The sequence below is a fragment of the Triticum urartu genome, chromosome 7 (genome assembly GCF_003073215.2).
Source record: "Triticum urartu cultivar G1812 chromosome 7, Tu2.1, whole genome shotgun sequence".
Lineage (NCBI taxonomy): Eukaryota > Viridiplantae > Streptophyta > Magnoliopsida > Poales > Poaceae > Triticum > Triticum urartu.
In genome coordinates, this window is record NC_053028.1 from 29078146 (window position 1) to 29141044 (window position 62899).

The following is a 62899-nucleotide window of genomic DNA, read 5'->3' on the forward strand; positions in this document are numbered from 1 at the left end:
TAAAGATCTTCGTAGAATATGTAGGAGCCAATATGAACATCTAGGTTCCGCTATTGGTTATTGACTGGAGACGTGTCTCAGTCATGTCTACATAGTTCTCGAACCCGTAGGGTCCGCACGCTTAACGTTTGGTGACGATCGGTATTATGAGTTTATGTGTTTTGATGAACCGAAGGTTGTTCGGAGCCCCGGATGTGATCACGGGCATGACGAGGAGTCTCGAAATGGTCGAGACATAAAGATCGATATATTGGAAGCCTATGTTTGGACATCGGAAAGATTCCGAGTGAGTTCGGGCACATACCGGAGTACCGGGGGGGTTACCGGAACCCCCCGGGGAGTATATGGGCCCTAATGGGCTTTAGTGGAGAGAGATAGGGAGAGGCAGCCAGGGCAGGGCGCGCGCCTCCTCCCCCTCTGGTCCAAATTGGACTAGGAAGGGGGCGGCGCCCCCCTTTCCTTCGTCCCTCTCTCCCCCTTCCTTCTCTCCTAGTCCAACTAGGGAAAGGGGGATCTGTCGTGGATTTGTCACGGCAGATGTCCTTAGTGTCAGGACTTAGTCGCGAGGCCAACGCATCTATGTGGTAGCTTGAGAGGGGTTGAGCGGGACGAGAGAGTGATGCTTTTACCCAGGTTCGGCCCCTCACGGTGGAGGTAAAAGCCTACATCCTGCTTCATTGATATTGATGATGATGACCATGGTTACAAGATTGCTCTATCTCGAGAGCTGTTGTCTAAACCTAACTTGTCCAACTCGTGGAACTTGTGAGTCTTCCCCCTTTTGGGGAGCCCTGCCCCTCCTTATATATGTTGGAGGGGCGGGTTACATGTAGAGTCCTATTAGGATTAGGACTAGTCTATCTCTAATACAAACCGGATACAAGTCCAGGTCTTAACTCCTTGTAAGATAAATGTTCCTCATGCCTTTCCTCTTAAACCGGCCCACCATTATCATAAACCGGCATGTTGGGCCTTGGGCCTTGTCATCCATCTGGAACACGCGCCGGGTCACCAATGAGTCTTCAGGCTCGTGAATCGTCATACCAGTGAACCGCCAGACACGTAAACCGCCAGACATGTAAACCGCCAATCACGTAAACCGCCAATCCTCTGGCGGTTTACCAATGAAACGCTTAGTCCGGCCGGGTTATACTTCCGGCCGGTTTACGCCGCGGGGTATATCCCCGACAGGATCCTACTCCCGGAGGGAGTAGGACTCCTCCAGGGCGCGCCATAGAGGGCCGGCCCTCCCCCCTCCTCCACTCCTTTATATACGGGGGAGGGGGCACCCCAGAGACACACAAGTTGATCATTGATCCCTTAGCCATGTGCGGTGCCCCCTCCGCCATAATCCACCTCACTCATATCGTAGCGGTGCTTAGGCAAAGCCCTATTCCGGTAGCATCATCATCACCGTCATCATGCCGTCGTGCTGATGAAGCTCTCCCTCGACACTCTGCTGGATCATGAGTTCGTGGGACGTCACCAAGCCGAACGTGTGTAGATCACGGATGCGCCGTACTTTCGGTACTAGGATCGGTCGATCGTGAAGATGTACGACTACATCAACCGCATTGTCATAACGGTTCCGCTTACGGTCTATGAGGGTACGTGGACAACACTCTCCCCTCTCGTTGCTATGCGTTACTATGATCTTGCGTGTGCGTAGGAATTTTTTTGAAATTACTGCGTTCCCCAATAGTGGCATCAGAGCCAGGTTGATGCGTAGATGTTATATGCATGAATAGAACACAAAGGAGTTGTGGGCGTGGATATATACATATTGCTTGCCGTCACTAGTTGTTTCTTGATTCGGCGGTATTGTTGGATGAAGCGGCCCAGACCGACATTACGTGTACGCTTACGCAAAACTGGTTCTACCGACATGCTTCGCACACAGGTGGCTGGTGGGTGTCAGTTTCTCCAACTTTAGTTGAATCGGATTCAATGAACAGGGTTCTTTCTGAAGATCAAAAAGCAATCGCTATACCGCGTTGTGGTTTTTGATGCGTAGGTAAGAACGGTTCTTGCTCAGCCCGTAGCAGCCACGTAAAACTTGCAACAACAAAGTGGAGGACATCTAACTTGTTTTTGCAGGGCATGTTGTGATGTGATATGGTCAATACCTGATGCTAAATTTTATTGTATGAGATGATCATGTTTTGTAACAGAGTTATCGGCAACTGGCATGAGCCATATGGTTGTCGTCTTATTGTATGAAATGCAATCGCCATGTAATTGCTTTACTTTATCACTAAGCGGTAGCGATAGTCATAGAAGCAATAGTTGGTGAGACGACAACGATGCTTCGATGGAGATCAAGGTGTCAAGCCGGTGACGATGGTGATCATGACGGTGCTTTGGAGATGGAGATCAAAGGCACAAGATGATGATGGCCATATCATATCACTTATATTGATTGCATGTGATGTTTATCCTTTATGCATCTTATTTTGCTTAGTTCGGCGGTAGCATTATAAGATGATCTCTCACTAAATTTCAAGGTATAAGTGTTCTCCCTGAGTATGCACCGTTGCTACAGTTCGTCGTGCTGAGACACCACGTGATGATCGGGTGTGATAAGCTCTACGTTCACATATAGCGGGTGCAAGCCAGTTTTGCACACGCAGAATACTCGGGTTAAACTTGACGAGCCTAGCCGATGCAGATATGGCCTCGGAACACTGAGACCGAAAGGTCGAGCGTGAATCATATAGTAGATATGATCAACATAGTGATGTTCACTGTTGAAAACTACTCCATCTCACGTGATGATCGGACATGGTTTAGTTGATATGGATCACGTGATCACTTAGATGATTAGAGAGATGTCTATCTAAGTGGGAGTTCTTAAGTAATTTGATTAATTAAACTTTAATTTATCATGAACTTAGTACCTGATAGTATTTTGCATGTCTATGTTGTTGCAGATAGATGGCTCGTACTGTTGTTCCGTTAAATTTTAATGCGTTCCTAGAGAAAGCTAAGTTGAAAGATGATGGTAGCAACTACACGGACTGGGTACGTAACTTGAGGATTATCCTCATTGCTGCACAGAAGAATTTTATCCTGGAAGCACCGCTAGGTGACAAACCCGCTGCAGGAGCAACGCCAGATGTTATGAACACCTGGCAGAGCAAAGCTGATGGCTACTTGATAGTTCAGTGTGTCATGCTTTACGGCTTAGAACTGGGACTTCAACAATGTTTTGAACGTCATGGAGCATATGAGATGTTCCAGGAGTTGAAGTTAATATTTCAAGAAAATACCCGGATTGAGAGATATGAAGTCTCCAATAAGTTCTACAGCTGCAAAATGGAGGAGAATAGTTCTGTCAGTGAACATATACTCAGAATGTCTGGGTACCACAACCACTTGACTCAGCTGGGAGTTAATCTTCCTGATGATAGTGTCATTGACAGAGTTCTTCAATCATTGCCACCAAGCTACAAGAGCTTCGTGATGAACTATAATATGCAAGGGATGGATAAGACGATTCCTGAGCTCTTCGCAATGCTAAAGGTTGCGGAGGTAGAAACCAAGAAGGAGCATCAGTGTTGATGGTCAACAAGACCACCAGTTTCAAGAAAAAGGGTAAAGGGAAGAAAGGGAACTTCAAGAAGAACAGCAAGCCAGTTACTGCTCAAGTGAAGAAGCCCAAGTCTGGACCTAAGCCTGAGACTAAGTGCTTCTACTGCAAAGGGACTAATCACTGGAAGCGGAACTGCCCCAAGTATTTGGCGAAGAAGAAGGATGGCAAAGTGAAAGGTATATTTGATATACATGTTATTGATGTGTACCTTACTAATGCTCGCAATAGTGCCTGGGTATTTGATACTGGTTCAGTTGCTAACATTTGCAACTCAAAACAGGGGCTACGGATTAAACGAAGATTGGCTAAGGACGAGGTGATGATGCCTGTGGGAAATGGTTCCAAAGTCGATGTGATCGTCGTCGACACGCTACCTCTACATCTACCTTTGGGATTAGTTTTAGACCTAAATAATTGTTATTTGGTGCCAACGTTGAGCATGAACGTTATATCTGGATCTTGTTTGATGCGAGACAGTTATTCATTTAAATCAGAGAATAATGGTTCTTCTATTTATATGAGTAATATCTTTTATGGTCATGCACCCTTGATGAGTGGTCTATTTTTACTAAATCTTGACAATAGTGATACACATGTTCATAGTATTGAAGCCAAAAGATGCAGAGTTGATAATGATAGTGCAACTTATTTGTGGCACTGCCGTTTAGGTCATATTGGTGTAAAGCGCATGAAGAAACTCCATTCTGATGGACTTCTGGAATCACTTGATTATGAATCACTTGGTACTTGCGAACCATGCCTCATGGGCAAGATGACTAAAACTCCGTTCTCCGGAACAATGGAGCGAGCAACAGAGTTATTGTAAATCATACATACTGATGTATGTGGTCCAATGAACATTGAAGCTCGCAGCGGATATCGTTATTTTCTCACCTTCACAGATGCTTTGAGCAGATATGGGTATATCTACTTAATGAAACATAAGTCTGAAACATTTGAAAAGTTCAAAGAATTTCATAGTGAAGTGGAAAATCATCGTAACAAGAAAATCAAGTTTCTGCGATCTGATCATGGAGGTGAATATTTGAGTTATGAGTTTGGACTTCATTTGAAGCAATGCAGAATAGTTTCGCAACTCACGCCACCTGGAACACCACAATGTAATGGTGTGTCTGAACGTCATAACCGCACTTTATTAGATATGGTGTGATCTATGATGTCTCTACTGATTTACCGCTATCATTTTGGGCTTATGCTTTAGAGACGGCTGGATTCACGTTAAATAGGGCACCATCTAAATACGTTGAGACGACACCTTGTGAACTGTGGTTTGGCAAGAAACCCAAGTTGTCGTTTCTTAAAGTTAGGGGCTGTGATGCTTATGTGAAAAAACTTCAACCCGATAAGCTCGAACCCAAATCGGAGAAGTGTCTTCATAGGATACCCAAAGGAGACTGTTGGGTACACCTTCTATCATAGATCCGAAGGCAAGATATTCGTTGCTAAGAATGGATCCTTTCTAGAGAAGGAGTTCCTCTCGAAAGAAGTGAGTGGGAGGAAAGTAGAACTTGATGAGGTATTGTACCTCCTCCCTTATTGGAAAGTAGTTCATCACTGAAATCAGTTCCAGTGATTCCTACACCAGTAAGTGAGGAAGCTAATGATGATGATCATGAAACTTCTGATCAAGTTACTACCGAACCTCATAGGTTAACCAGAGTGAGATCCGCACGAGAGTGGTACGGTAATCCTGTTCTGGAGGTCATGTTACTTGACCATGACGAACCTATGAACTATGAGGAAGCGATGATGAGCCCAGATTCCGCAAAATGGCTTGAGGCCATGAAATCTGAGATGGGATCCATGTATGAGAACAAAATGTGGACTTTGCTTGACTTGTGCGATGATCAGCAAGCCATGGAGAATAAATGGATCTTCGAGAAGAAGACTGACGCTGACAGTAATGTTACTGTCTACAAAGCTTGGCTTGTTGCAAAAGGTTTTCAACAAGTTCAAGGAGTTGACTACGATGAGACCTTTTCACCCGCAGCGATGTTTAAGTCCGTCCGAATCATGTTAGCAATTGCCGCATTTTATGATTATGAAATTTGGCAAATGGATGTAAAAAATGCATTCCTTAATGGATATCTTAAAGAAGAGTTGTATATGATGCAACCAGAAGGTTTTGTCGATCCAAACGGTGCTAAGAAAGTGTGCAAGCTCCAGCAATCCATTTATGGACTGGTGCAAGCCTCTCGGAGTTGGAATATATGCTTTGATAGTGTGATCAAAGCATATGGTTTTATACAGACTTTTGGAGAAGTCTGTATTTACAAGAAAGTGGGTGGGAGCTCCGTAGCATTTCTGATATTATATGTAGATGACATATTGTTTATCGGAAATGATACTGAATTTCTGAATAGCATAAAAGGATACTTGAATAAGAATTTTTCAATGAAAGACCTCGGTGAGGCTGCTTATATATTAGGCATCAAGATCTATAGAGATATATCAAGACGCTTAATTGGACTTTCACAAAGCACATACCTTGATAAAGTTTTGAAGAAGTTCAAAATGAATCAAGCAAAGAAAGGGTTCTTGCCTGTGTTACAAGGTGTGAAGTTGAGTCAGACTCAATGCCGGACCACTGCAGAAGATAGAGAGAAAATGAAAGGTGTTCCCTATGCTTCAGCCATAGGCTCTATCATGTATGCAATGTTGTATGCAATGTTGTGTACCAGACCTGATGTGTGCCTTGCTATCAGTTTAGCAGGGAGGTACTTGTTGGGGAACGTTGCAGAAAACAAAAATTTTCCTATGGTTTCACCAAGATCCATCTATGAGTTCATCTAGCAACGAGTGATCGGATGCATCTACATACCTTTGTAGATCGCGAGCGGAAGCGTTCAAAGAACGGGGATGAGGTAGTCGAACACGACGTGATCCAAATCACCGGAGATCCTAGCACCGAACGGACGGCACCTCCGCGTTCAACACACGTACAGTCAGCGTAACGTCTCCTTCTTCTTGATCCAGCAAGAGGGAAGGAGAGGTTGAGGAAGATGGCTCCAGCAGCAGCACGACGGCGTGGTGGTGATGGAGCTGCAGTACTCCGTCAGGGCTTCGCCAAGCACTATGGAGGAGGAGGAGGTGTTGGAGAGGGAGAAGGAGGCAACCAAAGGCTTGGATGAAAAGCCCTCCTTCCCCCACTATATATAGGAGGGCCAAGGGGGGGGGCGCCGGCCCTAGGAGATCCAATCTCCTAGGGGGGCGGCGGCCAAGGGAGGTTTCCCTCCCCCCCCCCCCCCACCTAGGAGGTGCCTTCCACTAGTGGGACTCTTCCCTTTTGTGAACCCTAGGCGCATGGGTCTCTTGGGGCTGGTGCCCTTGGCCCATGTAGGCCAAGGCACACCCCCTACAGCCCATGTGGCCCCCGGGGCAGGTGGACCCACCCGGTGGACCCCTGGGACCCTTCCGGTGGTCCCGGTACAATACCGATAACCCCGAAACTTGTCACGATGGCCGAAATAGCACTTCCTATATATAATTCTTTACCTCCGGACCATTCCGGAACTCCTCGTGACGTCCGGGATCTCATCCGGGACTCAGAACAACATTCGGATTACTGCATATACATATCCCTACAACCCTAGCGTCACCGAACCTTAAGTGTGTAGACCCTACGGGTTCGGGAGACATGCAGACATGACCGAGACGACTCTCCGGTCAATAACCAACAGCGGGATCTGGATACCCATGTTGGCTCCCACATGCTCCTCGATGATCTCATCGGATGAACCACGATGTCGAGGATTCAAGCAACCCCGTATACAATTCCCTTTGTCAATCGGTATGTTACTTGCCCGAGATTCGATCGTTGGTATCCCAATACCTCGTTCAATCTCGTTACCGGCAAGTCACTTTACTCGTACCGTAATGCATGATCCCGTGACCAGACACTTGGTCACTTTGAGCTCATAATGATGATGCATTACCGAGTGGGTCCAATGATACCTCTCCGTCATACGGAGTGACAAATCCCAGTCTTGATCCGTGTCAACCCAACAGACACTTTCGGAGATACCCGTAGTATACCTTTATAGTCACCCAGTTACATTGTGATGTTTGGTATACCCAAAGCACTCCTACGTTATCCGGGAGTTACACGATCTCATGGTCTAAGGAAAGATACTTTGACATTGGAAAAACTCTAGCAAACGAACTATACGATCTTTAAGCTATGCTTAGGATTGGGTCTTGTCCATCACATCATTCTCCTAATGATGTGATCTCGTTATCAATGACATCCAATGTCCACAGTCAGGAAACCATGACTATCTGTTGATCAACGAGCTAGTCAACTAGAGGCTTACTAGGGACATGTTGGTGTCTGTTATTCACACATGTATTACGATTTCCGAATAACACAATTATAGCATGAATAAAGACAATTATCATGAACAAGGAAATATAATAATAATGCTTTTATTATTGCCTCTAGGGCATATTTCCAACAGTCTCCCACTTGCACTAGAGTCAATAATCTAGTTACAATGTGATGAATCGAACACCCATGGAATTCTGGTGTTGATCATGTTTTGCTCTAGGGAGAGGTTTAGTCAACGGATCTGCTACATTCAGGTCCGTATGCACTTTACAAATATCTATGTCTCCATCTTGAACATTTTCACGAATGGAGTTGAAACGACGCTTGATGTGCCTTGTCTTCTTGTGAAACCTGGGCTCCTTGGCAAGAGCAATAGCTCCAGTGTTGTCACAGAAGAGTTTGATTGGCCCCGACGCATTGGGTATGACTCCTAGGTCGGTGATGAACTCCTTCACCCAAATTGCTTCATGTGCTGCCTCCGAGGCTGCCATGTACTCCGCTTCACATGTAGATCCCGCCACGACGCTCTGCTTGCAACTGCACCAGCTTACTGCCCCACCATTCAAAATATACACGTATCCGGTTTGAGACTTAGAGTCATCCAGATCTGTGTCGAAGCTAGCGTCGACGTAACCCCTTACGACGAGCTCTTCGTCACCTCCATAAACGAGAAACATTTCCTTAGTCCTTTTCAGGTACTTCAGGATATTCTTGACCGCTGTCCAGTGTTCCTTGCCGGGATTACTTTGGTACCTTCCTACCAAACTTACGGCAAGGTTTACATCAGGTCTGGTACACAGCATGGCATACATAATAGAACCTATGGCTGAGGCATAGGGGATGACACTCATCTCTTCTATATCTTCTGCCGTGGTCGGACATTGAGCTGAGCTCAATTTCACACCTTGCAACACAGGCAAGAACCCCTTCTTAGACTGATCCATATTGAACTTCTTCAATATCTTATCAAGGTATGTGCTTTGTGAAAGACCTATGAGGCGTCTCGATCTATCTCTATAGATCTTGATTCCTAATATATAAGCAGCTTCTCCAAGGTCCTTCATTGAAAAACTCTTATTCAAGTAGGCCTTGATGCTGTCCAAGAGTTCTATATCATTTCCCATCAAAAGTATGTCATCTACATATAGTATGAGAAATGCTACAGAGCTCCCACTCACTTTCTTGTAAACGCAGGCTTCTCCATAAGTCTGCGTAAACCCAAACTCTTTGATCATCTCATCAAAGCGAATGTTCCAACTCCGAGATGCTTGCACCAGCCCATAAATCGAGCGTTGGAGCTTGCACACCTTGCCAGCATTCTTAGGATCGACAAAACCTTCCAGCTGCATCATATACAATTCTTCCTTAAGGAAACCATTAAGGAATGCCGTTTTGACGTCCATTTGCCATATTTCATAATCATAGAATGCGGCAATCGCTAACGTGATTCGGACGGACTTCAGCTTCGCTACCGGTGAGAAAGTCTCATCGTAGTCAACCCCTTGAACTTGTCGATAACCCTTAGCGACAAGCCGAGCTTTATAGATGGTCACATTACCATCCGCGTCTATCTTCTTCTTAAAGATCCATTTATTTTCTATGGCTCGCCGTTCAACGGGCAAGTCAGTCAAAGTCCATACTTCGTTTTCATACATGGATCCTATCTCGGATTTCATGGCTTCTAGCCATTTGTCGGAATCCGGGCCCGCCATCGCTTCTTCATAGTTCGAAGGTTCACCGTTGTCTAACAACATGATTTCCAAGACAGGGTTGCCGTACCACTTTGGTGCGGAACGTGTCCTTGTGGACCTTCGAATTTCAGTAGGAGCTTGATCAGAAGTATCTTGATCATCATCAATAACTTCCTCTCTAGTTGGTGCAGGCACCTCAGGAACATTTTCTTGAGTTGTGCCATTTTCTGGTTCAAGAGGTAACACTTCATCAAGTTCTACTTTCCTCCCACTTACTTCTTTCGAGAGAAACTCTTTCTCTAGAAAGAATCCATTCTTGGCAACAAAGATCTTGCCTTCGGATCTGAGGTAGAAGGTATACCCAACAGTTTCTTTAGGGTATCCTATGAAGACGCATTTTTTCGACTTGGGTTCGAGCTTTTCAGGTTGAAGTTTCTTGACATAAGCATCACATCCCCAAACTTTTAGAAACGACAACTTAGGTTTCTTACCAAACCATAATTCAAACGGTGTCGTCTCAACGGATTTCGACGGAGCCCTATTTAAAGTGAATGCGGCAGTCTCTAAAGCATAGCCCCAAAAAGATAGCGGTAAATCGGTAAGAGACATCATAGATCGTACCATATCTAATAGAGTGCGATTACGACGTTCGGACACACCATTACGCTGAGGTGTTCCAGGCGGCGTGAGTTGTGAAACTATTCCACATTTTCTTAAGTGTGTGCCAAAATCGTGACTCAAGTATTCTCCTCCACGATCTGATCGTAGAAACTTGATTTTCCTGTCACGTTGATTCTCAACCTCACTCTGAAATTCCTTGAACTTTTCAAAGGTTTCAGACTTGTGTTTCATTAAGTAGATGTACCCATATCTACTCAAATCATCAGTGAGGGTGAGAACATAACGATAGCCACCGCGAGCCTCAACACTCATTGGACCGCACACATGAGTATGTATGATTTCCAATAAGTTGGTTGCTCGCTCCATTGTTCCTGAGAACGGAGTCTTGGTCATCTTACCCATGATGCATGGTTCGCACGTGTCAAATGATTCGTAATCAAGAGACTCTAAAAGTCCATCTGCATGGAGCTTCTTCATGCGTTTGACACCTATGTGACCAAGGCGGCAGTGCCACAAGTATGTGGGACTATCATTATCAAGTTTACATCTTTTGGTACTCACATTATGAATATGTGTAGCATTACGCTCGAGATTCATTAAGAATAAACCATTCACCATAGGAGCATGACCATAAAACATATCTCTCATATAAATAGAACAACCATTATTCTCGGATTTAAATGAGTAGCCATCTCGAATTAAACGAGATCCCGATACAATGTTCATGCTCAAAGCTGGCACTAAATAACAATTATTAAGGTTTAATACTAATCCCGAAGGTAAATGTAGAGGTAGCGTGCCGATGGCGATCACATTGACCTTGGAACCATTCCCGACGCGCATCGTCACCTCGTCCTTTGCCAGTCTCCGCTTATTCCGCAGCCCCTGCTTTGAGTTACAAATGTGAGCAACTGCACCGGTATCAAATACCCAGGAGCTACTACGGGTACTAGTAAGGTACACATCAATTACATGTATATCATATATACCTTTTGTTTTGCCGGCCTTCTTGTCTGCTAAGTATTTGGGGCAGTTCCGCTTCCAGTGACCACTTCCCTTGCAATAAAAGCACTCAGTCTCGGGCTTGGGTCCATTCTTTGGCTTCTTCCTAGTAGCTTGCTTGCCGGGCGCGGCAACTCCTTTGCCGTCCTTCTTGAAGTTCTTTTTACCCTTGCCCTTCTTGAACTTAGTGGTTTTATTCACCATCAACACTTGATGTTCCTTCTTGACTTCTACCTCTGCTGATTTCAGCATTGAAAATACCTCAGGAATGGTCTTTTCCATCCCCTGCATATTGAAGTTCATCACAAAGCTCTTGTAGCTTGGTGGAAGCGACTGGAGGATTCTGTCAATGACCGCATCATCCGGGAGATTAACTCCCAGCTGAGTCAAGCGGTTATGTAACCCAGACATAGTGAGTATGTGCTCACTGACAGAACTATTTTCCTCCATCTTACAGCTGAAGAATTTGTCGGGACTTCATATCTCTCGACCCGGGCATGAGCTTGGAAAACCATTTTCAGCTCTTCGAACATCTCATATGCTTCATGTCTCTCAAAACGCTTTTGGAGCCCCGGCTCTAGGCTGTAAAGCATGCCGCACTGAACGAGGGAGTAGTCATTGGCACGTGTCTGCTAAGCGTTCATAACGTCTTGGTTCTGTGGGACGGGTGCGTCACCTAGCGGTGCTTGTAGGACATATTCTTTCTTGGCAGCTATGAGGATGATCCTCAGGTTCCGGACCCAGTCTGTATAGTTGCTGCCATCGTCTTTCAGCTTGGTTTTCTCTAGGAACGCGTTGAAGTTGAGGACTACATTGGCCATTTGATCTACAAGACATATTGCAAAGATTTTTTTAGATTAAGTTCATGATAATAAAGTTCATCTAATCAAATTATTCAATGAACTCCCACTTAGATAGACATCCCTCTGCTAGTCATCTAAGTATAACATGATCCGAGTCGACTAGGCCGTGTCCGATCATCACGTGAGACGGACTAGTCAACGTCGGTGAACATCTTCATGTTGATCGTATCTTCTATATGACTCATGCTCGACCTTTCGGTCTTCTGTGTTCCGAGGCCATGTCTATACACATGCTAGGCTCGTCAAGTCAACCTAAGTGTTTGCATGTGTAAATCTGTCTTACACCCGTTGTATGTGAACGTTTGAATCAAACACCCGATCATCACGTGGTGCATTGAAAACAACGAACTGTCGCAATGGTGCACAGTTAGGGGAACACTTTCTTGAAATTATTATGAGGGATCATCTTATTTACTACCGTCGTTCTAAGTAAACAAGATGCAAAACATGATAAACATCAAATGCAATCAAATAATAATAGTGACATGATATGGCCAATATCACATAGCTCCTTTGATCTCCATCTTGGGGCTCCATGATCATCTTGTCACCGGCATGACACCATGATCTCCATCATCATGATCTCCATCGTTGTGTCTCCATGAAGTTGCTCGCCAACTATTACTTCTACTACTATGGCTAACGCGTTTAGCAATAAAGTAAAGTAATTTACATGGCGTTTCTCAATGACACGCAGGTCATATAAAATAAAGACAACTCCTATGGCTCCTGCCGGTTGTCATACTCATCGACATGCAAGTCGTGATTCCTATTACAATAGCATGAACATCTCATACATCACATATAGATCATTCATCATTCATCACAACTTTGGCCATATCATATCACGAAGCACTTGCTGCAAAAACAAGTTAGACGTCCTCTAATTGTTGTTGCAAGTTTTACGTGGCTGCAATAGGGTTCTAGCAAGAACGTTTTCTTACCTACGTGAAAGCCACAACGTGATTTGTCAACTTCTATTTACCCTTCATAAGGACCCTTTTCATCGAATCCGCTCCAACTAAAGTAGGAGAGACAGACACCCGCCAGCCACCTTATGCAACTAGTGCATGTTAGTCGGTGGAACCGGTCTCACGTAAGCATACGTGTATGGTTGGTCCGGGCCACTTCATCCCACAATACCGTTGAAGCAAGATAAGACTAGTAACGGCAAGAAAGTTGACAACATCTACGCCCACAACAAATTGTATTCTACTCGCGCAAGAAGAACTACGCATAGACCTAGCTCTGATACCACTGTTGGGGAACGTTGCAGAAAACAAAAATTTTCCTACGGTTTCACCAAGATCCATCTATGAGTTCATCTAGCAACGAGTGATCGGATGCATCTACATACCTTTGTAGATCGCGAGCGGAAGCGTTCAAAGAACGGGGATGAGGTAGTCGAACACGACGTGATCCAAATCACCGGAGATCCTAGCACCGAACGGACGGCACCTCCGCGTTCAACACACGTACGGTCAGCGTAACGTCTCCTTCTTCTTGATCCAGCAAGAGGGAAGGAGAGGTTGAGGAAGATGGCTCCAGCAGCAGCACGATGGCGTGGTGGAGATGGAGCTGCAGTACTCCGTCAGGGCTTCGCCAAGCACTATGGAGGAGGAGGAGGTGTTGGAGAGGGAGAAGGAGGCAACCAAAGGCTTGGATGAAAAGCCCTCCTTCCCCCACTATATATAGGAGGGCCAGGGGGGGCGCCGCCCCTAGGAGATCCAATCTCCTAGGGGGGCGGCGGCCAAGGGAGGTTTCCCTCCCCCCCCCCAAGGCACCTAGGAGGTGCCTTCCACTAGTGGGACTCTTCCCTTTTGTGAACCCTAGGCGCATGGGCCTCTTGGGGCTGGTGCCCTTGGCCCATGTAGGCCAAGGCGCACCCCCTACAGCCCATGTGGCCCCCGGGGCAGGTGGACCCACCCGGTGGACCCCCGGGACCCTTCCGGTGGTCCCGGTACAATACCGATAACCCCGAAACTTGTCCCGATGGCCGAAATAGCACTTCCTATATATAATTCTTTACCTCCGGACCATTCCGGAACTCCTCGTGACGTCCAGGATCTCATCCGGGACTCAGAACAACATTCGGGTTACTGCATATACATATCCCTACAACCCTAGCGTCACCGAACCTTAAGTGTGTAGACCCTACGGGTTCGGGAGACATGCAGACATGACCGAGACGACTCTCCGATCAATAACCAACAGCGGGATCTGGATACCCATGTTGGCTCCCACATGCTCCTCAATGATCTCATCGGATGAACCACGATGTCGAGGATTCAAGCAACCCCGTATACAATTCCCTTTGTCAATCGGTATGTTACTTGCCTGAGATTCGATCGTTGGTATCCCAATACCTCGTTCAATCTCGTTACCGGCAAGTCACTTTACTCGTACCGTAATGCATCATCCCGTGACCAGACACTTGGTCACTTTGAGCTCATAATGATGATGCATTACCGAGTGGGTCCAGTGATACCTCTCCGTCATACTGAGTGACAAATCCCAGTCTTGATCCGTGTCAACCCAACAGACACTTTCGGAGATACCCGTAGTATACCTTTATAGTCACCCAGTTACGTTGTGACGTTTGGTATACCCAAAGCACTCCTACGGTATCCGGGAGTTACACGATCTCATGGTCTAAGGAAAGATACTTTGACATTGGAAAAACTCTAGCAAACGAACTATACGATCTTTAAGCTATGTTTAGGATTGGGTCTTGTCCATCACATCATTCTCCTAATGATGTGATCTCGTTATCAATGACATCCAATGTCCATAGTCAGGAAACCATGACTATCTGTTGATCAACGAGCTAGTCAACTAGAGGCTTACTAGGGACATGTTGGTGTCTGTTATTCACACATGTATTACGATTTCCGGATAACACAATTATAGCATGAATAAAGACAATTATCATGAACAAGGAAATATAATAATAATGCTTTTATTATTGCCTCTAGGGCATATTTCCAACAGTACTGCTACCTCTTGAGCACTGCGTTGGATTTCCCCGAAGAGGAAGGGATGATGCAGCAAAGTAGCGTAAGTATTTCCCTCAGTTTTTGAGAACCAAGGTATCAATCCAGTAGGAGGCTACGCTCGAGTCCTGCGTACCTACACAAAAACAATAGCTCAACGCAACCAACGCGCTTAGGGGTTGTCAATCCCTTCACGGTCACTTACGAAAGTGAGATCTGATAGAGATGATAAATCATATTTTGGTATTTTTGGTATAGAGATGCAAAGTAAAAAGTAAAAGCAAAGTAAAAGCAAAGCAATAATAAAGTGATGGAGATTGATATGATGAGAAAGAGACCCGGGGGCCATAGATTTCACTAGTGGCTTCTCTCAAGAGCATAAGTATTCTACGGTGGGTGAACAAATTACTGCTGAGCAATTGACATAATTGAGCATAGTTATGAGAATATCTAGGTATGATCATGTATATAGGCATCACGTCCGAGACAAGTAGACCGAAACGATTCTGCATCTACTACTATTACTCAACTCATCGACCGCTATCCAGCATGCACCTAGAGTATTAAGTTAAAAACAGAGTAACGCCTTAAGCAAGATGACATGATGTAGAGGGATAGTTTCATGCAATATGATAAAAAAAACCATCTTGTTATCCTCGATGGCAACAATAGAATACGTGCCTTGCTGCCCCTTCTGTCACTGGGAAAGGACACCGCAAGATCGAACCCAAAGCTAAGCACTTCTCCCATGGCAAGAAAAACCAATCTAGTAGGCCAAACCAAACTGATAATTCGAAGAGACTTGCAAAGATAACCAATCATACATAAAAGTATTCAGAGAAGATTCAAATATTATTCATAGATAGACTGGATCATAAACCCACAATTCATCGATCTCAACAAACACACCGCAAAAATAAGATTACATCGAATAGATCTCCACGAGAGAGGGGGAGAACATTGTATTGAGATCCAAAAAGAGAGAAGAAGCCATCTAGCTACTAACTATGGACCCGTAGGTCTGAAGTAAACTACTCACACTTCATCAGAGGGGTTTGGATGATGATGTAGAAGCCCTCTGTGATCGATGCCCCCTCCGGCGGAGCTCCGGATCAGGCCCCAAGATGGGATCTCATGGATACAGAAAGTTGCGGCGGTGGAATTAGGTTTTTGGCTCCGTCCCCGATCGTTTGGGGGTACGTGGATATATATATATAGGAGGAAGAAGCACGTCGGTGGAGCTTCGAGGGGCCCACGAGGTAGGGGCGCGCCCTAGGGGGGGCACCTTCCACCCTCGTGACCGCCTCGTGGCTTTCTTGACGGAGGGTCCAAGTCTCCTGGATCTTATCTGATGAGAAAATCACGTTTCCGAAGGTTTCATTCCGTTTGGACTCCGTTTGATATTCCTTTTCTTCGAAACCCTAAAACAGGCAAAAAACAGTAATTCTGGGTTGGGCCTCCGGTTAATAGGTTAGTCCCAAAAATAATATAAAAGTGGATAATAAAGCCCAATAATGTCTAAAACAGTAGATAATATAGCATGGAGCAATCAAAAATTATAGATACGTTGGAGACATATCAAGCATCCCCAAGCTTAATTCCTGCTCGTCCTCGAGTAGGTAAATGATAAAAAGAGAATTTTTGATGTGGAGTGCTACTTGGCATAATTTTAATGTAATTCTTCTTAATTGTTGTATGAATATTCAGATCCGAAAGATTCAAGACAAAAGTTCACATTGACATAAAAATGATAATACTTCAAGCATACTAACTAAGCAATTATGTCTTCTCAAAATAACATGGCCAAATAAAGTTCATCCCTACAAAATCATATGGTTTAGTCATGTTTCATTTTCGTCACACAAGAATGCTATCATCATGCACAACCCCGATGACAAGCCAAGCAATTGTTTCATACTTTAGTAATCTCAAACCTATAAACTTTCACGCAATATATGAGCGCGAGCCATGGACATAGCACTATGGGTGTAATAGAATATAATGAGGGGGGTCATGTGGAGAAGACAAAAAAGGAGAAAGTCTCACATCAACGAGGCTAATCAATGGGCTATGGAGATGCCCACCGATTGATGTTAATGCAAGGAGTAGGGATTGCCATGCAATGGATGCACTAGAGCTATAAATGTATGAAAGCTCAACAAAAGAAACTAGTGGGTGTGCATCCAACTTGCTTGCTCATGAAGACCTAGGGCACTTGAGGAGGCCCATTGTTGGACTATACAAGCCAAGTTCTATAATGAAAAATTCCCACTAGTATATGAAAGTGATAACATGAGAGACTCTCTACTATGAAGATCATGGTGCTACTTTGAAGCACAAGTGTGGTAAAAGGATAGTAACATTGTCCCTCCTCTCTTTTCTCTCATTTTTTTGGGCCTTCTCTTTTTTATGGCCTTTCTCTTTTTTTGGGCCTTCTCTTTTCTTTATGGCCTTTCTCTTTTTTTATTCCTCACTTGAGACAATGCTCTAATAATGATGATCATCGCACTTCTATTTATTTACAACTCAATGATTACAACTCGATACTAGAACAAAGATGACTCTATATGAATGCCTCTGGCGATGTACCGGGATATGCAATGAACCAAGAGTGACATGTATGAAAGAATTACGAACGGTGGCTTTGCCACAAATACTATGTCAACTACATGATCATGCTAAGCAATATGACAATGATGAATGTGTCATGATGAACGGAATGATGGAAAGTTGCATGGCAATATATCTCGGAATTGCTATGGAAATGCCATAATAGGTAGGTATGGTGGCTGTTTTGAGGAAGATATAAGGAGGTTTATGTGTGAAAGAGCGTATCATATCATGGGGTTTGTATGTACCGGCGAAGTTTGCGCCAACTCTCAATGTGAGAAAGGGCAATGCACGGTACCGAAGAGGCTAGCAATGATGGAAGGGTGAGAGTGCGTATAATCCATGGACTCAACATTAGTCATAAAGAACTCACATACTTATTGCAAAAATCTACAAGTCATCAAAAACCTCGGCACTACGCGCATACTTCTAGGGGGATAGATTGGTAGGAAAATACCATCGCTCGTCCCCGACCGCCACTCATAAGGAAGACAATCAAATAACCCTCATGTTTCAAATTTGTCGCATAACGTTTACCATACGTGCATGCTACGGGACTTGCAAACCTCAACACAAGTACTTCTCGATTTCACAACTACTCAACTAGCATGACTTTGATATTATTACCTCCATATCTCAAAACAATCATCAAGCATCAAACTTTTCTTAGTATTCAACACACTCATACGAAAGTTTTATTATTAATCTTGCATACCAAGCATATTAGGATTTTAAGCAAATTACCATGCTATTAAGACTCCCAAAATAATCTAAGTGAAGCATGAGAGATCAATAGTTTCTATAAAACAAATCCACCACCGTGCTCTAAAAGATATAAGTGAAGCACAAGAGCAAAACTATAAAGCTCAAAAGATATAAGTGAAGCACATAGAGTATTCTATCAAATTCCAAATCATGTATGGCTCTCTCAAAAGGTGTGTACAGCAAGGATGATTGTGGTAGACTAACAAGCAAAGACTCAAATCATAAAAGACGCTCCAAGCAAAACACATATCATGTGGTGAATAAAAATATAGCTCCAAGTAAAGTTACCGATAGAAGTAGACGAAAGAGGGGATGCCTTCCGGGGCATCCCCAAGCTTTGGCTTTTGGGTGTACTTAGATTATCTTGGGGGTGCCATGGGCATCCCCAAGCTTAGGCTCTTGCCACTCCTTGTTCCATAATCCATCAAATCTTTACCCAAAACTTGAAAACTTCACAACACAAAACTTAAAGTAGAAAACTCGTGAGCTCCGTTAGCGAAAGAAAACAAAAGACCACTTCAAGGTACTGTAATGAACTCATTCTTTATTTATATTGGTGTTAAACCTACTGTATTCCAACTTCTCTATGGATTATAAACTATTTTACTAGCCATAGATTCATCAAAATAAGCAAACAACACACGAAAAACAGAATCTGTCAAAAACAGAACAGTCTGTAGTAATCTGTAGCTAGCGCAAGATCTGGAACCCCAAAAATTCTAAAACAAATTGCTGGACGTGAGGAATTTATTTATTAATCGTCTGTAAAAAGAATTAACTAAATAGCACTCTCCAAATAAAAATGACAGCAGTTCTCGTGAGCGCTAAAGTTTCTGTTTTTTACAGCAAGTTCAACAAGACTTTCCCCAAGTCTTCTCAACGGTTCTACTTGGCACAAACACTAATTAAACACAAAAAACACAACCAAAACAGAGGCTAGATAATTTATTTATTACTAAACAGGAGCAAAAATCAAGGAATAAAAATAAAATTGGGTTGCCTCCCAACAAGCGCTATCGTTTAACGCCCCTAGTTAGGCATAACAAGCAAGAATAGATCTAGGTATTGCCATCTTTGGTAGGCAATCCATAAGTAACATACCGATGACAAAGGGAACAACGTATATCGTTATGCGGTTTGACCCATAAAGATCTTCGTAGAATATGTAGGAGCCAATATGAACATCTAGGTTCCGCTATTGGTTATTGACTGGAGACGTGTCTCAGTCATGTCTACATAGTTCTCGAACCCGTAGGCTCCGCACACTTAACGTTCGGTGACGATCGGTATTATGAGTTTATGTGTTTTGATGAACCGAAGGTTGTTCGGAGCCCCGGATGTGATCACGGGCATGACAAGGCGTCTCGAAATGGTCGAGACATAAAGATCAATATATTGGAAGCCTATGTTTGGACATCGGAAAGGTTCCGAGTGAGTTCGGGCATATACTGGAGTACCGGGGGTTACCAAAACCCCCCGGGGAGTATATGGGCCCTAATGGGCTTTAGTGGAGAGAGAGAGAGAGAGAGAGAGGTTGCCAGGGCAGGCCGCGCACCCCCTCCCCCTCTGGTCCAAATTGGACTAAGAAGGGGGGGCGGCACCCCCCTTTCCTTCCTCCCTCTCTCCCCCTTCCTTCTCTCCCAGTCCAACTAGGGAACGAGAGGGGGGGGGGTCCTACTCCCGGAAGGAGTATGACTCCTCTAGGGCGTGCCATAGAGGGCCGACCCTCCCCCTCCTCCACTCCTTTATATACGGGGGAGGGGGCACCCCAGAGACACACAAGTTGATCATTGATCCCTTAGCCGTGTGCCGGTGCCCCCCTCCACCATAATCCACCTCGGTCATATCGTAGCGGTGCTTAGGCGAAGTCCTGTTCCGGTAGCATCATCATCACCGTCATCACGCCGTCGTGCTGATGAAACTCTCCCTTGACACTCTGCTGGATCATGAGTCCGTGGGACGTCACCAAGCCGAACGTGTGCAGATCGCGGATGTGTCGTACTCTCGGTACTAGGATCGGTCGATCGTGAAGACGTACGACTACATCAACCGCGTTGTCATAACGCTTTCGCTTACGGTCTACGAGGGTACGTGGACAACACTCTCCCCTCTCGTTGTTATGCATCACCATGATCTTGCGTGTGCGTAGGATTTTTTTGAAATTACTGCGTTCCCCAACATCCTTTGCCTCAAAAGGATTGGGCTACCTTGCTACACTTTTGTTACCATTGTCGTTCCTTGCTCGTTACAAATTATCTTGCTATCAAGCTACTCGTTACTTATAATTTCAGTGCTTGCAGAGAATACCTTGCTGAAAACCACTTGTCATTTCCTTGTGCTCCTCGTTGGGTTCGACACTCTTACTTATCAAAAGGACTACGATTGATCCTATATACTTGTGGGTCATGACCTATTGCCTTAAAATTAAGTATACTATTTTGAATGCTTGCTAAGTTATCCATATACCCCACTCTAATCCAAGAACTGAGATTGTAATTTTTTCTGAACAAAAGGGGTTTCCCCCTATTTCTAGTAATAGAAACCATTAGGCGTTCACACCACTAAGATTCTAAGACCTACAACCAAAGGAAACAAGCAAAAAGAGCAAGGGAAAGAATCATAAGAGTGAAGACGCAACTCTCTCTTTTGATTCAAGAGCTAGACTACTCCAAACCAATTAGGGGACTCACAGGACACCCTCCCCCCAATGTCAAATTCACAAGACTTCGGTAGAATGCCAAAATAAAGCTGGAAGTAGAAACTACATCTAAGCAGCAACATACATCCTTGACTAGTCGGCATGGATCTTTGACCCCCGAGATGTTAGCAGGGGGCACCAGTTGCAAGACGTGGATAGTCGCAAACCCCACTCCCCATTGTATTTATCTCTCAGTTGAGGTATGCCTCATTTTCATCACCCTCCGCTCTGGCGAACTGAAGACAACCAAAGGGTGGCGGTCGGTAGTTGCTCCATCGAGACACATTGGCCATCATCTAGCGAGTAACTGACAACGGTCTCTGTGAAGATGCTCCTGGTGCAGCGAGTCGGAGATCCTAATCTACATTACAGCAAGAGAAACTCTAATCTCATCCTCGGGTAGCTTTCGTTGTTTGGACGCCCGGATTATGTGTTTGTTGCTTCGTGTGGACGACTCAAAGTTGGAAACCCTAATATGAATATATATTTTTTGGATTTAGCCCACATTTGTCATGGGAATAGTAAGTTAGGGTTTTGGTTGCAATTTTGTCGGTACCATCTACATGTTCTCTTAATTGATGGTTTGTGGCTTATTTTCTGATATTTTTATAGCTTTTATGATAAGGCCGCATAAGGAGTTGATCCGCATAGAACTAATAGTGAGAAATTCTAAGGACTTGACCAAAAAGACATAAATTGATGGCAAAAATAGCCAGTTTATGGATGTGAACTTGACACATGATCGCCTCTTTGGATTGAGGGCTTCGTGAAATCAACTTGAACTTCAAACAATCCATGATTCTAAACCAGTCATTAGGGTATTCATAGAAGACACATTCTCGTTTGAGAGTGTTGGTTTCGAGTCAAGCCAAATGGCCCTCCCGAGTCCTGAATTGGCAGACGACAAACAACTCCCGCGGTAGCTACGGAGGACGAGGAGCTAGTACTGCTGCATGTGAAGGCGATGACAGCAAGCCTTTCTTCTTCGCTCCCTTCCTTAGAAACAAGCTTTCGCTCTCTGAGATTGGGAAATGGGCCCTTTTGAAGAAAAGAAAATCAAACGATTCCCGCGCAAATATGTCCCGCCACGAGCCCCTGTTGACGCGGCAGTAGTCGAAGCGCCCCCTGCCGATGTGATGGTAGCCGAAGCAACACCCGATCGAACTCTGGTTAGCAGGACTTAGATATATGTTCCCCAAAAACAAAATCGATTTGGCAACTTTGATAAAAAAAAGAAAATTATGACCTTGAATGCCTTTTACTTAAACATTTTCCCTCTTTTGAGAAATTCACTCGGTAGTTTTCGGTCGACATTGTGCACATGTGGGGCGCAAGCGAGGTCGGAGTGGATAAACATCCATCTATGGTCCGCTGGCCAGGTGGCGGCCCGATCAGAAACGGACGGGCCAGATGTAGCCCGGCCATCCGCTCCCCCACCGCGTGCACCCCACCCCACCCCCCTTCCCATCCCACCGCACCACACTCGCCCCCAAGTTGCAACGCCCCACCCCCACCGGCCATCGCTTCCCCCCCTCCCCGGCGACGGCGACGAGCGACGTGCACCCTCGCCCTCCCTCCGCCGGAGCGGCGATCAGCCGGCTTCCTTAGGTACCGCGCCCCCGATCCACCCATCCACCCACCTCGTCCGCGGACATCATCCCTGTCGCGGATTTCGCCGCGGCCGCGCTCAAATCTGGGCGGTGCTCCGTCGCTAGAAGCGCGGGTTAGGGAGGACGCGCCGGTACAGCGCCCTCGTGGCGCCGGCTTCGGTCCCCGACGATCGCCTAGGAGTCGGTTTTGCTCGGTCGGGGCGGAGGATTGCTGGGTTCCAGTTCCAGGCCACCGGTTGTAGATACTCCGACGAACCCCCTGGATTTCCCCTTTGCTCTAGCGCGCACGATGCCCACGGATCTACAACATCCGCGTACTGATTTTTAGTCCCAACTGTGAGGAACTGGGGTGTTGTTTTTCTGGAGCAGACCAGAGGCAGGTGTCAGCTATGGGCAGTATGTCCGGTGTTAGCTCTGGTCAATTTGTGAGTGTTCTGGCGCTCCAGTGCCATTAGTTAGTACCCCTGAAGAGGTTCTCGCGGACGAAACAATCTAAATAAAGCAAGGTTTGAGTAGTTAGTTAACCAGGTGTCTGAATGCCGACTCTAAATCGGATTCAGATTCGGACGTCGGGCAGCATGCTATTTATTTCCATTTATTTGCTTTGGGTACCAATGCCGTAGGATTTATGTATAACCAGCACTTCTGTTTTGCACCCGTGGTCGAAGCAACTGATCGTGTTTTCATGATGTTTGTGCAGGTTTGTGGGGTTTCTGTTGCAAATGAAGGTGGAAGACTGCTGCCACTGATCTCCAGTGTATACTTTATCGCTCACTATGGAGACGGTTGATGCAGTTGATGGATACAAGTTTGCTGACGAGTCTACGAGCGATGTCCGTGTTTGCTTTAGAAGGACCGGCGCTCGCGGCGAGCAGCCAGAATGGTTTCCCTGCCACTCGTCCGTCCTCTCCAACAGGAGCAAGTATTTCGCGGACTTGCTGGGTCAAAGTGATGCCCGTTCTGGTGGTAGCAATAACTGCATTGAAGTCCAGTGCCCGAGGGCTGAGTATGACCATTATGTCAAGTTGTTGAAGTTTATGTATCTTTCGAGAGATTCGATTGAGGACGCAATCACCTCCGTTAAGTCGGCTCTTGGCGTTCTTCGGGCAGCGACCTCTCTCAAATCCGAGTTCGTTGCGGAAACCTGCATCGGATACCTTGAATCTGCTTCCTGGGACGAAAAGGAGGAGGAAGAGATTTTACAGTTTGCTCAGACCCTGGCCCCAGAAGCTGCTGCACCTTTGTTAGCCCGTTTGCAAGCTCCCAGTGCCAACGCTGTCAAGACTGTTTTCATCTCCGCTGTGCGCTTCGCTACGTCCATGGAGACTTCAGCTGCTGCTTTCTTTGATGACCTCAAGACTGCTGCTCAGGAGCAGATTGACTTCATGCTCCATGACGGTGATGACCCTGCAATTGTTATGATGGATGAAGATGTAAGGTCTGTCTTGAGGGAAGGTTTGACAAAACTGTTGTCAACCCTTAGGACCGGACTGGATCTCTTGGCCTCAGAGTTTGATAAATTGCCTGAACAAGCAGAGCAAAGGATTGTGCGCAGCTTAGTTGACATTGACTGGATAACCACTGTCTTGACAAAGATTGAGCTGATGAACGAGTTTGTTTCTGGCTGGTTAGAAATCTCAGACCATGTTGTCTCGGTGGTTCAGGACGAGAAGTATAGCTCAGGTCTCTGGGCTGTGAAGACAAAGCTTATAGAAGTGACTGGAAAGGCCTTGGATGCTGTTGGCTATGGCTCTGTGATTCTCCCTTCAACATCCAGAGCGCATCTTGTGAAGACATGGCTCCCGTACATCCGGACAACAAAGCGCTTCCTTGATGCAAAGGCGAAAGACGAGGCATTCCCTCAGATGGACGCGGGCTTGTGCCAGAACATTGAGAGCGCAATTGTTTCATTGATTTTAGCATTGCCTTCAGGTGACCAGTCGGATATCCTGTCGGAATGGATGCAGAAAGCAGACCAGTTCAGATACCCTGACCTCACCGAGGCATTTGAGATGTGGTGTTACCGCAGCAAAACAGCAATCAGGCGGCTGAATGGGGCGACAGATAAGGGTTGCAACCCTATCAGCTTGTAAGGCTTACCATTGTTTTAATTGTAGACTGTAAGAGTGATATTAGCTGGTTATACCAACCAAATTCTCAATTGTCGGATGTTGTTGTTGTGGATGTTGTAAAACCATCACCCATGTTCTATACAGTTCAGTTCTTCTCCAGTATGTTCTTGTTGCAAATCACCGGCTTTATCTATTAATTATACTTGTGCGGAGATATCTGAGCTTCAGCAGTGTCGAAAAGCCTATAATTATTGTTTGAGTGATACTCATGTTGATTTTTTTCCCTTATTACATTGTGTAAACCAGGTTAAGAGTTCCTGGGCCGAGTGACTCCCAGTTCCTACCAGGTCCGGTATACCTTTTGTTCCTGAGGACCGCTTAAGCATGGATCCTGAAGGACTTCGTTCTCTGGCATGCTTTCCAGGTTCCATGGCCAAAAACTCTCTCTAAAGAAAGAGTTTGATGGTTGCTTCTTCCAGGTTATGTTGCCAAAAATGGTTGCTCCTGTTTACTCCCTCTGCCTCAAGATGTAGGACGTTTTTTGACACGGACGTCTTACATTTTGCGACAGAGGGAGTGCCTCAAGATGTAAGACGTTTTTCGAACGTCTTACATTAAGCAAATAGCCTGATGTTGCTTCTGTCCTGATCTTGCATCAAGTCTTAGCAAGTTAATTCCCTTAAGAAAGGAAATCTGGCAACATGATATTAACAATTCCTATCAAATAAAATAATCAAAATGTTTATCAGGCTTTTGTGGTGTTCACCATGTGCCTACCAATTTCCTTTTCCTTTCCTATATTCATTGGTTATTAAGTTTGTGCTTTGCAATATGCGTGAAGAGGCCAGGAAAGTCATTCTTTAGCGTTCTTGTACAGCTTAATGGAAGTGGACGGTGCATCAGATAGGTTTGGAAATTTAGTAGCTAGAGATCATTGTCTTCACTAAACCGCTCGAATCGAATATAAACACTAAATTACGGGCCATCCTAACCCAGCTGCTACTCATGCATCATTAGCCCACCTGACCTCCCAATCAAACGAAACCATTTGGGGTTTGGCAACTTCTGTGAAAGCAGGGCATTCATTAGTTGTCCCATTGCAGCACAGGAATCTTCTTCGCCTTCTTCTAAATTATAACCTGCAACTGATTGAAGCAATCATGAGGCCAATCTTGCGCTAATCATATCCTAACATCATTCCGAGCACTTGGTTAAGTACGAACAGTAGGTTCGGTTACGAGCTTGATTCGTCGAAAGCCGCTTTGTGTTTATGATTATTATGATTATGATCAGCAGGGGAGGGGCAGGAGATGATTGCTGGCGAATGCCCATCCAGCTTAATCCTGCCAATCTCCTGATGTGTTAGGGCTAGCTGAAAAAGCGCGCTTTCCTCGTAGTGGAACGTAAAGCGGATGATTAACAAGCGTTTTTTTTGTGTGTTCTAATAATCAATCTCTCTCTTTTTTTCATCGAGGACTTTTTTCGCCCGTGCGTCGTGGGATTTAAGAAATTGCAAGCTGCTCCATTTGGGACTGGGAACCAAATCCAGGGCTCCCTTTTCTCTTCAGTTACAGACAAGCGGTTCGTTTGATTCCTGGCATGATTGGCTGACGTGCAAACAGTGAATGAAGTGCACTAATGCGGTGCGGGGTGCCAACCTAAAAAGAAGAGTATCTATGTAGGATGTAGCTCAATGGGCTGGATAATTATTCATGCTATGCTAGTGGAGTTGAACATTTGATCTAATGTATTGTAATCTAGTGTGTGTGTGTGTGTGTGTGTGTGTGATTGATGGACAGGGAAGATGAGCATGTGACATGCAAGATTCAGCTGCTCAGGAAGTGGAACACACTAAGCATTATATTGCACTGACAGTATACATATGGTATGTATTTACAGCTATATATACTCTGGTAGTACATGGTATATGTATATATGCTACTGCTATACTAATTCTACTGTAATACTTCCTCCGTTCCAAAATAAGTGACTCAACTTTGCACTAACTTTGATGGTAGCCTCCAGTTTCAGGTTCTGCGACAACTTGTAGCCGTTCTTCGATCAAAACTAATTTTACGGTGCTCGGATCCCTAGGCGATGGCCATGCCGCGGTCGGCGTTGGAGCTCTGGACCTGGAACCTGAAGCTGGTGACGGGGAGGCTCATCTCCTTCTCCTTCTCGGCGGTGATGCCCTCGGAGAAGCTCCACAGCCTGGAGGCCTCCTCGGCGCTGCACGCCAGCCTCGACGGCGCCGCCTCGTTGCAGTCGGCGAAGTACCGCCCCGACACCCCCGCCACCGCCGGGTGCACCGCCGCGTAGCACGTCGTCGCCGCCGCCTGGGACATACATGCAAGGGTCAGGATTCCGGCGTGGAAACCGTTGATCGGCCGAAGTGAATGAAGTGAAAGTGAGAGTGGCTGACCTGGGGCACCGTCTTGAGGAGCTTGGACGCCAGGAAGAACACCGTGTCTGCAGTGGCCAAGTCGTTCCAGGGTACAATAAGATAACCATTTGCCACGTTTATTTGTTGACTCCATGAGTCGGAAAACTCCACCGTCGATGCGGTGTGAGGCTGACACGTGGCTCCTGGGCCCACGCGCCGGCCTCACATCGACGACGACGGTGTTTTCCGACCTCGGATTATTTTCGCGAAACAAGAGGGGAGGAGGAGGAGGACTTACTGGTGACGAGGCCGGCGCGGTCGCGGATGAGGCGGGTGCGGACGATGCCGGGGTGGACGCAGTTGGCGGTGACGTCGGCGCCCATCTCCCGGAGCCGGCCGGCGAGGGCCGCGGTGTGGAGCACGTTGGCGAGCTTGGACAGCGCGTAGGCCCGCGTCGGATCGTACGGCCTGCAGAGGGCCATCAAGTTTCCAGCAAAGGACTCACGTGAATCTCGAAGCACCATGGATACATACTCTACATGGTACGGTGGTGATTAATAAGAAGGTAGATGACGTACGTGGCCTTGCGGGTGACGCGGTGGAGGTAGGCGAGGGGCCCGTCGTCGGCGGCGAACCAGGCGTGCACGGTGGAGGAGACGTTGACGACGCGGCCCTGCACGCCGGTGGCCCTGGCCGTGTCCGCCATGGCGGGCAGGAGCAGCTCCGTGAGCAGGAAGTGGCCCAGGTAGTTGGTGGCGAAGGTCATCTCCACGCCGTCCTCCGACACCGCGAACCGCTCCGCGTACTGCCCCGCGTTGTTTCTGCACGCACATGCGTACGTAGAGCCGATCGGTCAGTTTTGGTCACGGCGATCGCCGGCGACGGAGACGACGGTCGGCGGGAGGATGAGGATCGGGGACGGATGGACGTACATGAGGAGGTTGAGGGGGAGGCGGAGGGCGAGGAAGCGGCCGACGAAGCGGCGGACGGAGGCGAGGGAGGAGAGGTCGAGCGGGAGCACCACGACGCGGTCGCCGCCGGAGCCGGCGTCCCCGAGGATGCGGGCGCGGGTCTCCTCGGCGGCCTTGAGGTTGCGCGCGGGGAGCACGAGCCTGGCGCCGCGCCGTGCCAGCACGCGGGCCGTCTCGGCGCCGATGCCCGAGGTGGCGCCGGTGACGATGGCGGTGATGTGGCCCAGGTCGCCGGCGGGCAGGGTGGCCTCCTCGGCGGTGGTGCGCGAGCCGTAGCCGCTCGGGCCCGCCGAGCCGGCCAGGTACCTCAGCGAGCTCAGCATGGCGCTCATGGAGGGAGGAAGGCAGAGAGGGGGGGAGAGAGTGGTGCCGCTGAGTGGTGGGAGAGAGAGGAGGACGAGGGGGTATAAATAGCCGGCCGGAGAGACGATGAAGACGACTCCTCCGTCGAGTGCACGCGCGCGCACGGAGACGGGACGCGCGGTGCGTCGCTGAGTTGCACTACCACTGCAAGGTGCTCTGGAAAGCGACACGCACTGCAGACTGCACGTACCAACGATCGACCGATTTCTCCGTTGGTTCATTAAATTTGGTAGCTACACAGATGGCGATCGTCTTTCGAAAACAAATTCACCCTCAAACTGTACTTTAAGAAAGAGATCGACTGGTTGCATTCGTCTCAATTCAGAGTTTCATACCAGTAAGGCAACGAGAGCTTTTCTTTGCCGCAAGGCGACTAGGGAAAAACCTTCCTCCCTTTGATTTTCACCGGTGAGCGAGCCGTGGATTCGCCTCCCCTCCGTCTGCCGTTTCGGCGGCTGGTGGCGGGGAGGGGATTCTAGTGCCTCGGACCCAATTAGTAGATAGGTACGGTTTTATAATCCTCGCAGGGGCAGTGTTTGGACGGATGTCGACGCTTCTTCTTCGACCCAGTCTTCCGGCATCATATCTTCCTTAAGTTCGTCCGTTGGGACGGATTAGACAGAGCTCCAACGTAGATTCACACCAGCTCTTCCGGGAGGTGAGGTTAGGGCTTCTCGTCATGCGTACGCAACGGCGATATTTGGTGTCAGGTTCTTCAGATCGATTCAAGGATTCAACGGCGAGGATTGCGGCTCCAGGGCGCTGGTCCTTATGGGCACGTGCACAAAGATTTTCCGGCTGTCATCGATAAGGTCTGGCTGGCTCCGGTATGGGAGCGGCGGCAATGACGCGTCAGCGGCTCTTTCTGGCGGCGGCAATGATCGTTCGGTGGTCCATGGACTTTGATGTAATTTTTATTATGTTTGAGGTGTTTTGTACTTTCGGTGAATCTTTATAATAGATCTGATCCTTCTTGCAAAAGAATATAGACTAGTTTTGCCTATCAGTCAGATGGCTAGATGTAAGTTGCCTATTTTCAAATTTGGGTCAGTCGGTCGTTTTGGGACGTTTGATGTAGATCAAATGGTGGGCAGCCCTTCTTCTTCCTCCAGTTGATCTACTTCCCGAGCCCGCCGGCAAACCGCCTGCCACCACCATCCCACGGCCGGTGGCGCTCCCGCGCAGCCTCGCCGCACCACCCTCCGGCCCACCTCCGTGCTGCCATCCCTCTAGTCCTGGCGATGACCAATTTTTCTCCGACAAACTTGCACCACCGTCCCCCACCATCGTCGTTCTTCCACCCTCACCCCCACCCTAAGATGGATGATGGGGTAGCCCTCCGGCGAGCCCCTTCCTTCTCCTTCCTTCAAAATCAACTGACCTCAATAGCTAAAGTCAATCGGCTGACGTTTAACTATTGTGTACAAATTTACAAGGTTGGTCAACGTTGTGGTTGTACCATCAATCCACCAAGGATGAAACATTTACGCCTTATTATCACATTGTAGTTGTCGACACGCCAATAATACAAGATATTAATCGACTTTCAATCAATAAAATTCATGTATAAAGAAGATACTTTTCACGAGGGTTTTAGAGTGTTGGATATCGGGTTCATATCGATTGGGTTTTGGCGTATCGGATATTGGGTTGGGTGCTGTATCAGACTACATCTGTAGTTAGACCGGGAGGAATTATGGTTTTCTTCCCCTCTTCGGTGACTTAGCGGCAGGAGCGAAGGCCGGCCTACTACCTGCCTCCCCAACTAGACCGCGGCCCCCCTCCCCCTCTATCTACCCCTCTGGCGATGGGAGGGGCGGGGACACTAGGGCGGTGGCGAGATGATGGCGTGGAATAAGGTCTTCCGGTCTCACCCTCATTTTGGTTTGTGCCGCCGGAAGGCGTGTGGAGGATGTTGTATCTTCAAATTAGTCCGACTCTTTCTTCTGCATGTTTGTCTTGGTGACATTGTCCCATGAAGCAGATAAATGGATGTGCGTTTTGGTCCTCCGGCTCCCGTTCCAACAGACGGAGGCCTCGGTCGCATCGGGGAGCCACGTGAGGTTTTTTGTGTTCCCTGACTCCATTGGTCAGAGCTCAGGCGGTCTACATGCCCACAGGCGGCATCGAGCTTTACCCTATGAACAGGAATAAAGAGAGGAGGGGGGTGGTGGTGTGATGAGAAAAGGAAATTGTGTGCATGGCAGTGAGGATCGGAGTCGGGAGTCTGTCGGCGAGTGGGTGAGTGAGCTGCGTCGTATGTATATGTACGTGCGCGTCGGTCAAACGGTACGTATGTCATCTTCTATTCTGCGTACGTGCTCCGGCTAGATAGATATAGCTTGTTCGCTGGTGCCTAGCGCTGTTGCTACACGTACAGGATGTTACAGGGATGAGGGGTTACAGGGTGCCGTGATGGTTTTTAATTGGTCATTAGTAGACCAAACGGTCTCAAACCGTTCCAACCCATGGATTGAGAACTAAATCAGCGACCAGATTCCCTTCCGGATCAAAAAAGCATGCATTGGCAACGTCCTCCTCGTCTTCTCCACTGCCGGTGTCGACCATGCTCCTGCTCTCTCGATGACATGTCCGTGCTCTGGCATGTACCTGATCGGCGTGTACTGCACTAGCACGGAGACACAGACCAGCGTCGACCAAGTTCTTTGGGCGCTCGTCTCGGCTTACTACGACACGGCCATCGTCTGCTCCTCCTCCTCGGCAATCTGGAGCCTTGTGTAGTGCTGCGGCAATGTCCCCCGGCAGGACTGAGCGCTCTGCGTGGCCGCGGCTGTGCGGGCACGGGCCACAAGCTAAGCCTTCTCCTCAACACCCAGAACACCACCGGCATGGACCTGGTCACTTTCGACCGGGCGCAGGGGAAGTTCATGTCCGGCAACGGCGTGAACAATGAGCTGGCAACGGACACGGTGCATCTCAGATGCGGCGGCGGCGGAACCATGACGACCATCTACAGGCTTGGGTATTGCGCCAGGGACATCAAGGCGGCGGACTGCGGGCTGTGTGTGGCGCACACGGTGGCCGAGCTGCCCAACTATTGTCAGACCGCATGATATACAACAGTTGCATGGCGCTATATGAGGTGTACCGCTACTTCTTCCCGCTCAACGGCGCCGGTGAGTTGGCCGACGAGGTCGGACAGTGCAAACAGGATCTCCTTAACCCGTGATGGATGGAGTTCAGCTATAGTCAACTACAGTGCTTATATCTAGCATTATAGGATGTTCTATGTACGATGCACGTACATTGTGGTGAGTACCATGTGCTTCCAACGCCTCTCTTCTCTTCCCGTAGTAATCGGACACACCCTTGGTTTGAAACTTCAGTTTCAGACTGTATGCGGGTGAATAATTTGGATTGGTTTGGCTTGAAAATACGTACAGTTTGGATTGGTTTGGATTGTAGCATTCACTATTTAGTCTGGTTTGGTTTGGTTGATGCCCTTATACCTGTATGGGTTGGGCTGGATTCAATCTGGATTACAAACTATTCCCAGGCTTAAGTGTAGGGGAAGACCCTCGGCCTCTTATTGAAAACGCCAAAAATATCGGTGTGTATAAAGGAAAGAAGAAGAAGAAAAACTTAGGGCAATCTATATATATAGGACATGACTCGCGGCAGCATCCTCGAATCGCATTAACACTTAGGGTGCAACCCTTCAAGGGTGTCCAACACACTCGCGCGTCAATGTTGGCTGGTGTGAAACCGGCCAAGGGTGGTTATGAAATCCCGATCAACTAATAAGGCGAGATCCTGAGTTTTTACCTCGAGATATACGATGCATCCATCTCGATGTCTGTCGCCAGAGTCGTCGCCCTCCATTCTACCGGACCGCCCACACAAAAAGAAGATCACCGCATCCCTTTGGGTCACCGTTGTCTCGCCGATGGTTGCCATGACCACGCCTTATAGCCGTTGCCGCCGGATGCGCCGCCCCGATGACATTCGCCGGCATCGGTTGGTGGGAGTTGGGTTGCGCCTCGCAATGCGATCAGAGCCGATTTTACTGCTGGCTCGCCGGCTACAGCGATGTAGGCTCTGTGCATCTTCTTATCGTGTGCATGCATGCATGCGTCTTGAAATCACACGCATATGTATGTATGTAGCTACAAGGAAGGAAGGAGAGCGCTGGAGAAAGTAAAGACGCGCAACAATCTCACTAAACTCGTGCCACTCACACCGACGTGCGGTGGTTGAAAGCGCGCGTGCAGCTAGCCCTAACGAAGCACGAGTTGGCTACTAGCTACGTTGCTGCCACTTTCCCCCGTGCGTGGTGCGTGGCTTAGCTGCTATCTCGTGCACGAACCAACACTTCATCCATCCATGTGATCAGCTCAAGGGCTCAAGGGAGTGCATGCGACCAATAACCTGCCACTTCCACTCCTTTTTCCTTCCTTTTTTTCGTTTTTTGGGAAATTGATCTTAAGCAACTATTTACCGGTCTGCTCACGGCATCCGAGGAAGCTCAGCCAGATACGGTTTCCTCATGGACTTGTGAGGTTTGTGTCCTCCTCCTCTATCCGGCCGGAATTGGGATTATCTTATGGCCCTCCTCAATGGCCGCTTCTCGAGGATGGCGATCTATCCGGCTTGCGATCGCTGGCGCCTTCTGGTCTACACCGACGACTTACCGACCACTAGTTCTACAAGCTCATGGGTTTTCGTTGTACATGACTTTGGCAGGTTGCGGCGGCGATAGTGACAGGGTTGCCTAATTTTTCTACTCCTCACCCGTGGTGGCTTTCTAGCGGGGAAGATACGAGCTATGCTACTTTGTTTGTGTTGATATGAGGTCTTCATATCACGACAGACAAGTCATAATTCGGCTGGTCATCAGGTGTTTGGCAACGTTGAAAGATGGTGTCGTCGTGGGGCAACGCATGAGCAAATTTTCCTTCAAGCGAAGTCTCTGTCTAGCTCCTTAGAGTGGTGTGTATTGCATTCTTCAAAAGCCTTTTCTACACCTCCACTATCGGGAATGGTGCCAAGACACCTTTTTGGGATGCACCATGGGTCCCTGGTCGGGAGCATTTACGATGCTTCGTCTCGAAAGAATTGGAAGATAAAGAAGGCTCTCTTCGAGGATGCTTGGGCCTCCAAGGTCAAAATTTTCATCCACTTCATATTAGAGCATCTCCATCAATTTGTGGCCCTTTGGACTACCAATCATGACTTTCACCTTGAAGAGAATGCCAAAGACGACATTGTGTGGATGCACACAAGCAATGAGCAATACCCCCCGTGCGGCCTCTGCCTATGCGGCACAATTCTTCAGTACTTTCTACTCTCCCATGGAGCACTCGATATGGAAGGCTTGGCACCACCAACAGTCAAGTTCTTTGCTTGGTTGGCCACTCAAGATAGGATTGGGACTGCCGATATATTGGCTAAGCGTGGATGACCAAATTGCAGACTTTGTCGCCTTAGCAAACAGGAGCAAGAATCCGGAGCACACCTCTTCTTCAAGTGTCGCTTCACCATCCGTCTTTGGAACTTAGCGAACGAGTGGCTTCATCTTGAGAGCATTGATACCTCCACTTGGCACCTTGAGAGCTCCGTCAAGGATTAGTGGACTAATCGTTCCGACATCAACACCGCCAATTGCAAGGCCATGGCATCCCTCACAATGCTCATCAGTTGGACCATATGGAATGAGAAGAATGCCCGGGTGTTTAGCCACAAAAGCACTCCGCCTCCAATCTTGCTCAATAACATCAAAGGAGAGGCCCGCCTTTGGATCTCCGCGGGTGCAAAAGAATTGGGGATCATTCTGCCTGGAGAGTAATCATTTTTGTAACTCGGGGCTTGTAACTCACACTCTATTCTCCTACTCGGGGCTTGTAACTCACACTTCATTCTCCTCTTAATTAATACATGAAGCAAATCTTCTGCCTCAGTTTGAAAAAAAAGGCTACGTATGATTGGGGTTTGCCCTGGATCTACTCAGTTCCCTCATTCTCTCTTCCTTTGAAGGTGGCGCCGTTGGCTGTGATGAGAGTTGTGAAATAGCCATGGTTTCATCGGAGAAGAAGGCAGTGTAGTTTCTTCCATGTTTTTATTTTTGTCAATGCCTTCTGTGCATTCTCAGGAATGTATGTCACTTTGTACTAGCTACGAAATTCAGATATGTGATGCCCTCTGGCTCTGGATGTCCCTTTTCTAGATCCTTACCAACACAAACATTTGTAAGAATGCAAATGCATGCATGGTGGATTGGATGTGAGAAACTATGGATACAATATCTTAGAAGTTGAAAGTAACTTGAAAGTACTCACAAGAAGTTGTATAAGGTGTTGTTAGTCAGTACACCCTCTGTTCCTGTTCCTAAATGTAAGACGCTTTGGCGGTGTATTTAGGAACAAAGGTACTACTCCCTCCGTAAACTAATACAAGAGCATTTAGATTACTATTTTACTGATCTAAACGCTCTTATATTAGTTTATAGAGGGAGTACTTAGTAGTGGGAGTTAGGTTTGATTTTGCAAACTGAAATTAGAAGTTGTTGTTAGTCAGTAGTACTTGGTAGTGTTGTTAGTCAAACAGAAGCTCCAGTAGGCCCATGGTGGTGGGTGGGGAGCGAGATAGATAGCTCCAAGGCTGGGTGATAGCAAAGAGGAGCAGATCACATTCGCCAAAAGTAAACTAAACATAATTAGAGGGATATTAGGAGGTGATGGAGACTCAAGCTTAATAATTATGGAACAGTAGTTGCAGTCGTGGTAATCCATATCTGCGCAGAGATTTTGTGGCCATTGTTTTAGGGTGTGTGCATGGCTGCATCACAAGTAACAAAAAGGGAGTGCAACTGTGCAACACCATACAAATGGGTTGAAGGATGTAGCTTTCCTTGTGTGCATGCATTTTCTTCCTCCTTCCTCTGATCTTCTAGATGATGTTATTACCTTCGGTGCTAAAGTAAATAAACAAATTGTATAAGAAAGTTTTAGGAAATTAAGCCATGTTGATTGTTATATGCACCACCTGCAAAAATAAATAAATAATAAAAGTACAACTTCAGAAAAGAATAGGTAGTTATCCGACCCCTTTTATAATTTATCATAGAGCTTCTATAAAATTATCATCTTTTAATACTATATAATTTTCTTCTCTTTTTATTTTGATGATCATTAAGTATATGCAAGCATGCACAATCAGTCCAGTAGCTCTCTGACAAGAAAGAAAGTAGCATGGTATACTAAATTAAGGACTTATAGGTCAGCAAACCAAATATATATATGGAATGCACTGCACAAGGAGATCCTCCATTTCCCTTTTTCCTGTGATTCCTATGCTTCTTTTCTGGAAGAAGGCCCCATGAGGATCCTCTTGACTCCAGAAAATACTAATTTGGAAACACTTTATAGGCGATGCTTTCTATGACAGATCTCCCAATTGTTGCAGTAGCCATATATTCTAAGCTCTCCAGTTTGCAGCTTAATTTTTGTGGGCTCCCCTGAAAACAAAACTGCATACAGCAGCAACTTTGCAAATAATTGGCTGAAAGTCGAAACGAAGCAACGGTATCAGTTCTTTCCAGGCAGGTATACCTGTACGTCTTACCCTGATCAGTCAGATATACACAGAACTATTCCGGCCCAGCTGTTTTCTTTTCCCCAACAAGTAGTGACACAATTTATCAGGTCAGTAGTACACGCACAAATTGCTATTGTTTCTTCCAGAAAACACCAGGGATGGGAGGTCTGGTAAGGTGTCACCTTGATGGATTCCCTCCCTGCAATAATCTGCTTGACCTCTGTTCGCCCTTTTGTTCTCATGCTGCAAGGTTAATGCCAGGAGAAAAGAAAATATAAAAGGTTTTGTCATGAGGCCAATGGGCGATAAAGAATTGAATTAAGCAAGGTGATAGGGCTGCATGACCTGTGAAGGTGATGCCCATTTTGGCTACCAATGGCTGTTGCAATCATTGCCAAGTCCTAGCCTCTTGTTTAGAGTTCAACCCCACTTTGTTCTTCATTGTTTATCCTAGAGACTAGAAAGTAGTCTGACTATCAGAGCACCTACTCTTAGCTTGATAGATAGAGAAAATTATGAGTAGGATGCAAGACTAACAAGATTGTCCCAATTTTCAACGATTATTCTCACCTTTTCTTCTGTATGCATATTTACAAGTGAATTAATAGCAAAAGGAAGTTATAATGCTTCTGTTCTTCCTGGGAAACGATGCATAATATTTTGCTTACGTGGAATCCTACAGTGTAAACATGATTCAGAATAATAAAACTATATGCAACAAGAGAAAACAAAGTGGGCGTCGATATCTAGGCGGAACGCACGTCAGATAAATTGGTTCTGCCCAGGATCCTTCAGACTTGTTCCTAGAAAACAGGCATCTCCCCTTGGCTTCTCTTGGGACTGAATCTGATCTTATCAGTAAATCTCAATTAAGAAACACACTAATCACAGCTGCTAGTGCATGAGTTTAGTAGTGGACAACAAGTGTACTTCCAAACCCAAAATGTTATCCCCCAGGATGGGGGATTCCATTAGATTTCCTTTCCCGGTGTCACCTGCTCTTCCAACAAGCACACAAACCAATGGAAGCCGATCCGGGTGACGTTAACTGTATCTTACTCCTGCCCCACACTCCACTACGAGCACCGATGAAGTTAGTTCCAAATACAAAGCAGCTTCGTTTCGCTCACAGAATAATAATATGCTCACCTCCATCTCCAAGATGCTTCCCTGATGCCGTGATGCGTGCAGGATTGGTCTTTTGGACCATTCTATCATGTATGTACTCACTCCCAGGACACGCGCGCCATACTTGCTCCTTTCTTGGCACAGCAATACAATACTTGGACGCCTTTCTCTGGACTTTTCGGCTAAGATCAAGAGCATGGTGTAAGTGTAAGTGTAATGTAATGCAAAAGAGAGTTTAGCGCGTGCACTGACCGAAAGCCCATTCTTTGCCATACAAGAACCAGTATCGTCTCAAATCTCCGGCGATGGCAATAGGATAAGTGGCAGAGTCAAACCCACTGAGTAACATACTAGCTCAACCTTCCGGTACCCTGCACTGCAAAGTCATAGATTAAGCCTCAATGATGAGTGACTATACAAAGTGGTGCTCAATTGTTTTCAAGTGGAAGACGCAAGGTGAAGTGGAGGCTATCTTAGGCTATCAGCAAACACTCACCACAGGTGGTGAAGGCATGATCAATCTAACAAGTGTGAAAGAGACTGGAGATAGGTACATACTATTTCTGCGATGCAAGTTATCTCATCACACTACTCTGCCATCACTAATAAAATGGCTTCTATTAATATATGTGTATTTTAAATGTTTCTCCAAAAGCAGATTATATAAAAGGAGACACAACAATATGATGGATATGTATTTTTTTTAATTTATTTGCTTTAGAAAAACAACAATTTGGATGATAGTGTGGTGATCCTAGCAAACCAATGACCAATTGCTAAAGAAGTGAAGATGAAATCTCAACAAAACAAACATAAGCGGAAATCATCCAGTGCAAACTTGTGAATTACTGAATAAAGATGTTTTTTTTTCTCAACTGGCTTAATAGTGCACACTAAACTACAGGGAACAAGAAACAACTCAATGATGAGATGGAAAACCAAATTTTCTGTTCATTCAGAAAAGAGTAGGCATCTATTGCTAAATCTAGATAGAAATATACTTGTTCTATGGATCATGCATCATGATGATAAGCAAGCAGCTTCATCACTGTAAAATATGTTAGCTGGTTAGAAAGCCACGAATGCAGTAGTCAGTATTCAGTACAAATCAAAACCTTACATTGGAAACTGAATTCTTATAGTTGTGGAACTGGAGTGTGAACAAGAGAACTGTATCTGCACGGTAGATGTGTTAGCATGAGGAGAACTGCAGTCCAGACTACTTCCTAGTATAATCAGCACACTTCGAAGTCGCAACTCAGACAGAAGAACCACCAGTTACTTGGAAGTTCAAGAAGCATTTTCAAATTTTAAAAAAATTTAAGAACTGGTGCATATTTAGATTCACAATCGCAAACAAAATCTGAGCTTTGTAGCTCAAGCCACTTTCCTTATAATTCAACGCAAATTCCGAGAGAAAGAATGGATGCAGGAGCCCATTGCTGTGCACGTCGATGTATCTGGATAAGGTGGACCTCTCTAGAAACCAGTTCATGAATGCAGACTGAGGAGAATAAAGATCATTTTTTTTTCTCAAATGGCTTAATAGTGTACACTAAACTACAGGGCACAAGAAACAACTCAATGTTGAGATGGAAAACCCGATTTGATGTTCATTCAGGAAAGAGTAAGCATCTATTACTTAATCTAGACAGAAATACACTTGTTCTGCAGCTTGCTTGATCACTGCAAAATAGATTAGCCGGTTAGAAAGTCCAGTATGAAGTACTCAGCATTCAGTACAAATCGAAAGCTCAGATTGTGCAACTGGAGTGTGAACAAGAGAACAGTTTTTATAGGGTAGATGTGTTAGCATCAGGAGAACTGCAGGCCAGACTACCTCCTAGTATAATCAGCACACTTGGAAGTCGTAAGTCGGACAGAACAACCACCACTTACTTGGTTAGTTCAAGAAGCATGTTCAAATTTTCAAAATTATAAGAACTGGTGCATATGTAGATTTGCAATCGCAAACAAAAATCTGAATCCACTGTCCTTGTATGCCAGGACTATTGCCACTTTCCCAGATATGCACTGAAAGAGGATAAAATTGTTACTGTATAATATTTGGAACAAGTAAAGTGGAACAGAGAACAGACACATACACAGAAATGTAATCAGATCAATAGGTTACTACCTACATTCCTAGTATAATCAGCACACTTCGAAGTCATAACTCAGACAGAACAACCACCAGTTACTTGAGAAGTTCAAGAAGCATGTTCAAATTTTCAAAATTTTAAGAACTGGTGCATATGTAGATTCACAATCGCAAACAAAATCTGTGCTTTGCAGCACAATGCACTTTCCTTATAACTCAAATTCAGAGAGAAGAAGGATCCAGGAGTCCATTCCTGTACATGTTGATGTATCTGGACAAGGTGGACCTTTGTAGAAACCGGTTCATGAATACAGAAAATTTTGATGGTTAGAAATACACTTATCTAGAGTCCATTCCTGTACATGTTGATGAGAATAAAGATCAAATTTTCTCAACTGGCTTAATAGTGCCCACTAAACCACAGGGAACAAGAAACAACTCAATGTTGAGATGGAAAACCAAATTTGATGTTCATTTAGGAAAGAGTAAGCATCTATTGCTTAATCTGGACAGAAATACACTTGTTCTGCAGCTTGCTTGATCACTGCAAAATAGATTAGACGGTTAGAAAGTCCAGAATGAAGTACTCATCATTCAGTACAACTTGAAAGCTTAGATTGTGCAACTGGAGTGTGAACAAGAGTAATGTTTTTTTATGGTAGATGTGTCAGCATCAGGAGAACTGCAGCCACCAATTACATGGGAAGTTCAAGAAGCATGTTCAAATTTTCAAAATATAAGAAATGTTTCATATGTAGATTCGCAATCGCAAACAAAATCTGAGCTTTGCAGCTCAATCCACTTTCCTTGTATGCCACGACTATTGCCACTTTCCCAGATATGCACTGAAAGAAGCTAAAATTGTTACAATATTTGGAACAAGTAAACTGGAACAGACACATATACAGAAATGTAATCAGGTCAATAGGTTACTACCTACATAACCTATCTTACTCTATAAGTATTTACAAGCGTCGGAATATGCAGATTTGGCTGGTGATAAACTATCTTACTCTATAAGTATTTATATCTAGATGGCAATTCCAATCTTAATTTTCTCTAAGCTACGCGGAGAAGAAAAAATAAGTTTCAATGCTGGCATGCAGTCTGCCTCTCAAATAGTACATAGTATGTTTCAAGAGCTACACATTTGAGACAAAATACTGAAGAGCAATTCTTTTCTTCAACTGGAAGCAGAAATTTACACACTTAACCACTTCCATTCAGATGATTTTGTATCATGATACAATTTACATGTTCGCTCCAACTGAAAAAGAAATGATTCATTGGTATCTATGAAAGAGGATACAGTGAGAGTACAACAGGGTGACTGACCAGTCAGTTTCTGATTGTCAAATATCTCTGCCCAACAGTGTAAACAAAATAAACTGATCATACATTGCTTCTCCAGTAAAGCAGGGCCTCAACGAAATCAAAAGGTTCAATCCCAGATTGCTCCCATAACAAAGACTTGCGCCGTCCTATCAAAACTCCGGCAATCCGGCGTGGAATCCGGCTCTATCAAATACAAGTCCATCTGAACCAATCACACAGCAAACAAACTAAGAGGCATGACCGGTCACAAGACGAACAACCATCCACGCTTGTAGCCCACAAGCGTGCCCACGGTTACCGCCGACCACACCGCCACCACCCAACGGGCCGCAAGCAATGCCGCCTCCTTCATGGCGACGGACCACCCGACAAGCCAGTCCAGCCCCTCCACGCCCTCAAAGAAGTTCTTCCCTTGCACCCACCACAGTGCCAGCAGCGACAGCACGAGCAGTGGCGGCGCGACGAACTGCGTGGCCGCCGCGCAGAGATGGTGGTTGTGCAGGAACACCTTGGCACGTCCGTACTCGGTGTCCGGCGCTCGGTTGGCATGCAGCCGCTGGTACCAGCAGAACACAGCCTCGTTGAGGTACATCTGCACGGCAGCCCTGGAGGCGAGCAGCTGCAGCCCGGCCGCGGCGGCCAGCAGCTTGACCTCCAGCTCGGGGCCATCGACGAAGCCGCAGCACTGCAGGATGGAGGCGGCGGAGGAGACGAGGACAGCGAGGTGGAGCAGGAGGCGCGCCGGGGCGGAGGATGCGAGGACGGCGAGCCCGGTGCGGGGCTGGTCGGTGCCGAGCCAGAATGCGCGCGCGAAGCGCCAGGCCGGGAGCGCGGCGAGCGAGGCGACAGAGCCGGCGAAGGGCTGGAGGAGAAGAAAGCACGGTGGCCCACGACGAGCAGAAGGCCGCGAGGGAGGCCGACGAGGTGCGCCGGGCGCGGCGGCGAGCGAGCGCGACCTGGCGGTAAGGAGCGACGAACGAAGAGGAAGGCGAGCGGGAGGAGCGGCGCGAGCGGGGCCGCCGGGGAGCGGGGCGGCGAGGAGGAGGAGCGCGGGGGGCGGACCGCGAGCGGGGAGGAGCAGGGAGAGGTGGAAGCCGGCGAAGTGCGGGCGGGAGGCGAGCGTGGCGTGGGAGAGGCGCAGGCGGTAGAGCTGCGCGGAGCCGTCGGAGGCCGGGGGGCCGGCCGCGCCGCGCTTGCCGGAGGGAGGGGCGGAGCCGGGCGGGCGGAGGACGGCGCGGGGCCCCGTGGAGGGCACGGCGTCCGGGTGGATGTAGGTGTGGACGGCGTAGAGGAGGAGGGACGGGACGTGGAGGAAGTGCGCGGCGGCCGCGAGGGCCAGCGACGCGGCGACGTGGAGCGCGTACGGCGGGACGGGGAAGGGGAGGGGGAGGAGGTCGGAGACGGCCATCGCCGGCGGCCGGAGCTGGGGGAGGGTGGGTGGATCGATCGGCCGATTGGAGATCTGGGTGGGGGAGTGACGGAGTAGACGAGGCGAGGACTGACTAGTACATGGGCCGGGCCTACTGTCTTAGATCTGGGCTGGGTTTGGAGGCTACCGAGGCCCATGTGCAGAGCATTCGCACCGTGTCTTTATTAGATTCTCGATTTGCTAAAAAAAAAATAGATTCTCGATTCCTGTCTCAAAAAAAAATCAGATTCTCGATTCTCGAAAAGAAAATTAGATTCTTAAAAAAAGATTCTAAAAAGAACGTGTACATATCAACTTTTTATACCGCATATAAAAACTTGAAGGAAACTTGAAATTTATGTGTTTGAGGAATGGGATCCTGAAATTCTCATGAACGAATTCTCGCATCCTAGAATCTACATGCAAAATCAAATGTTGCACCGTAAAACCAGGCTGCCCAACCAAAAACAGTTTCACGCGGCACATTTTGTTCCAAATAAAAAGCTACTAGTAATCTCGTACAAATTTGCAAATCGGAGCAAATATGGTGCGATGACAAGCGGTTGAGAGATCCAACCAAAGAACAGAGAGCTGGCGGGATGGATAAACAGAATCATCATTATTATTGTGTATATAATACAATTTGCATACACTAATCACAGCGTGCCTCCTCGGAAGCGTCTCCGGAGGACGGACGGAGTAGCAAAATCTCACAGCGGGTTCTTTATTTCAGTTATGGCAACAAAATGAATAGAGGTTCTCAACCGAATAATGATACATCAACAGTGGATCTTAAGTTGTCTTCGGGGCAGATCAGGGCTCACTCGCCGCTCAGGATGGGGTTGATCAAAGGCTTCATCTGGGCGAGGTACACGATTGCCCACCTGCACAGAAAGATTAATGGCTTGTTAGAAAATGAGAGCTGGGGCAAGCAGGATGTGAAACCATGCCAAAAAGAGGCGCTCCTGAATGCAGGATGAGGTCAGTCGATTCTTTTCAATATACAAGGAAACAGCAACAGGACAATTAAGATAACGCAGGAAAATCTGGCATGGCTAGAAAAGAATGGCACAGCAAGCGTCTGCTCATGCATCTTCAACATTTGTGTCACTTTTCTCTTCTGGTTCCTAGAACCATTGTACTCTTGCTTTTGTAACAAAAATAGAAAAATAGCAGCAGCGGCGGCTCTAATAAGCAAGTTGCATAGGTAAGAGGATTATCATGATTAATTTTGATCAAAAAAAACATTAGAATCAAAACCGTCAAACTAGTTAGTAGAATATATTGCTTGACAAATAAAAATCCAATCTACAAGGCTTAAATACTGTGTTCGGATTCCTGGGTAGCCAATTATTCTATATGGAACCCAAGCATCTAATTTGTTGTATTATGACTGGAGTATTCGACTTCTACGGAAACAAAACAAATCGGTAGACCTCTTTCGATTGATCAAATTATTTACTCTTAGTGTTGAACTACAAATATTTGGTTTATCCTATATTAAATGTGAACAACATTGAACGGCATGCATATTAGATATTACAAGAACAAGTTGAGAGAAAGATTTATGTACGAGTTGTGCTACAAATCAAGGAAGAAAAGCGCTATTTTGTCACTGCATGGCCCCTAACTCGCGTACGTGCACGCCCAGGAACACGTATGCACAAGCCAAGCATGATTAGCCACTACGCATTCAGTTGTCGCCCAATACATAGGCACACTTAAGCGCATGCCTAGGCGAGCTTTTTTTCACTGCTACAAACAATACCATTTTTTGTATACAAGATTTATTGGTCATCATTTATATTGGCCCAAATCTGACAGACATCTTGGTGTTAAAACATTACCTTTACTTAATGCAAAATGGCAACCTAGAGCAAGCCAACAGATAATTTATGCCAAATGATGTCAAATAGCATGCAAGTCTGATAGCCATGAATTTTCACGTGACAAACACAAATTAGCAACATAAATTTTGATATGAGCAGATTTTTAAAAATATGATATGAGCGGGACATCAACAGTTGTTGGGGCAACCAAACTATGTATTAAGTATATGAAGGAAGGAGAAATCAAATATGCACATGGGTTAAGTGGATAAGAACTTACATCATCCAACAACAAACTGTAGCGGTAATGACCAGGGTCAAATGGAATCTGCAAAACAAGAGTGAAGAACATCAATTGATAGGTTATACACAATAATTAGATTGATATAAATTAGTGCAAAAGTAGAGGCATCCTGGAATGTAAGATATAGTTTCCAGCCATACAAAATTTTGTCCCTGCGGCGTAAAATGAAAAATACACTGACACATAGCACAAATCATGGACAAATGTTGGTATGTAACCTGACTGCTCAGTAGGTGCCAATTTAGATGCACTGAATCAGACACCAACTTGGGCGAACTGGTGGTATGTGCAGAAGCAGGAAAACATCGCAAAACCTGCTATTTTCCCCCGCCCCGCAATTGTGCAACGAGGAACCAAGCTTATGCCCCGAATTCGTCTCGCGGAGGCAACTAGCGGCGACGAATCGAAGCATTGGACAGGATTTCCAGCGCGGGGCTGCGGCTCCCGCGGAACACAGCATCGCCCCAGCGATGCAGCCACTCTACTGGGAGCCCGACCGGGGGATCACGCGACGGCGGACAGACATCCGCCCGCGGATCTGGGGAGGGCAAGCTCTAGACTAGACCCAACCGCCCAGCCTAACCCTAGATCGAGGTCCCGCCACATAACCCCGCCGCGATCCGGCGGGAAGGGAGGGGCCGGCCGTGTCCAGCACCGCCAGACCCGAAGCCAGGGACGGGACCGGCGGCGAGACGAACCGGATGGATGGGCAGGCAGGAAGAGGGAGCGGGATCGGAGGCGGGGGGGAGAGGGGGTTGACGTACATGTTGGTGGAGGCGCCGCGGTTGCAGCAGAGGAGCGAGAAGAGGCATGCGATGAAGCCGGCGAGGAAGAAGATGGCGGAGGTCGCCAGGAACCCCATCTCGGGCTCGCCGGATCGCGGGGTTGGTCGCCGGGTCGGGGGTGGAGGAGGAGGACGAGACGCGGTGGGGGGACGAGAGGAGGTGATGCGGGGGTGTGGGGTTGCCACGTGACGTGCGCGCTCGTCCTGGATCGGATCGGATCTGGAGGAGTACCGGCGGGCCGCGGGCCGCTGCGAGAGGTGGAAAGCCCACATTAACGGCCCACTTTAGCTCAGATTTGTTAGTCTTTGGAGTTGTCTTAGCTCAATTTAAAGACATTATAACCGTGCACCCTAGGAGACCTCTCACGCCATCACTGGTTTCGGCCGTCCGATCGCTCTTCCAATCATTATTGGTCGTCGGATGCACCAGGCCCGCCAGACGTCAAAGGCCCGCTGCTCCGGGAACAAAATCAAAGGTTTATCATTGGATCCCCATGGACGGTCGCAAGGTAGGTACGCGTCAACAAATTTCGCGGCAACTCTTCGTGATGCCTCCCTGCACCTCACACCCTCATCGCATCCAACCAATCCCGATCTCAGGCAAAACCTAGATGCGTCGTCGTCATCGAGAGAGAGCAGTCTCCTAGGTCATGCCCACCTCCAAGATCCCACCCCTATCACCCTCTCTCCTCTCACGGCCCTGGTGTCGCATCTCTTCCTGACAGATAGTGCCGGTGGTCTACCCATCTAAAAGTGGTCGGCGTCGATCCCTTCATCCTCGCCGAGCATGCACGCGGCGCCCTCGGCGATGCCCCCGCCGCAGTCACCGAGATGGATCCCACGTCAGGGTTCCAGGTTCTGTTGGTGAGGGCCAAACTTCACCGCCGTGTCAGTGATGGTAGGGAAGCGTCATCCTTTCTCTCGATCCATCTAGCTCGCCTCCCTCGCCTCCCCTTTTCTCCTTCCCGTCGACTCTACCGCAACGGCTAACCCTCTCCATGCCTTCTCGGTGGCAGGCAGCAAACCAGTCTTGTGACATCTTCCTAGGAGTGCTCTGAATCTCCCAACTGATTCACTTGTTGGCTGACTCCTCGTCCTCCACCTCAACAGCCAGATACAGGCAAGCAAGCAGCAAGACGGCCTCAAAGCTTCAATCTATGTTGCTGGTCCCTTCGCCGTCTAATCAACCAAACACCTAATGTCTTCCGCCTCCTGGACGACCTGATATGGGCTACAACAAGGCTCCAGTGTCTCCACCAATTTTTCTCCTCTTCGTCCTTGCAGAATGATGCTTCATCGCATATCATTTTTGGTGCTAGAATTTGTGGTTGTTCCATAGTCGATCAAGCCACGTATCAGTGCTTAGGTAATCTTTGTACTGATATATTGAGAAAGCATCGTGCTTCGCCTATTCACTTCTATACAAGCTAATCTGTAATTGGCAGTGGTTACTGAATATTTTTATCCATGTTAGTCAAAGCTAATATAATGTGACTTGCCAACTTTCTCTGAATGTATTGTTGAAAAACAAATCCAAGGGAATTATTATTTGGCATCAAATTAAGGAATGTCCTGCATGAACTTTTTTTTGTTTACCATGTCCTGTCTTTTTTATATTCTTTATGAACTATATCTCCTGATATTATAAGTATTACCTTACAAAGGTGATACTATTACAATGAGTGAGACAATGAAAATGTATTGTAGAAGTTACTGAGCAAGGAGGGAAACAAGTCGATCTCTCTTTTTCTAAGAAGCTACTTCTCCACCATGGAACAATGATGTTGCATTTTACTGCATCAAACAAATAAGTTATTTTTGCAGGCGTGGTGAAGGAATGAAAAATATAACAATGTGTGTTTTGGTGTCATCTCTATGAGAATAGAGATACCTGAGACTTACTTTGCTAAGAGGTATGTTCCACCGGCTGCATCAATTGTGAATTTCCATAGCAACTTGAATATCTGCATTTTTATCTCTGCTAGAATTGTGCACACAGCTTGTTGGTCGTACGTGATGTTAAATGTAAGAGATGGCTGGATGGCAAAACTATAATTGTTCAGTATAACTAATAATTATGCATTGTAAAAGAGCACTCGCATGAATTTTTGCCAACATTTCAAGAGACATTATAATACCCATATGGTGCTTTTGTTTTTGCAACTAAACATCAGTTAGTAAGCTAACAAATGCAATTATGGATCTTGGACTAAGAATTCATCTATGTAGGTATGATTACGTTATTCGGCACAATTTGTGAGTTAGGGTTGTTTTGCTGCTATGTTGACAATTCCTAATGGAAGCTTTACCTAGATCATATCCTTGACTTGTGAAGGTTTCCCTCCTTTTTTTATGTTCATAAGTGTGGGAAACTGCGAAAAAACTCATGCATTCATGCTCTCCTAAATTATTGGAAACCGAATGCCTCTTCTATGTGTAAATTGCTTGCTATTTTCCATTGTTACCAACAAAATAATATGAATTGTCATTGTCAATGCACAGAGAGCACTAGATAGTTTTTATTTGAGACAAGCACTAGATAATTGTGCTAATTAATAGCAGGCAGCTCAATTGTTGCCTAGACCAAGTGCTAATTAATTTTTTATTCTCTATATGATTTGTCTTGCGTCGATTATATGTTGAATATGTGAATGGAGTTCTTGTTTATATTGGCGAAACGAACTAGCCATTTTAGCAAAGGAAGTAGGAGGCAAGTTCTGAAGTTGAGCACCTCAGCGCCATAAAAGAATTAGGAAAAATATGAAAGCAACGTGTAATGATCTGTTATTGTAACAATGCATGGACATTATTAATATTATACCTACTGTAAGTAAGCGTAGAGCATGTATATATGCTATATGAAGATAAATATATTATAATATTACTATTTTAGCTGACGGTACACTCGCTTTACATAGATTAATGGTTGTGATTAGGCTTAAAAATTTGAATGTTCACGGGTTGAGCTATTTACATAATTAATACAGATTTTCCATTTATCCATATGTTTTTAGCACTAATATGTGTTTAGTGAAGAGAAAGCGCAGTACCAGAGATTATCTCCAAGTCTTTAGGTAGAGAAATTTCATAATGGAACATCCTTTGTACTTGTCATCTTATTTATGAGTATGATGGCACTTTGATGACATGAGTTTCCAGTTTAATTTTGGGATTGTTCAGAAAGGAATTCCTAACATCCAACTAATAGCATCATAAGAATTATTATTATTTTCCTTACCAATAACGGTGCCATGTAAACGTACTAGCTACACCTGCTGACTAATAATAAAGTGATTAAGATTCCCTAGCAGTTGGGATTGCATCTTGATGTCACTGTCACTTCAGTTTTTTGCTTTGATAGGGCACGATTGGGCATCTCATAACCCTAAAAGGTGCTCTTTTTTGTCAAAACGAACAATACGAAAAATGGTATAAATTGACCTAGATTTTATTTTCCTTCTTGCATTCATTGACTCTAGCATGGAAGGACAAAGTATGAATAGTGTTTGAAATCTCAGTGTAATGTTTGATCATTATGTCATTGTTCTATTATTTGTTGTGAGTTTGATTTAGGTTTTGTTCTGGTATATATTGTCAGATTTCCCACTGGGTGACAATGTTAATTGCAAGTAAATTATACCATTTGGATCTATTTTTTGCTGCTACCATTTGAACTTCCTTGGTTATTATCTTTGTTACCAACTCAAGTTGGAAATAATTAAATTATGCAAGCTTCTCGTGCATGATTGTTTTTGTGGAAATTATTAGTCTATCATATGATAAAATGGGAATCTTGTGAACATAAATCCATCTTAACATCCATGTTTGGTGTCTTAATATTTATGAATTACTGTATAATTTAACCATCAAAAGAGACGGGTGCAGCAACGTGCGCCATCAATGAACTAGTTTTTCAGTAAGACTCCCCCTAAATGTTACTATATCCCTTACACTAATTTTTTTTACTATATCCCTACTCAAGAAGGATGGACTTACATTGGTATGGTTGTTGATGAATTCGTGTGGTTCAACTCGTTGTGTATGCTTATTGTTGATGATGACATCAAGAGTTTGGAGCAATCCTTTGGCATTGAAGAACTTTCAATTCCTACACGCATCAATAAAACGAGGGGACAACAAGGATATCCAATAGACATGGAGTGATGGATTACACAATATTATGTCTATAGATGAATTGAGTTACCCTGTCCCTATGCCTTACCAACAACATGGGATAATTTCTTGCTTGTGATGACTGGTGGCATACAACTTGTAGAATTACAAGCAAGTACTCATTGTTTAAGCTTATCCAGCAACCTAGAGGGGTTAGATGCAAATCTCAATATCCAACAAGATATCCAAGACATATAATAGTCCATCATAAGAGAAATATCAAGGATCAAATGTAGAACATGGATACAATGTGCATGCATGAGGGTGAGATTTCATTGCATGTTAGAAGCATTGAGGATATTAGCTCACTCCTGAAACGACCAAACGTGTTCTCATTAAGAGGTTTGGTAAATATGTTGGCTAGTTGTTTGTCGGTTTGAACATGGCTAAGATCAATGTCACCTTTGGATAGATGGTCACGAATGAAATGATGACGAACATCGATGTGTTTCGTTCGAGAATGTTGGATGGGAATTATGGGTAGTTTTATGGCACTTCCATTGTCAAAAAAGAAGTGGAACATGTTTGAGATGAATGCCATAATCTTTAAGTGTTTGTGTCATCCACAAGAGTTGAGCACAACATGATCCAACTGAGATATATTCGGCTTCGGTGGTGCATAGAGATACTGAATTATGTCTCCTGGAGGACCAATATACGAGGGATCTCCCAAGGAATTGACATGTACCCGAAGTCCTATCAACCTTGTCACCGGTATAGTCCGAATCTGAGTAACCTACAAGGTCAAAAGATGGACCCTTTGGATACCAAAGGCCGAAGTTAGGGGTATGAAGTAAATGTCAAACGATTTTTTTAACGACCACAAGATGAGGATGTGGCTCCGAGTGAAAGTGCTTTTGCAGCACGAAATGTAGCAAAAGACTCAATGTGATCTTGGATCACTAAAATGAAAATGTAGAATCTTTTGGCTTGTCCAACACTTGTCTTTAAGCATTTTTAGGGGGGCACCTTTACTATATACTTAGAAGCATCACTAGTTCTTTGAGATATGTTGACGGGAAGTACCAAAGTTCTCCTTGATGATTAGATGCACTTTCAACAACACAATGTTTGAAGCGGAACAGAAAAACCGCCGCATGCCCATGCACTAAAACCGCCTCCGATGCTCGATTATCTAGTAGGTGTTGGTTTCCCGCAACACCACCACCGCAAATAGCAGGACAAACAGAATCATTATCTCGACACCAACACGACGTCACATGAAGCGCCCGCCGAGATCTGGTGGATCCAAGACGTCTTAAACATTGCCTCTCTAATTCAGCGCCCGTAGCCGAGAGAACCACCTATTGGATGAGATATTTGGACAAAACCTATTTGCCCGTCGCAGGAGCCGAAATCATGGAAAACCAAATATCTAACTAAGACACAGACTACTGAACGCAAGTGGAACAATGTCTCGGGCTTCTCCCCCCTCTCGTCCGCCGGTGGCGAGGAAATCACGGTGACACTGGAGTCCGGCCGGGGCACTCCTCCCTCCTCTCACCGGGTCGGTCGCCTTTGACGGCTAGGGTTTTGGCCAGGCTCCTTCCTATGCTTTTGCCAGATTTGTACGTAGGAACATTCCCTTGACCTGCAAGGTAAATTCTCCAGGATAGAGACAAGAACTCACGTAGACGTAGAAACTAGTTTTGACCCGTCACGTCTACCAGTAGTACCCCTAAAGTTCCCTAACAAAAAAAGGTAGGTAGTTCTAAAGTTCCTGGAAAAACATCAAGCAGCAAAGTCACGCACCCCTTTCCGAATTCCACGAGAGTTCCCGATTCGATTTAAATATTGGGTCTGTCTAAAACTCATCTAGATGAAACATAACTATGTCTCATCTAAGTATGACATCATCCCACATCCCATCTGTTGTATCATTCCTTCTTTGTTTGTATCGTTTTAGCGTTGCTTGCTTGTTTCTCGTGAGGGCAAAGCCCCAGCCCAGAAGGACGGCCCCACCGGACAAGTTCAGCTCGTGGGCCTTATGGTTGTTGTTTGTTTCTTAATGCCTGGGCCTTTTACAATTTTGATTGTTCTTGTTGCACAGGAGAAATACATATGTCAGCCAAAAAAGCTGATAGAAGGCGTAGTTGTAAAAAAAATTGCGGGTAAAGAGGGTGTAGTTATTTGACGGGCTAGATCTAGGCTTCTACAAAAAAAACTTCTGAAAAGCAATCAAACACAGGGAGAATTCCTTGCTTTTATAAGTTTTGCAATACATGATCTAATCTAGAACAAGTTCATCAGACGATTATGTCCGCCTGCTGTTTAGTTCATGAAATTTCAGAAACAATATGTCTCTAATTTACAAAAAAAACATTTGTATAAAATGTTTGAAACAACATTTAGATTCATGGAAAAACATTCCCATATATGGGTAAAAAAAATTGGGGCATCCCAAGCCAGGACTGTTTTCTCTTGGGGACATGGCCGTATTTTGCGCTTAAAAGAGAAATAAACATCCTGTAGTAGCTTCACATTATCTCAAAAAAGTTACTCTCTGAATAAGACCCAAAAACGCTACTATCTGAACCCATTTTTGTCGAAAACAACCTCTTAACATCTCAGTTAGTGCAAAAAAAACCTTCAAATCCCCGCACAAAGATGATAGATAAAGATAAAAATAATTAAAATGTGCAATACATAATCTGTGCTCTCCCAACTAGAGCAGTATAGTTTTAACAAAAAAAGTAATCATATAATGAACAAAAAGAACTCAGCCACACAAGCTTTTAGGTGGATATTTGATGGGGAAAAAGGATGAAAAGATTCGTTAGTGTTGTGGAGATCTTGCATAAAACCCCTTCAAAAAATTAACAAAAGTGCAATTGAGTGCAAAAACTGCCATGTACGTTCCTACATAAAATAGTGTTAAGTTGTTTTTCTAAACAGCTACTATACAATAATCATGATTTAAAAAATAGTTGACAAAAAAATAAAAAACATATGACAATGGTTCAAAACCAATTGGAGAAAAGGACCCCAATTGTGAGTTGGTGTTTACTAATAAAAATGTGGCACCCACAAACTAAAAGAGTCCTAATTTTAAGTTTAGTGTTGCATGTCAATCCTTTACTCCCATAAAACATACGCCCCACACCCTAGTTTGTGAGACGATGTTCGACATGCAACTGGGGCCACTACAAAAAAAGACGCCCCTAGTTGCGAGTCGATGGTTGACTTGCAACTAGGGCAACTATTAAAAAGTGCGACGCGTCCCAGTTGCGAGTTGATGGTTGACTTGCAACTGAACCCCTACAAAGATATATCCTCCATGGTTGCGAGTCGATGGTTGACTTACAACTAGGCCCTACAAACAAACGCCCCTCTAGTTGCGAGTCGGTGGTTGACTTGCAACTGGGGCCCCTACAAACATATGCCTCCCTAGTTGCGAGTCAGTGGTTGACTTGCAACTCGGGCCCCTACAAACATATGCCCCCCTAATTGCGAGTCGATGGTTGACTTGAAACTGAGTCCTACAAACATCCGCCCCCTAGTTGCGAGTCGACAGTTGACTTGCAACTGGAGCAACTACAAATAAGTACGGCACGTCCCAGTTATGAGTCGATGGTTGACTTAAAATTGGGCACCTACAAACATATGCCCCCTAGTTGCAAATCAGTGGTTGACATGAAACTGGGTCCACTACAAAAAAGTATGACGCGTCCCAGTTGCGAGTTGATGGTTGACTTGCAACTAGGCCCATACAAACATACGTCCGCCCCTAGTTGCGAGTTGATGGTTGACTTGCAACTAGGCTCCTAAAAACAAACCCCCCTAGTTGCGAGTCGATGGATGACTTGCAACTGGGCAACTACAAAAAAGTACGACATGTCCCAGTTGCGAGTCGATGGTTGACTTGCAGCTGGGACCTACAAACATATGCACCCTAGTTGCGAGTCGATGGTTGACTTGCAACTGGGTCCCCTACAAACATACGCCCCCTAGTTGCGAGTAAGTGGTTGACTTGCAACTCGGGCCCATACATACACATGCCCCCTATTTGCGAGTCGATGGTTGACTTGAAACTGAGTCCTACAAACATTCGCCCCCTAGTTGCGGGTCGATAGTTCACTTGCAACTGGAGCAACTACAAATAAGTACAGCGCGTCCCAGTTGCGAGTCTATGGTTGACTTGCAACTGAGCCCCTACAAAACATAGCCCCCCTAGTTGCAAGTCAACGGTTGACATGCAACTGGGTCCAGTACAAAAAAGTATGATGCATCCCAGTTGCGAGTTGATGGTTGACTTGCAACTAGGCTCATATAAACATACGTCCACCACCTAGTTGGGAGTTGATGGTTGACTTGCAACTAGGCTCCTAAAAACAAAACCCCCCAGTTGCGAGACGATGATTGACTTGCAATGGGGCAACTACAAAAAAGTACGACACGTCCTAGTTGCGAGTCGATGGTTGACTTGCAACTGGGCTCCTACAAACATATGCCTCTCCTAGTTGTGAGTTGATATTTGAAATGCAACTGGGCCCCGACAAACACACACGCCACCCCCATAGTTGTGAGTCAATAGTTGACTCTCAACTAGGGCCCTTACCAAAGAAAAACGCCACCCCTAGTTGTGAGTCGATGGTTGACTTGCAACTTGGACCCGTACACACACATACACACACACACACACAAACACACACACACCCTTCCCTAGTTTGCGAGTTGATAGTTGCAACTGGGGCCCCCGACAAACACACTCCCCACCCCTAGTTGCGAGTTGATGGTAGACTTGCAGTTGAGGCCCCTACAAAAACACACAGCCTCCCTAGTTGCAGGTCGATGGTTGACATGCAACTGGGCAGCCTACAAAAAATAGGCACTGCCCCCCAGTTGCGAGTCCTTGCTTAACTTGCAACTGGACCCCCTACAAACACGCCCACTCCCCTTAGCAGCGAGTCGATGGTAGACTTGCAGCCGAGACAAAAATAGGTTGGGCCCAGTTATGCGTCAAGGGCAAGTTAGAGCCTATCACTTTGACATCAAATTAAAAGAAAAAAGAAATAGATATTGACAAGCGACGTAGCATGTCTCTTCCACTTCAACAACGCAGACCAGATAAAATGAGCCATAAGAGCGTAATAACAAAATTTGACAAAAAAACACATACGTGCGACGCGAACAGCCAACAAGTGGGCAAAAAAAAAGACAAGGCATCACGAGAATACATCGATGCGAAATTACGAGTTTATGCAAACATTACAACAACAAGATCCAAAATGACAACGATTTAGATAAAACATTGCAATATCTCGCCCTAAACGTACAATGTGTTGTTTTTGGTGTATTCAGAAACAAGTTTCAAAACCACATAGTGTATTTGGTAAACAAGCTCAAAACAACAAGGCTTTGGTGGGGGAGGGGCCATGACGACGGCGTGACTTCGGCTCGTTCCAGTGCTTATAGTCATCGCTAGGTGATACATGAATCTGGTTGTAAATTTTATTATCTATAGTGTTTTTATACTGTCATTATTGACGAATAGATTGAAAATTTATCTGAGAAAAAAACCCTCAAAAAAACAAACGATGTTTTTCTTTGCCGGTGAACAAACAAACAATGTCAAGAAACAAGTTCCAAACAAACAAATTTGACAGCGTACACTTGAAAAAGATCTGAAGACAGTGTGCAAATGATAAAAAAAAAAAGAGGCAAAAACGCACTAGCGCTGCCCTCAGACTAAGGAACAGTGGCCCACAAATCTCAGCAAATTGATCTAATGGCTGTGGACTTAGATGTGATATAGCTAAATTTCATCTAGATGTGATTTAGCCAATCCGTTAAATATTTGAGACTTTGTAACAAAAAAATGACAAAAACTGATCTGGACTCGACCATCTTCTCTTCTTCCAAGTGGGCAGCGCGAAGTGCCCTAACAAGAGCACACCAAATGGTTAAGATAGCGATGGATTGTGCGGTATTGCACAATACGCAAAAAAAAGTGGGCAGCGCGAAGGCGCCCAGAAAGCTTCTGTGTCTGTCTGTGTGAGTGAGTGACCGGTGCGGGTGCTACGTCTGTCTGAAAGCAAAAGGCTTCGTCTTTCCTTCCTCCGTTCGCGCCAACCTTCTCTGCGCTTTCGCGCGCTCCATGCAGAAGTTGCCTCCTCCTGGCTTCCTCGTCCAAATCGAGGAACCCTTCAACCCCGCCCATGGGTATAAACCACCGGCGGGCGACCACGCCCCAAGCCCATTCCACTCCAACCCGCCGTTCGCCCACCGTGCCGTACGAGGCCCCGCCGCCTATCGATCGAAGGGAGATCAACTATATCTGTTCTGCCGTGAGCTAGCTAGGTAGAAGAGAGCGCGCGCGCGATGCCGTCGTCGAGGCCTCGTGCCCAAGGACGGCGAGTGGGGAAGGCGGCGTGGCGGCTGGACGGTCACACTCGTGCTGTCGGCCCGAGTCGCTGCGCCTGCCGCCCCACCTACTCGCCGCTCCCCGCCTGAGAGATATACAGATTGACACTCTATGCCATGCGCCGGCCCTGCGGCCCTACGCTCGCCGTCTCCCTCCTCGCTCCTCTCCTGTCGCCGCTGCAGCACGGCCGTGGCGCCCGCGTCGTCCGGCGCGGGCCGAGCAACTCGTGGGAGGACGTCGCGAAGGACGCGCCGCCTGGTGGCATCAATGCTCCGTCGCGGTTCTGCTGGCAAGCGCGACGACGTGGCGTGGCGGTGCTCTCGAGTCCGGCTGCGCGCGGCTCGTCGGCGACACACGCCGCTGGGCTGGTGCCGCGTGCCCGCCGCGACGTGCTGGACGGCCTCCGCCCGCCGGCGCGCGCTCCGCAGGCTCAGCTACTCGCTCCGCTGCCCGCGCCGCGGCGGGCGGGACACGGCGTCGTCCACCTCGCCGTGCCGTCCCTCGGCGACGTCCACGTCCACGTCGCCCGCCCGGACCCGGCCCCGCCCGCGCAGCCCGGCTGGTGCCGCGTCGCCATGGGCATCCCGGTCTCCGGCCCCTCCGCCGCCGCCGCGGCCGTCGTCGGCACGCCGTCCCCCTGGGCGTGGAGCCAGGCGTCGCGCTGATCGACGATGACCCGAGACTAGCCGTGGAAGAACGGTGGAACTTGCGCGCGCGCCCGCGGCGACCGGTTCTTGGGTTTGACTAATCGCTGCCCGGAGCACGTACGTACGTACGTAGCCGCCGGACCGGGAGACGAAAGCGACGGGGGATTAGTCAAAAACTCGAAGCTAGCTGCCGGGCTGATTCCTCGCAGCTGCGTACGGACGTGCGTGACGGGATCCGATTGGACGTACGCGCTGCCGGCTGGCCGGCCGTCGGCGGCGGTGCTTGACCCCGACGTGTGGAATACGGCCGATCGAACGTGCCGGTGTATATATACGTCATCGTCTAGGGAAGGTTCCTTCTAGTGATGGAGGTCATGTGTGAGGGCATGCATATCTCTGTCATCCAAAGTGTAAATTCAGTAAACATGTACAAAGGATAAAGTGAAGTTTTCAGTGCAAACTAGACAACTTTGAATGCAATTTTATTTGGATGTGGCTAGGTCTCAGTCAAGTGATATAGTATATAAGAAAGAAAAAGAAAAATCTGAAAAAAATATTGGTACGATTCTCCATGCAAGATCTAGGGGATATAGCATCAACTGAGACTTAGCAAAACTGATTTTATTTTTGTAGATTTTAGTTGATCTCCTTTAGTCCATAGATATGAGGTCACAACCACCGGCGGTGGATCTACCGTCCCTCTTTTTTTGGGCATTTGATCTGTCTTCCCGGCTATAAACCTTACACGCTTTTACCTGGTTGTGCCCCACGCCCGTGAGACTTATGGTATTAGTATCTTTACACTTTGTCGAAATGTTAACAGTCCATTTAGAATTTATTTCTTAATACCGTGGTCAAATTGGGCTCTTGCTTCAATCGCTCCTTTCAAATTGATGTTCCAATATCTCCTGCTTCCGGGTTATGTGTCGCTGTTGCTCTTCCCTGGCATTGACAGATTCCTAGGTACAATGTCAGAGCTATGTTGAGGCCAGGGGGGCCAATGCCCCCCAACCTTGGGATATTAATTGTTTGAAGAAATTTTTTCTATAGTTGCATAGATTGAGAAAAATACAGATTTTTATCTTTGTAAGAGTTTATTTTTTTTCTATTGGCCCTAGTCATCCCAAGCTAGCTCCGCCACTAGACCTAGGCATTCTCCAGGCCGGGCCTGTCAAAGCCCAACTTACAAAGTTTAGGCTCGAGCCCGGCCCAGCCCGGCCAAAAAAACGCATACATAAGCCCAAGCCCGGCCCAAAGGGACAAAACGGAGCAATTTCGGGCCAGGCCGGGTCGGGCTTCTGTGTAAACTGCCTGATTTCCTAGGCCCAAGTCCGACCCGATATACGCAACAGGCTGCATTTTTAGGCCCGAGCCCGCCCCAAAGACAAAGCTCGGCTTGGCCTGACCTGGGTTTCTTGGGCTGGATCGTCGGGCCTGGCTGCCCATGCCCAGGTTTGTTCGCTACTGCCTAGGTCCACCACTGTTGACACCTCGTAGACTAGTATTTTTTTTATACGCCACCAAGGAGCTGGCTACTGGATTAATGCCAGGATCTAAGGTTATGCACATCCCTCAACCTGCACATTTTGTTAGACCTTGCTTCCTTCGATAAGCGCACGATACCCCTAAGACTAGTCACAGTGGGAAGTAATTTACACTAGTGTCATGCATATGACACTAGTCTATGTTACTACCTTCATAGTGGGGAGTAACATAGATGTAGTGTCACATGTGGTTGTATTTATTAGCTTGTAGTCTCATTTTGTCTTTGGGAATTATGTTATTCCAAACACCTCTCTCTTCATTAACTACATGTCACAAAGTAAAAATATTTTGAAATACGTCATGTTACTAGCTAAGTCACTCCCACTATGACCAGCCTAAAAGTATCCATTGGACATGGACTAGTAATGGGGTGTGCTCGTCCAAATACAAACATGTTGGGCATCAGGGGATGTGCCATGGAACCTCTTGTAAGCTTTGCTTACGTGCTCCGAATACTGCGATCGGCATGTGACCACATATACCTCTAGACCGGGGGAACGGGGGCTCACACGTGCCACTCGTCGACCGCCACACTCATGAAACCGTGGGATACCATGCTGCTCTAAGTAAGATATGCCATGAAGCGTCGGTCCAATGGTCAGAGCTTTTGGAAGGAATGGTAAAGCTGCAATCTTCGTGGCGCAATGCCTAACTTATGTGAAGGTAGCAGTCGTGGCCTTCAAGTACGTAAAATGTAGAATCTTTCACTTTACAACCCTCATTATGTTTAAACGGGTTTTAGCTTATTTGACTCTGCTTTTGTGATAATCAGCAGTGACATGTCACATATATTTTCACATATCCACCACATCATCTCGTTTCTCTCTCTTCAAAACTTCTCCCCCCGTCCCATAACACTAAAGCATCAAGTATCTATCAAACCTTGTGTCTATTTCAGGTAAGACTCAGCTAAAATGATCACCAAATTCGACATGATTTTCGGGAAAAAAAAATTCAAAAAAAATCCCGCGGTTGGTATTTTGGACCAAAATATTCAACTTGAATTTTGAAGAAAAGAATGGGTGCAGGACTGCTTGCGTCGCCTACTATGGTTGCGAAAGAGGTGTAGGTAAATTTAAGCTTAGTGTTAGATTTTTTTAGCGATACGCTTAGGGCTAGATGGGTGGAAACCCTTTCACCACACCGGTGGACGTTTGTCGAGCAAACGCGCATTCAAGCGGTGTCGCGCATGCATATATGAGTCGGCCAAATAGACTTGTCAAGGAGACTCCCTTTCCGGTTTTGTGAATATTCCAGAACCTTCCATGACATTTTTTCTTTTCTTTTGGTGTTCTTTTTTTATTTTCCTTTTAAATTTTAAAATTTCCATTTCTTCTATTTTATTTTCTGTTTTCTTTTCCCATTCTTTGATTTAAAATTCAAGAACATTTTTTGAAATCCAGGAACAATTTTAAAATTGGTCAATTGTTTCTGAAATTAAAAAATGTTCAAATCACGAATATTTTTGCAGTTCGCAAAATTTTCATTCAATCGAGAATTTTCCAATTTTTGAACTTTTTTAAAAAATCTTATATTATTTTAAATTTTATCAACAGTTTTGAAATACCAGAACATTTTTTCAAATTTGTTTTCCAAATCCATGAACATTTTTTCTACTCGTGATTTGTGTCCAATTCATGACATTTTCTGAATGTTAGAACATTTGAAATTTGGGAATATTTCTTTCAAATTTGTAAAGATTTTTTGAAATCATGGACATTTTTCGAAATATGAGAAACAAAATTAAATTCATGAACATTTAAAAAAAATTGTGATCGTTTATTTAAAATCCGCGATTTTTTGGTGAACATTTTGTCTAATTCATGTACATTTTTTGAAATTATTTTTTAAAATTTATGAGCATATTTTCAAATTCAAAACTTTTTTGAAATCCTGGGAATTTTTGGAAATCTAAAAAAGAAACAGGGGCACCCCGCTGCGATGTGGCCGTGCCAAAATTGTGTGTGTGTGTGTGGGGGGGGGGGACAGGTTGTGTGTAGCTTGATTTTCCCCGCATGGGTCAGGGAATAGGAGCTACCCTTAGAAAAATTGAGGCAAAGCTCCCGAGCTCATTTATTCATACGTAATAGAGGTTTTTACATAATAATGCACAATGTTGTGAACATCCACGTTATCTGCCCTTCTTTCATATGTAAAAACGAAGTCTTGTAATAAAAGTTTCATACAAGAAATATCTTTGATAATCATGGACTGTAATCCTTTGCTTTCCTTCGTGAATAGGTCATTGCACTTCTACACAGTATATTGCGATTACTCCCTTTCACAGGTTGATATCTCTGGCTAGGCATAATGCCTGACGACAAGCCATCGCTTCCATGCTTGAGGGTCTATAACACCAATACACACCAGAACTGAAGCCCCCATGAACACACCAGTTCTAGACCTGAATATAGCAGCTGCAACTCCCCTTTTGTTTGTCATAGAGATCGACCCGTTGACATTTCCTTTAGCCAATCCTTCAGGTGGCGGAACCCATCTTTATGGTGCAAATGATCCTTTTGGTTGCCGCACTAGTGGTGTGTCTATCTCCTGCAGTTCTCTCAGATAATTTTCAATGAACTTGCACGTCACAAAAGGACCTTCATATTTGTCTTCGTGCGTCTCTCTTTGCATTCCCAATGCCAACATTGTTACCATAACTTTTACATATTGTTGTTCTGGCAGAAAATCCTCTGGCTCAAACAACCAATTTCTTGTGATGGGAGAGTCCCAGAGATGCCGAGAACAACTCCCCATCTGGATAATATAAAGTCTTTAAGATATGTGCACTCAGGGAATTTTTTCTTGCATTAACCTCGATCCCTGTTTAGTTAATAATACTAAATTAAACAGTTCCATCTTTAAGAAGTCCATTCCTCCCAGATACTTTGGTTGTGACATGTCATTCACGAAACCTAAGTTGCCTTCCTCTTACCCAACTTCGCTCCCCACCCAAACTTGCGAAGTAAAGAATCGATATGTTCACACAATCCTCGCGGAAACTTGAAGCATCCCATACCATATGTGAAGAGGGCTTGGCTACCGACTTAACCTCAATCTCTTTACCTCCAAATGATAGAATTTGGTCAATCTAACCCTATACCCTCTTCCAAACTCCGCCCTTTGGGTATTTAAACACCTCATTTTAACTCGACTAACATCCGTGGGCATGCCCAACTGCTTTTCAGATAAAGTTTCAAGTTATACATTCCGAGTTTGTTTCACCTTTCCTCTTAACTCGTTTGATCACCCCTTACTGAAAAAACTGAGGACTTACCAAGATTTATTTTCCGACCAAATGTGTCGCAATCATGGTGTAAGAGAGACATTATTCCTGCATCGCGGTCCATAGAAAAAAGGTTGTCACACGTCATAAATAAGTCTTACTGGTTAATGGGCCGAATACATCTAATGATAGGCTTGGAACCTCGCGTGGTCTATATCTCGCATTAAGCTAGCGCATTCTTCCATCTCGTTGAATATTTTCTCGCCTTGTAGCAACTGGGCTGGCCCATTTTCGTATGATTTTTCTCCTTCGCAGGGTTCGTTGATCGAGTGAGTTCGCTGGTTTGCTCGCATCGTGTTTTTTCCTTTTCTTTTTTCTTCGTCTCTTCGCTGTTTTTTTTTTCTGTTTTTTTTGTTTTCTTTGCTTTTTCATCGGTTTTCTTCCTTTCTTTCCCGCTTTCACCGCTGTTTATTGTTTATTTTTATTTGTTTCTTTTCTCGATTTCCATTGGTTTTTTGTTTTTCTTTCTTTTGTTTTATTTATTCTTTCTTGGTTGTCATCGATTTTCTTCCTTTTTTTTTCCGTTTTCACCAGTTTCTTGTTTTTCTTTTTTTATTTGTTTCCTTTCTCAGTTTTCATTGTTTTCTTGCTTTTCTTTCCTCGTTATTTCTTTCTTTCTTTCTGGGTTTTCATTGATTTTCTTCGTGTCTTCATTATTTCTGCATTTGTTTCTTCAGTTTTTTTTTCATTTTCATTTTATGTGGTTTATTTTCATTTTATTTTTTGGTTTTCATTTTTTTCTCTTCTTTGTTTCTTTTGGTTTCATTTTACATTTCTTGTATATGTCAACAACAATTTTCTTATACACGTTTAGCATTTTCCAAATACAAATTTAACATTTTTTAATACATGGTCAACGTTTTATATAATACACATTTTAAACAATTTTCAAATGCAAGATTAACATTTTTTGAATAGTTGGTCAACATTTCCCTAAAGACACTTCTAAACTTTTGAAATGCTTGATTAGCAATTTTTCAAATTTAAAAGGTTAACATTTCGTAAATCCGTAAACAAATAAAAAGATTAAACTTTTGGAGGGAGTACTTGTTTTCTTCTACTACTAAATGGCATGCATTGCGTAAACAAACACAGTTTTGTCGGTCACCCTACATGCATTTTGTAGTCCTCACCTCGATTGGAAAGAATCGCAACTTCATAAGATCAATGTGACTAGTGGTATAATTTACAAGAAAGAATTTCTATGAATGTCCACCACATCCACACCCCACTACCGTATCTACATCATTTCGTCACACCACAAACACAACAAATCAAATGGTATGCCAGTTTCGTCTGTGTATACTACTCCTGTGAAACTTTTGTATGTGCACGATGAAATTCCTGCGAAACTAATCCGGGCAGAGCCGCTGGTTCTCAGGACAAGATGGCGGAGGGGCCGGTGAACGGGGCGCAGTAGAGGGGAGCTATGGCGGCCTCCGGGCCGTCCAAGCCGCTTCCGCCGTAGCTCCGGTGCCCGGAAGACCGGCATGTGCTTTTCTCGTCCTCCTCATCCTCCGGGCTGCCGTGGCGGTCCTGGCAGCGCGCGCACGCGCAGGGCAGGCTGCCGCTGCCGCCCATGCTCTGGTGGTCGTCCTCGGGCGGCGCGGTGGCCGCGGCGACGGCCTTCCTGAAGGAGGCGATGCCGCTCCGGCAGAGCGGGCACGGCACGGTGCCGGCCAGCCCCGGCACCTCGTACGCCTTCATCACCGTGCACAGGTCCATCGCGCACTTGAGGCACAGCTCGTGCCCGCACACTGCACGCCGATCGTACCAGAAACGATCAACAGATCATCGAAAGGTTGACAAATTTTTTGCAGGTGATTGGGCGAACGGACAAGCAGAGTAGGGTACCTTCG

General features: G+C 45.8%; 4 protein-coding genes and 2 pseudogenes across 4 annotated transcripts; 3 read left to right on the plus strand and 3 right to left on the minus strand.

Annotated features, from left to right (window-relative positions):
* Positions 1–22642: 22642 nt before the first annotated feature.
* LOC125519356 (BTB/POZ domain-containing protein At3g05675-like) lies at positions 22643–25027 on the plus strand. The gene is made up of 2 exons (XM_048684193.1): positions 22643–22791; positions 23494–25027. The coding sequence occupies exon 2, from the start codon at positions 23570–23572 to the stop codon at positions 24884–24886; it is 1317 nt and encodes a 438-aa protein (XP_048540150.1). The 5' UTR covers positions 22643–22791; positions 23494–23569; the 3' UTR covers positions 24887–25027.
* Positions 25028–26696: 1669 nt separating this feature from the next.
* LOC125519357 (short-chain dehydrogenase TIC 32 B, chloroplastic-like) lies at positions 26697–28595 on the minus strand. The gene is made up of 5 exons (XM_048684195.1): positions 28181–28595; positions 27827–28069; positions 27547–27716; positions 27288–27334; positions 26697–27201 (listed from the first exon to the last, which is right to left on the minus strand). Exons 1-5 carry the CDS (start codon positions 28549–28551, stop codon positions 26956–26958), a joined length of 1077 nt encoding a protein of 358 aa, XP_048540152.1. The 5' UTR covers positions 28552–28595; the 3' UTR covers positions 26697–26955.
* Positions 28596–30974: 2379 nt separating this feature from the next.
* LOC125518227 lies at positions 30975–31772 on the plus strand (annotated as a pseudogene).
* An 8861-nt stretch (positions 31773–40633) lies between these two features.
* Positions 40634–42164, minus strand: LOC125523273. Its single transcript, XM_048688324.1, is given in 3 exon segments — positions 40634–41580; positions 41583–41723; positions 41725–42164. Coding segments are annotated over 3 exon segments (1161 nt in total). The 5' UTR covers positions 42109–42164; the 3' UTR covers positions 40634–40944.
* A 544-nt stretch (positions 42165–42708) lies between these two features.
* On the minus strand, positions 42709–45222 carry LOC125523302 (V-type proton ATPase subunit e1-like). Its single transcript, XM_048688350.1, has 3 exons — positions 45006–45222; positions 44218–44265; positions 42709–42992 (listed from the first exon to the last, which is right to left on the minus strand). The coding sequence occupies exons 1-3, from the start codon at positions 45101–45103 to the stop codon at positions 42929–42931; spliced, it is 210 nt and encodes a 69-aa protein (XP_048544307.1). The 5' UTR covers positions 45104–45222; the 3' UTR covers positions 42709–42928.
* A 10451-nt stretch (positions 45223–55673) lies between these two features.
* On the plus strand, positions 55674–56715 carry LOC125518228 (annotated as a pseudogene).
* The last annotated feature ends 6184 nt before the right edge of the window (positions 56716–62899 follow it).

Coding starts and splice junctions, on each gene's coding strand:
- LOC125519356 (XM_048684193.1), top strand. CDS start 23,570: ATGGAGACGGTTGATGCAGTTGATGGATACAAGTTTGCTGACGAGTCT.
- LOC125519357 (XM_048684195.1), bottom strand. CDS start 28,551: ATGAGCGCCATGCTGAGCTCGCTGAGGTACCTGGCCGGCTCGGCGGGC. Junction 28,070..28,180: donor CTCCCCCTCAACCTCCTCAT/GTACGTCCATCC, acceptor ATGTGCGTGCAG/AAACAACGCGGGGCAGTACG. Junction 27,202..27,287: donor TCCTCAAGACGGTGCCCCAG/GTCAGCCACTCT, acceptor TGTATGTCCCAG/GCGGCGGCGACGACGTGCTA.
- LOC125523302 (XM_048688350.1), bottom strand. CDS start 45,103: ATGGGGTTCCTGGCGACCTCCGCCATCTTCTTCCTCGCCGGCTTCATC. Junction 44,266..45,005: donor CGCGGCGCCTCCACCAACAT/GTACGTCAACCC, acceptor CTTGTTTTGCAG/ATTCCATTTGACCCTGGTCA. Junction 42,993..44,217: donor ACAGTTTGTTGTTGGATGAT/GTAAGTTCTTAT, acceptor CTTTCTGTGCAG/GTGGGCAATCGTGTACCTCG.